Raw genomic sequence first — 72,089 nt, forward strand, 5'->3', positions numbered from 1 at the left:
ATGTTATTTAATGATCTGTTGAAAAACCCAGGGGTATGTTGCGCATGAATCCTTTGTAGGGGTTGATCTGAGTGTCTAACCTGATTCCTAAATATAGGTCAAACCGTTACATAAATAAATGGTGCCCAACTTTTAAAGAACTCACACTGAGAAAAAACTAAAGAAACATAAAAAACCTAAACTTGGAACACAAGGAGCCCACCTGAAAACTGAAAAACAAGCAAACAAACCAAAAACCAATGCATTGGAAGATAAATTCAATATACAGGCTTAATAGACAAATAATGCACAAACAGTACTAATCCAAGCTGCAAACCTTGCATATGGACAACATCAGCATCAGAAGAGCGACAACAAAGGTGTCAAAATGGAACAGATTATTATCTTCTGAACATTGTCTATGGATGCTGACCTGGGTCAACCAGTCATTCCACTGTGTTCCTCCCCACGCCTTTCACATAATGGAGTCATCAGAGGACATTGGTGTAGCAGAGTGCTATGGCCTTGGCCGTAATGTGTTTTGGTGGCTGTTTCCTGTTCTGTCTGTGTCTTTAGGTCTCTGCAGGTCCCTGACTGGATTAGCTGACGGCTGCTGATTGGTCCCCTGATCATGTGGTTGCTTTCAAAATCTGTCACTAGCAGTTGTCCCGGGCAGCAACTGACAGCAGCAGCAGACCTGACCCTGGCCTCCAAACTCTGTGGTATTTGTGATTCTCGTGACTTACTTAGCTTGTATATAGTATGTAAATTAGCCTTCACTTGTAAATAGTCACTGAAGCCGAAGGGGTGAACTGCCCTGTTGTTTCCTCCTGTTTATTCAGTTAGGGAGTTAGGCGTAGCATTTGTCTTTTGTTTGTTCTTTTCATCACATAGGGTTTAGGTAGCACCTCCTTGACTGATTAAGCTGGTTTTGTTTGTTATTTTGGCCTTTGTTCATCCCGGAGTCACACTTCAGTTTAGACAATAAACCACTGTTTCACTAAGAAATCGTTTTCCCCTGTGTATGGGGACCAGGGCGGGGTCACTTCCTTTTTTTTAACTCTTATGTTGTGTACCGGTACCCCTAGATTGGGGCGTAACAAGAGGGACTCACTAAGTCTTTGGAAGAAAACATTCAAATGCCGTTGGATGAACAAATAAAACACAAAATTAAACTATGGTAAGAACTTTATTAGAAGATGCCACTACAACCTTTGAACAAGGTTTACAGCAGGCTTTGGATGAACAAATTACATAAATCAGGAATCAGTTTCCTGGGAATCTCAACTGGAGACTGGAGTGGACTGGAGAGCAGATACAGAGGTGCTAAAGAACATCAAGGAATGCTTATCACCAGTCCAACACACATTTGATGATCCGTAAAGTAATGTTTGCAAAATGACTCATGAAATGCTGATAATAAAACAAACCTTAAAACAAACCCTTAATATGTCCGTGCTGACATCTGCCCCTGATCAGGCTGCTCCAACCAAAGACGCTCTGGGAAATAGTCAGAGAGGACATCTAGATTCAACTGTGACATTGAGGGTGGTCTTTTGGTGGAGTTCCCATGATTCCATAGTCCTACTGGTTAGCAGAGGACAGCCAACTCTCAAATGTTAACCTGTGAACCTGTTAAGCTACAGTTTTCAATATATTGATGTCTTTAGGATGAATTGGAACCCCTTTGCAAGAGCTTGGTTCGCATTGCCGGCAATAAGTCGGACTCGTTCCCGGTGGGTGATGGGCTCCGCCAGGGCTGCCCTTTTCTCCGGTTCTGTTCATAATTTTTATGGACAGGATTTCTAGGCGCAGCCAAGTGGCGGAGGGCTTTCGCTTTGGTGGCCTCAGAATCTCATCTCTGATTTTTGCAGATGATGTGGTTCTGTTGGCTTCATCGGGTGAGGGCCTCCAGCTCGCACTGGAACGGTTCGCAGCCGAGTGTGAAGCAGCGGGAATGAGGATCAGCACCTCCAAATCTGAGGCCATGGTTCTCAGCCGGAAAAGGGTGGAGTGCCCACTCCGGGTCGGGGATGAGTTCCTGCTACAAGTGGAGGAGTTCAAGTATCTCGGGGTCTTGTTCCCGAGTGATGGGAGAAGGGAGCCGGAGATCGACAGACAGATTGGGGCTGCAGCTGCAGTAATGCGGACGCTGCACCGGTCCGTCGTGGTGAAGAGGGAGCTGAGTGTAAAAGCAAAGCTCTCCATTTACCGGTCGATCTACGTCCCTACCCTCACCTATGGCCACGAGCTGTGGGTAGTGACCGAAAGAACGAGATCGCGGATACAAGCGGCAGAAATGAGCTTCCTCCGAAGGGTGGCTGGCCTCTCCCTTAGAGATAGGGTGAGAAGTTCGGCCATCCGGGAGGGGCTCAGAGTAGAGCCGCTGCTGCTCCTCCACATCGAAAGGAGCCAGCTGAGGTGGTTCGGGCATCTGACAAGGATGCCCCCTGGGCGCCTCCTGGGTGAGGTGTTCCAGGCATGTCCCACCGGGAGGAGGCCCCGGGGCAGACCCAGGACACGCTGGAGAGATTATATCTCTCGGCTGGCCTGGGAACGCCTTGGTATTCCCCCGGATAAGCTGGAGGAGGTGGCTGGGGAGAGAGAGGTCTGGGCCTCTTTGCTTAGGCTGCTGCCCCCGCGACCCGGCCCCGGACAAAGCGGATGAAGATGGATGGATGGATGGATGGATGGAACCCCTTTTATTCCTAGACATTTCCTGGCTTTGCATCCTCTGTCTAATGAAGAAATAATGGCAACTTTGCGCTTGTTATACCTGGTGGATGTGGTGTGAGGAAATACACAAAGTTGGTCAGACTTTAAGGAAAAAAAATCTGTGCTGCCTTCTTCTCTGAGAACTATGAGGAAGAACTGGTGGAAAGAGTGAGGAAAAGGCCTTTTCCTTATATGTACCATTCATTATGCCTAACATGGAGACCAGATATTGATGAACCGTCAATACTCAAATGCTTCCGAAAAGCATTAATCCTGGTATGGCAAGTCACCTTTCTGGCATAGTAACACCAGTGAATGAGCTGGTTAGGTTGGAACAACAGCTGGAAAAGGATCAAACAAACCAGGCTAAATATGGTCTTAGAAACAAAACAAGTTGTCAGACATAAAAACAAAGAGAAGGTGAACTCAGCAGCTGGCCCCATATTTGTGTCCCATTCATAATCAGTGTAAGAAAGAAAACCTCCCAGTTCTTCCAATTCTCAGTGATCCACCGACCATATGTCCCTCACATAACACCCTGACTGACTTACCACATTTGGATTTTAATGTGACATCTCATTCTTTGGTCCAAGGATAGATGTTCCACAACTCTGTAACTGTTAGACACTTAGGACTTAGAAAACTAGGACTGGAAAAGCTGTAGTGGATACTGGTTCAACATGTGCTCTACTCAGTGAACCTGTGTGGAACACTACTAAGACTCTGGGTGACAAACTAATACCATGGAATGGAAAGCCTTTATATTTGGCTGATGAACAACCTAGAAAGCCCTTGGGTTTGACCAGATAAAATATTGTTTCCTCTTGGCTGATACGATTGCTTTCTTCTTGGCAGAAGCTCCTTTCACCACTACACTTCCCCCTTAAAATACCTGCAAGTGAAGATTTGGACTTAGTTCAGAGTGTCATTCAGGCATGTCATCTTTAGGAATATAGAAGCCACAGTTAGAAAATCTTTTGCTCAGTAATTCGGATGTTGGCACTTCAAAAGTTGATACATACATGATTACTGAAGCATGACAACTACCTAACCAATCTGATATCCATCTGACAGAAACGTATTGGGTTGCCCTGACTAAGCTAAAGGTGATGGAGCTCATTAAGGACATGTTACGGGATGATGTCATTGAGGCCATTATCCCTCAAGGACTGACTCACCAAGTCACTGGTGTTGGGTCACCCAGACTTCAATGCACCATTTGTGGTGTATACAGACGCCAGGGAGGGTGGCTTGGGGCCATCCTAGTGCAGAGAAGAGACCTTGGGGATGAGAAAGTCCTGGCCTTTGCCAGCTGTAGCCTGAATCCATTGGAAAGGAATTATCCAGTCACAGAGTTAGAATGTTTGACTGTGGTGTGGGTTGTGGAAAAGTGCAGGATTGACTCACTTGAAGGTCACTTATTTACAGTGGTAACCGATCATGCCTCTCTGTTGTGGGTGTTAACAACCACCAAGCCTAGCACCCGACTCATCCGGTGGGCACTTCGGCTTCAGGATTTCACACTCATTATAGAATATAGGAATGTCAAATAAAAAACTCTGCCTAAATCTCTCTCTCAAAAGATGTTCAAGAATCTGTGCCAGAAGGTGCACACCTATATATGCCCTCCAAAGACCTACCTATCACGATTGAGGCAGTATGAGAGGCACAGCAGAAAGACACAGAATGCCAGACCCTGTGCCAAAAATCATAGAAACAGGAAAACACAATATCAGTCCTACTACATCATTCAAAATCATGGAGGACCTAATTTACCATGTTGTCAAACTACCTTACAAGACCCCATACCAACTGTAGTTATTGGAATATTTCCACCATCATCCCCTCTCTTGGCATCTGGGAAGACACAAAACATACAGACAACTGCAGAACTATTGGCCAAAACTAAGCAGGGACGTTCAGGAACATGTGAAGAACTGTCATGTTATCCAAATGTATAGACCTGAAACTGACAGGTAGTCTACAACAAACTGTAGCCCAACAGCTATGGGAAATGATAGGAGTGGATGTGATGGGTCCATTCCCTAGAAACATCAACCAAAATGTATATCTGCTGGTCTGTGTTGACTATTTCTCACAGTGGGTGGAATTGTTCCTTCTAAGAAAAGCCACAGCAGATTCTGGTGAGAGAGATATGACTCACTGGGCTTGCCTGATTACATTCTGTCCAAGCGTGGAACTCAGTTTGTTCCCTCAGTCTTCCAGACCGTTACAAACCTGGAAAGTGGGCCACAAATTAATGTCTGTGTGTCATTCTCAGACCAACCTCACAGAAAGAGTCAATCGTACTTTAAAAACCATAAACGCCTCCGACGTTGGAACCAGACATGAACAGCGTTAGGAATATATTCCAGGGTTCCAGGTTGTTCTAAATCAGATGTCCAGAAATCCACCGGGGTTTCCTCTGCAGAGCTGAACCTTCAACGCCCTCTAAGACGCCCCTTGGATCTGCTGTTACAACTTCAGGATGTTACACCAGGCAAATGCCAAGATCTCACAGCTGGAAGATCTGTGTGACCTTGTCTCAAAAAAACTGAACTCTGCACATCGCTGACTAAAACGTAACTATGTCAAAGGCGGGTTTGATATGGACTACCAAGAACAAGACAGAGTTTGGGTATGAGCTCGTCCCCTCTCCAAAGCAACAAAGTTTTTCACTGCCAAGCTGGCTCCCAAATGGCAAAGACCATACCAGGTGGTGCAAGAGGTTGGTCCAGTTAACCGCTATGAATTAACCATGGCATGAATTATAAAATAATTATAAAACATCCATTGAAAATGTAAAAAGGAGATTATTACATAATCTGTATATTTATAAATATGAATCAAAATACTTTGTTAATCCTTTACAAAGACTTTCTAATGATACAGTGTACCTAAACAGCTCCTAAATAACTTGTTTTTACATGCAATCTTTAATGCAATTTAATGCAATAATGCAATTTTTAGGAAGTATACAAATCATGTCATTAAAAATCAAAGATATTAGCTCATTAAGCAAAACTAAGCCATTTTAAGGATGAGCAATTAAGCACCAACTAATATGTTGTTAATTCCTAATAGTTTTCACTTATTATAAAATGTTACCAGGCTCTGGGCTTATTGGTGCTCCTTGTTGATGGGTGATTCTTCTTAAATTTACTTTTTAAATAATGTTGTGATACTAGTAGGGTTTAAAAGGGTGAGTGTTGGGGCTTGGAGGGTGAATGACTGTTTCACAATCATTCATTTATGTCAAGTAATTAAATATTACCCTTTTCTCTACAAGATAACTATAGTTTTATTATTATTTTTTAAGATAATTTTCTGCTGTGTGTGTTTATGTGTTAATAGCACATTGTTACACTGTCTTGCAATATAACCAGAAAATATTGTTGTGTTTTAAAACTATATGCTTTGTTTTACTTTCTGTACAAATTAGTGTAATGCTGAACAGATATCAATTAATAACTAATATTTGTGTGGCTTTGCTTGGATACAGACAGTAGCATTTTTATAATTGAGGTCTTCATCTTTTAATTGGTTGTGAAAATAATATCCCATTTTGCTGGCACACATTTCCGCTAGAGCGGCAGTATATCACAAATACATGCATTGCCAATTAAAAACTATTTGTTATACTTGAGAATGATCATTTAAGTTGTTCCAACCACAAATAATATTCCAAAACAGGCAGGCTGCACTGCCTATATTGTCTGAATTTGATCCAGATTTTTGACTGGATTCAAGCAAAATGGAAATTATTGAAAATGAGGAATATCTAAACCTGCAAATCTGCCAACCATCGATCAGGGCCTGAATATCTGTATATTATCTATAGATATATTCATCCATATTGTACATATAAATGGCCCACCCTGTAGATAGGATATGATGTACAAAGTGCTTTTACTGAGTCCAGCGTGCCAAATTTTTAATCCTGAGTAAATAATAAGGACGGCTTGAAACGACTGTCTGAGGGCTGAATGTTTGGCTCACTGAGGTAAGTTTGCACTTGTTGTGGCAAACTGAGGAACAGGATCTGCAGCATTTCCCTTCAGGATTTCAACAACAACACATCCTGTATCTGACGCTTGGGTGACATTTTCAGCTCCATTTGAATGTCCTCCAAACGTGAATATGACTGTGGTGAGTGTGACCCACTATTTTTCTGCCACAGCATCTCATACACTGTGTTGTGCTAGCAGTCCCTCATTGTGCGCGAAGCATCCCAAACTTGTAAGCTTAAAGTGGGAATGCTTTCCTAACATTCAGAGATGAACTTACACACCTGCTTGTTCTTCTCTGGGACAGCTTGCTCAGAGATGAAGTGCCGGTTTGGCAGAAGGTAGCGAGGCTCCAAATGCTTCATTAAGTGTTGAAAACTAACATTTTCCACAACAGAAAGGTCATCAAGGACAACAAATTCAACAATTTTCTCCATTATCATCTTTGCTTTGTTGCTCTCTGGAGGGAGTTTCTCATGCCTCTGAATGTTTTCCCAATGATACAGTACACTTTTCTTCTTAGCACTGGAGGCCTGGATAAATTCTGTGTGCTCCTTACTATGGTATGTCTGTAAGTGTTTAATCATGTTCCCAAGACTGCTACCACCTAGCAAAACACTTTCCTTGCATACGTTACATTTGGCAGTCTTGCTTTTTTCATTAAGAACTCCACACCGCTGACGTGACCGCCGACAGGTCTCACACAAGACAACCGCTATGTCACGTGACACATACTGCTCTGACGTGCTGAGGCGGTGACCTGGGTTAGGCCACGTTTTATGATTATTATTGGATCTGGGTACATTTTTATTTCTCCACGATATCCGATCCAGTAATTTAGGTCAGGATCAGACTGATTACTGATACTGTCTATCAAATCCCTAGTAAGTGTGTTTTTGTAACACGTTAACTGAGCAGTGATCAGGGTGAGGAGGCATTGATGAAAGTTCCCAGGAAGTGGAAGAACTCCACTGTATTGGGATCCAGGGTCATGGGTTTTAACCTGAAGTTCACTATAATCTCCACTGTTCTAACAGCATTGAGCTCCAGGTTGCTGTCACTGCACCCAATCACGAGGCTGTCAGTCTCGCTCCTATAGGCGAGCTCATTTCCACCCGAAATGAGCCCGATGAGGGTGGTGTCATCTGCCAACCTCAGAGATTTGATGGAGCAGTGTCGGGAGGTGCAGCTGTGGTTGGACAAGGAGAAGAGAAGAAAGTACACAGACCTGAGGGGAAAGTCCAGACATACCTGCACAGACTCACATGCAATGATCCACCTGCAGGTGAGAGCAGACACATCCAGGTGAGAGTGTGTGTCCTGCAGAACAGCAGCAAACCAAAGCCCCTTTTCTATTAATACTTGGAACAACTCGGCACAGCTCGCTATGGTTTTAGGGTTTTCCATGAGGTCATAGTACCTGCTCGGCTGTAGTTCCAAGCAATCCGAGCAGGTACTAAAATGAACCATAAGATTACCCTAACCTTAAAGCTGCCATAACCCTACTGAAAACTGACACTGGGGAAACAGTGCAAAAAGGTAATAATTTGTCTCAATGAGGTTTCCTCTTTCAAGAATATCCACAGTTTCTAACCACATCTCAGTGTTTTCTACTAAAAGAGCTGCCACACCATCATTACTGATAGTACAGACTCTTGGTTCAGATATATATGTTCACTCAACACCCCTCATTCAATGTAAATGCCAGTTCTGTACCCTACAGTGACAAATTACATTTCCCTGTCAACTGTCACACCACCTTCTGCTCTGGGTTGTACCAACATTAGTTCACACGGGTTGGGATCTTCTGTTTTAATTATGTTAAAGGAGGGGGAATGACATTAGGCTACATCTAATTAACAGCATGTGTATTAGTAGCAGGGCACCATCAGAACTGTATCTAAATTAATTAGGTTTTGATTTAAGAAATTAATATTCAAATTAAGCATTGGGAAATGGAAATGATCCTTGACGTTGTTCCAGCTGTGAGGCTGGTTCTCCAATGTTTTAGCTGGATCGTACCACTTTATGGATGCTCGTGGGGTGAGTCACTGAAGTGAGAAGAGAAGTAGCTGAAATATTTGAAAGGAGCCCGTTTTCTTCTATATAATAATAATAATAATAATAATGATAATAATACATTTTATTTAAGAAAGCGCCTTTCAAAACACTCAAGGACACTGTACACAAGCAGTAGCAACAACAAAAATAACAATTTACAAAATAATAAGGATAAAATAAATTAAAGTAGCAGGATGGAAAGATTTCTGTCGAATAGGCTAATGTGAACAGGACTGTGTATGGACTTAAAAAGAGGGAGGGAAGTGATGTTTCTTATCTCAGGAGGAAGGGATGATGGGGAGCAGAGCAGCAGAAAGCTCTGCGCCCCACGATGGCTAGGCGGTGGGAAGGGACGGAAAGAGAAAGAGGAGGACGATCCGAGACACGGAGAAGGAACGGTGATCTGAACCAGGTCAGAGAGGTATGAAGGCGAGAGATGATGGATAGCCTTGAACGTGTACAAAAGTATCTTGAAATTGATGCGGTATTTAACCAGAAGCCAGTGAAGCTGCAGACCAGGAGTGATGTGATGCATAGAAGGAGTCCTGGTGATGATACGAGCAGCAGAGTTCTGGACACGTTGAAGCTGATGGACAGATTTTTGACTAAGACCAAAAAGAAGAGAGTTGCAGTAATCGATCCGGGACGTGACCGGGCTATGAACAAGAATGGCAGTGGCATGTGGGGAGAGAAAAGGATGGCGACGATTAATGTTACGGAGTTGGAAATATGCAGACCGAGAGACGTTACTGATGTGTGGGTTAAAAGATAGAAAATTGGAAGAGAACCATGAATTTAGTTCGGCTAAACAGAGGGTGAGGGAGGACGGGGGGAGAGCAGAATCAGGTTTAGTGGAGCTGGGTGTCATCAGCATAACAGTGAAACTGAATATTGTATTTACAAAACATGTGTCCAAGCGGAAGAAGGTAGACAATGAAAAGAAGAGGCCCCAGGACAGATCCATGGGGCACGCCTGCGACCAGAGGAAAGGGCTGAGAAGTGAAGGACTTAAGTAGAATAAACTGAGTGCGATCAGACAGGTATGATTTAAACCAGGCTGGTGGAGTATGGGAGAGACCGATGGAGGCTAGCCTACTGAGGAGAACTGAGTGAGAGATAGAATGAAAAGCAGCAGTCAGATCGAGGAGAATAAGAATGGAGAGTAAACCAGAGTCAGCTGCCACAAGAAGATCATTGGGTATGTTTATTAGCGCAGTTTCAGTGCTGTGGGACAGACGAAAACCAGACTGGAACTGTTCATACAGATTATTATTAGTTAAGTATGAGTGGAGTTGTATGGCAGCTCTCTTTTCAAGAAGTTTTGATAGAAATGGTAAATTGGAGATAGGATGGAAATTATTAAAATTATTGGGATTTTTTCAGTATTAGTGTGATTACCAGAACTTTGAAGGGAACAGCAACAGATCCAGTGGTAAGTGAGGAGTAGATGACAGCAGGAATGAGGGGAAGCAGAGAGGGTAGACAGGCTTTGACCCAAACTGTAGGAATGGGGTCTCGCTGACAGGTAGAAGATTTCGACTTACAGATGAGATCTGAGATATCAGTGACAGAGGGAAGCTGGAAAACAGGAAAACTGTGTAATGGGAGAGGAATTACAGAAGGAGAACTACAGGCAACTTCAGACGGCAGGACTTGGTGTATTTTGTGTATTTACTCAGAGAATAATAACATTAGAGAATCGCAAAAGGAAGATGAGTAACGGTGATCAGGGAGAGGATCTAAAAGAAGAGTTAAACAGTGAAAACAGCATCTTAGGGGAATCTTCGTTCGAACAAATAATGGTCGAGTAGTATGCAGATTTAGTTTGACTGATACATTCCTGATTATTAAACATGTTTTGCATTATTATTATTATTTCTATTGTTTCTGAGTTGCCTCCATTCCTTGAAAAGAGAAACTTTGTGGAAATATGTTTCTTACAAACATGTGAGTCAAGTTAAATTCATGTAGTGGTGCTTGAAAACCCGCATAAGGAGACAGGCACAGAACATACGTCGACGTGAGATTTCCTCTTTAGTGTTTCTTTGTGATGATCGATTTCATAAACAATAGTTTTAACAGGCAAGCGTACACGAAGCGTGGATCAAGATTACAGCAATTCAAAAGCTTCCACTCCTGCTTCTTCATTTAAGCTTAGTGTACTAAACATGCAAATGGTCACATCCGATGTTGAACTAAAGTCATTCCTTTCAGATTTCCTTGTTTGTGTTCATTAATACTAGCTAATTAGCACTCACAGGATAGCTATCATAACTTGTCAAAACAATGAAATTCTGTGAAAAGCAGCAAGAAAGCCTGTGATTAGATGGTTTCTTATTTTTCATAGCAAAGCACAGTTTCTGCAGACTGCATCGGCAATCAGAGTCTCTCATGCTGGAGACAATCAGTCACAACAGAGCAGCACAAACCCATAATCTGATCTGCTGTGTAGGAACATGACTGGGTCTAAGGGGTGTCAAATACTGACACACTCTACCAGTGCTGTAAGGCAATACATGCTAAACATTTGTTTAAAGGAAACACCCGAACCCTTGATCATGTGGTTACGCTGTGAGGATTTATTATTTCTGTTATTACAGCATTATGCCACGTACGGTCAGGTGAATGCTCTGCAGCAGACAAGGAGGGAAGGATGCTAACTACATCTTGCTTTCTCCACCTCTCTTCTAACTGGCTGCTGGTCCCTGTGCAACGATTAGATGCCTCCTAAGGGGAAGATGAGTTAGCAGATGCAAACTCTCTCTAATGAGCTAAGCTCTTCCCCTCTCTACCTCCGCCAAATACCCCTGTCCCTCTTTCCCTCTGAGAGCCCAGGGGTGGTTGGGTGGTCTCTGGAGGGGGTCCACAGCACATCTGTTCTCGTACTCACGCCACAGCCCCACCCTTCTGTAATCAATGCATTTGTGTACTTGATGATGAAAGGCAAATTCAGCCTCTAACCACAACCACTGTCCATGATATCTGTTTTGTCTATTACTCATGGAGGTCCATCCATGTAAGTACTGATGAATGCTGAATATTTGCTCTTACCTTATTTCTTAAATATCTATTATTATTCATGCATCTCAATAAAAATAGCTGAATGAGGTCAAATGCTGAAAACTGGCACAAGGCACAAAAGGCCACCTGTCTCCAAGCAGCTCCTCCCTTTCTATTCCCGAGACAATCTTTCCTCCTCTAATTGGGGCAAATTTCTGTTTACATAATGAACTTCAGGGTCAGTGATGACAAGCAGCATCTTGGGAGGGGTGGGTGGGGTGAAGAAAGGTGTATGCTATGGTGACTTGTGGCTAAACAAAGCACGCTACCTCACGGCATCAAATTCCCAGAAACCTTTCGGACGACACGTGTTTCGGCGTGGGTTGGGAGATGGAGAGTCGTGGCGGGTGTAAGTGGTGCTTGTCCTTCCACCCTTGGGGAAGAAATATGGCTCAAGACCAAAGTTTAGGCCCGTGTAATTAGTCCAGTGAAGGCTGTGATAACAAATAAACACAGGAGAGGTGTGGAGAGCTCTCCTGGGTGGTAACGGTGTAGCAGATCGAATGGTAAACTGCTTCTAGTGTTCATCAAGTCCTCCTGACGCTGTGAGTCAGAGACACCCAGAACAGCAACTCCAGGCCTCACCTGGGGATTTAGCTTCCAATCCATCTGCTCATTTCTCCTTCTTTATTCAGTAAATCACACATCAGTCATAAAACCTTTGAATTAGTGTAAACGTGCTATATATATACAAGAGCTGGAGTAAGGTGCAGCTACATTACATGAAGGACCAGTCTGTCTTTACTACCTGTTTATAAGACAGAGAAACAGGGAATCATTTTCAAAATCTTTTCCCTTCAGGCAGCTTTGATTATTAATCCTCCGAGGTACACAAGCCCTAACCATGTGCTTATACGATATTGTTCTGACAATCCAGAAACTAACTGTAAGTAAATGTATTTGTTTGAAATGAATAAACTTGTTTACATCTGAAACCATTTATCTTTTTTAGATATAGGTTTTATTTCATTTAATTATTTTATGCTTTAACTTCATCCTACTCGTTTTGCTGAACATGTGACAGTTGTGTGGTACTTTATGTTGATATACTTCAGAAAACTTTGGAAAGAGCAGATAAATGCATACAAATGTCTTTATGCAGAGAGTTTATTTTCTGTCATGTGTATATGCCAGCATGCCAGTCAAGTGCAGTAACCCATATCTTTGTGTCCTGCAAAACTACCATCTATTCACCATTTAACACAAAAAAATGAATATGATGAAACTACTATATTTTTAGCCACAGTGTTGTAGCTGGCTTTCAGCTAGTCTCTGGTAAGACATGTTTTATTCATATAGTTGAATAAAAAATCCTGTGTTGTCTTGTTCTGATCCAGAGTTAGTGTCAGATTCTCCTCATCACCCTTCTATATGGATGGTATATAACATGGAGCTGTGCCTAAAACGCAGCCTCGTCCCCGAGGACTTCCCCGGTCACCTGGTGGATGTGCTTGGCCTACATTACACACCGAGTGTTTGCGGCGTGTGTGTATTGCAGTAAACAAATAGAGAAAGTAGACTTGTGTTGTGATGTTCATTAACACCACGTTTTAAAAACAAAAGGCCTGACGTGATAATGTGCTGATAAATGTCCACTGAGAGCTGCGTCCTGCTGGTTTCCTTTCAGCTGTTGGGCCGCACGGTGTCGATATGGTCGGCAAGCATCGCTTCCTATAAAAGGGCAACTGCTTACCAGTCAGACGTCCATCAAGGCTGCGCCCCAGTGGGCCAGCATGAGGCCGTAATCCCTGGAAGTGCTCCTATGGTTCTTGCCCTACCTCCCTTATTGCCTCCATCCTTTCCTCTACAGCTCCCTTCCCTCCATGCTGTTGTTTTCCTCCTCTTCTCCCCAGGTAGGGGGTGTTTGGACCACGCAGCGTGACCTGGCTGCCAAGGGAGGGATCCAGGGAGGGGCTCCGGGGCCACAGGTGAGGCCTGAGCTCAATCTACCTCCCTCTATCCGGCTTCTCCCTCCACCTCCCCTGGGTGCCAACTTCACCAAAGCCCCTCCTCCCTCTGTGCCCAGCAGGCCAATCAAGCCATATCTGTATGGCATGCAACCTGGGGACCAGGAGGACAGAGTAAGGGAGGCGGGTGATCATGGAGCAGGCAGGTCGAGGCCCCATGTGAACCTCCTGTCCCTCTGAAACCCTCCCAGGATCTGTGTCGCCATCACCACCATGTTTAATTATCTCGCTCATCTTCATTAATTCATGGGACTTCTTTATTCCCTGCAGGCTGGAGATGGAGAGGGAGGAGGGAAGAGAGGGGCTGGATAAAGAAGTTGAGGGAGAGACACCACTAACAACAACAACAACAATGACATCAGGTATAACAAAACAACAACCTTTGCCGCAGGAGTGACCCTGGCTTCCCTCAGGGAACTCTTCGAGGACTTCCCAGACAGCAGGCTTTTTGCCAGTTTGAGCCAACAGGGCTCTGGGGTCAGTTTGGACAAAATCAGGCTCTCTAAGCTCTGGAGACAGAGCTCCCAAAGACTGGCTAAAATACACCTCTGAGACGAAATGCTAAACAGGCTCTATTGATTTGTGGCGCTGAAGGCCCTTCCCTGGACAAAGTGACCATAATGACATTAGAGATTAGATGCTCAGATACTGTTCACGAGGGACGTAGAGCGAAGGGTAATAAATGCCTATTTCATGGTCCAAGGGATCTGCTCTGTCAGTGTGTGTGTGTTTAAAGGCTGGAGTTACCCAATCTGTCCATTAGATATCTATACATGCATATATAAATATGTAAACATGCGAAAACAGTTCAAAACTGATCTGTGATCTCCCGGCTGTCTCCTCCATGAGTCTGTAAAAGCCCTGAAATCAAATCTACATGTAGCAGTACGAACGTTACCTGCACATGCACAAAGCTCCGAGGTCTGCATGTCGCCTTATTGTCAATGTGCTGCAGGAGCACTTTCATTTTGCACAGTCTCTGTCAGAAGGAAACAGCGTGATAGAAACCTAGCTTGTGAATGATGTACTGATATCATATGAGTGTGCAGTGAGATCCCTGACGTCCAGATCAAAAAACATTTGGCCAAAGTTTAGCCCAAGCTCCAAGACTTCACTAAACAATGTGGTGATGTAAAGTAAAGTAAAATTGTATTTATATAGCACCTTTCAAGATAAAATCACAAAGTGCTTTACAGAGGCAGGAAACAGGCATTCAAATCTCAAACAAAACAAAATCAACCAAAAGCGAGTTTAAACAGAGGTTTTAACTGCTTTTTAAAAGACGTAACTGAGTCCACAGATCTCAAACTCAAAGGGAGCGAGTTCCAGAGTCTGGGAGGCGCTGATACAAACGCTCTCTCACCTTCTGTTTTTCACCTTGTATGCTGCACAACCAGCAACCCCTGGTCACAAGACCTCAGGGACCTGCTGGGGTGATAAGAAAGGAGAAGATCACTTAAGTAAGTTGGAGCTACACCATGCAGGGCCCTATAATTCATGATTATGATCTTAAAATGGACCCTGAACTTGACAGGGAGCCAATGCAGCTGAATCAGCAGGGGCGTGGCATGGGAGTGTTTGTGATGCTTTGTCAGAAGCCTGGCAGCAGCATTCTGAACACCCTGCAGTCGTTCCAGGGAGGCATTACTTAAGCAAGTAAACAAGGAATTACAATAGTCTAAGCGAGCTGAAACAAAAGCATGAATAATCATTTCCAATTCAGAACGTGACACAAAGGGACTCAGCTTAGCGATATTTCTTAAATGGTAAAAACAAGAGCGAACCAAAGATGTAACATGTGTCCAGCGTCAGAGCTGGGTCAAGTGTAACATCAAGGTTCCTAATGGAGGATTTAATATAAGAAGCAAGAGGGCCTAGATTTTTAACCACGAGGGGAACAAATTTCTCAGGAGCAAAGACAATGACTTCTGTTTTATCAGCATTCAGTTGAAGGTAATTACCAGCCAGCCGATCTCTAACAGAATCTAAGCAGGACTGCAGGATTTGGAGCTTAGAAACATCAGGTCACACTGGCTGCATTTATCTTTATATGTAGACTTTAGTTGAAATGTGTTAAATAGAAGTTTTTGCCTCTTCTAGGTCCTGCAGCACCAGTTTGTTTGTTTTGCTGCTGCTGAGTCTCAGTTACACAGTTGTGCAGTTTTCAGTTTGTCACTTGGCACCAGTGTGTGACCCACTGGATTATGACATTAATGAGATGGAGTTATTACTCAAAGTTTTTCATTTTTCAGTGCAACAATCACGGTTACAAATGCACACGTTTCAACCTAAATCAGTCAAAGTGGAAATAAAACTGCAGCAGGACATGAACCAGGTTTCCTTATAAAACTATGACCGAAATATACATTTAAAACAGGCCCATCAATATTATTACCACTACTGCCAATGCATGAAGGCACAGAGTCTAAACCAATCAGGTTCAACAGGTAACATACCACAAAAGAGGACGTAATCATCACGGGGACTTTTTCACCGTTCAGTATAAAACACGTCGTTATACATGACGAAGCAAATCTGTCAGAACAAATGAAGATCAGCAGGTGACTCAGATGTGAGTGATGACGAGCCAAAAGCATGTTTAAATTGGATAAACAGCAAACTGAGTCCATGATCCAGTGAAGAAAAGCTGAGTTAGTTCACTGAGAGTCTGTGGCCTGAGGGTAGAACTACAATTACTATATTCAAGTCCTTCATATTCGGTTCATGTTCTTATACATCCAATGTATGCAGTTCTTTAATTCATTCTTAATGTCACAAAAGTGTCAGATTTTGTTTGCCAAGTGTGGCTAAAATTAGCAGGTTTCTTTCCTCACACGGTGGTCAGTTTATATTTCTCCCAGTTCAGAAGAGTCACACCAGCAGCTGCCATCTTCACATCCCAACCTTGTGCAGGTGTAAAATCCTGCAGCTCTTTGAGAGGTTCAAATGCTGTAGCTAATGCTGGGTAACAACAAACCCTCACAGACTTAACAGTTAATTGCATTTATGATATTAATAAAACATGAACTGTTAGTTTAACTGACTATACAGAATGTTCCTGCTGCATAACGAGGGCGAACATGTCGTGTTCGTGACTTGAGCTGTTTTTGAATTCAGAAAGAGACAATCACATGAGACAAATGATCAGCATGTTCTTTTTTTATTCCTGCATCCAAACAACAGTGGCGTGTCTAGAAAATTTTTGTTGGGGGGGCCAGGTAGGGGCACAGATTTGGAGAAGGGTGGCAGATTTAATTGGCAGATAATGTTTAAAAAAAATTCTACCAACCGTTAACCATAATTCAATAATCCTATAAACCTAATAACCGAATGCGCTTTTAACTCTTATTAGAATGAGATTTTAACCACTACGGTGCAAAGTTTTTAGATACTGCGTTGATAAAGTACAAGAGATACAATCAGTGCTTTGTCAGTGTTTACTCAGCATTCAAGGACAGCAATATTTGCATAGTATTTTTACTGACATGTAGTGCACATATGTTTTGGGCAAAAACATTTTTGAATATTAAAATAGGAACATTTGTAACAAACAATTGACAAATTAGCCAATGCAAAACTTTATCTGCCTGTTAAAAAAAGAAGATAATCTTCTCACAATCTGGTGTTTGATTTTGAAACAGGAAAAAAGTGGAGAAACAACTGAAAAGACTAACATTTGAATAAAACCTGAAAGCAAGTAAATACTTTCTATGCTGCCTTATGGTCAACTTTGGTAATATTGATCAAGAACAACACTGGCTGATGATGAAATACAGTCAGCTGGCATGGTGACACTGCCAGTATTAACCTGCAGGGCTGGACTGGGACAGAAAATCGGGCATTTTTACTACAGACCGACCCACCAGGTAGTAAAGCCATAAAGATTTTGACTGAAAACAAACCCTGTGGTGACAGTGATGTACAGTCTTGTTGGTATATGTATGATTTCTATACATTTTACGTCAGATAAAAACTTTGGTTGTACGATTTAGATAATTATTTAATAAAAGCGAGATATTTTAAATGAGAATAAGAAAGAAAAGTATTTCTTTGTGCCCCCCTCTCCCTGTTAATGCCCTACCTGCCCCCCTGGCAAAACTTTCCTAGATCCGCCCCTGCACAGTTACCAGCTGTCAGCTACTTAGAAAAGGATCCTGGTGTTATTAGTCTCTCAGAAACAGTTCATAACTTCAACTCATCCATGTCACCTAAAAGGTAAACCTGTTTCTCCATCACCTGTTCAGCTCTGATGATTCAGTAAGGACATCTCCTGGTTTCATCTTCATGTTTCCCTCTCACCACATATCCAAACCGACATCATGACCAGCAGCTTTACAGCTGTGGCTCCAGCAAACATCAGCTGATACTAGAAATTAATATTAAATAAATTCTAACAACAGCTGATCAAGCTTAAACGTGCTGCTGTTGTTTAACGCGACATCTGCTGGTTTCCTCTTTCTGGCACAAAGTGGGCGATAAATAAACGAGAGAGAAAAGACGATCAGCTGATCATTGATCAGTTTCATGATTGAAGTAGCAACAGGAGAGGCAGGGGGAGAGAATGAAAGAAGAAGAGGCAGCTGTGCAGCATAAAGACAGAATAAATCCAGCTTTGTGTCTTTTTTCCATTCTAGCTAAAGTCCGGGACAAACTGCGTCTCTTCTCAGCTCAATACGAAACGTGTAATATTTTCTCTGATTGAGGGACCATTCCATTTTTTTAAGGAGCCGTTGGCAACTCTACTAACCTTATGAATAAAATAAAGTTCACTATCAGTAACATCATAGCACCACCCAGCTGTATAAAAACTCCGTCAAGCTGGCTAGAACGCAGTACGAGTTATTGCAACTGAGGGTAAAAAGTCAGCACAACGAAAATAAACTCCACCTAAACTTAGTTTATATCTGACCCAGAGAGACTGCAGGTCATAACTTCTTACCTGAAGTTCAGTTCACCTGACACTCGGACTGGTGGCTGCCTCGGGGCTCTCCTCCTGCCTCACCTTCCCTCATCCACCTGCTGGCCTCTGTGGAAGCTCCGCCATAGCCACCACCAAACAACTGAGTTATTTTTACACATCGACCTGCATCTGGCCAATCCACCACCTCTCATTGTTCATGCCATTACAAAAAAAATAAAAAATAAGTCAAATAAGCCCGATGGCCAGTCCAGCTATGTTAACCTGCAACCAAATCTGCAGCTCCATACAGCAATGTTACGACTTAGATTATATCTTATAACTCATAACTCTTATGTTAGCTGCCCTCAGTAGCATACTGTCTGAAATATTCCAATAATTCTTTTAAGTGTTATTTTAAGTGTTATTTTTTCCTTGGGATTCTAATTTCACCGAAGTTTACTAAACTCAACAAACTTAATATTACTTACCGGGACATTTATTCTGTCCTCATTTTCTTTCACCGAAAAATTGTTTCCTGCAGTGCGTCTTTCGTGCTTGGCTCTCCTACCTTTGCTAACGTGATGCACATAGCGCAGAAGCCGGTGCTGCATTCACTTACACTCGGATATCTGAGCTTCACCGTGAAAACATAATCGGACATTTGATATTTGATTGAATTTTATTGTTTTGCCTTTGGGGTGGCACCTGGGGTGGCCAGTCTGGTTGGGGGGGTGGCCTGTGCCCCCCCAGGCCACCCCGCTGGACACGCCACTGCCAAACAACAAAAAAACAATAAATCCAAACTACCAGTACACTGTAACATCGGGAGTAATGAACTTCAGCATCCCTCACTTAAAAAGAAATTTGCAGTTCCTGGATCTTTCCATATGATCATCAGCTTATCCTGCAACAATCCTGTGTTTTAAGAGGCACACACATCATAGGTGAGAGGAGGTTTGAGTGATCCATCTGAGCTCCAGCAGGGCTGGGGTTGGGCCTCAGCAGCTAGCGGTGAAGCCCAGGTCCCACAGAGCAGAAAGTTAATACTGTGACAGATGTGTTGCCTCTGTGCTGCCTCCTGGACATGCATCCTGTTTTCCTCTAATCCCTGCCATCATACTCCTCTTCCTGCCCTTCCTCATTCTCTACACACTTTTCCTCATATTCAAGCAGTTTCTCTGGCAGCTGCAGATTTCAAGTCTTTGTCTCAGACGTCCACTGAACATATTAATCCTTCAGGTAAATTTGCTACAGTAGCCACATATTTGGAATAAAATTAATTGGCTTCTTAAAAACACGGTGCAGTAAACGCTGCAATAATTTATGCACCTTTATAAATAAAGGGATTAGTAACATTTCAGGAATTGTGTTTTCATTTTTTTAGATGCTGATTACATTTCATTAGTTCAGCATGCAACATGAACATAAAATATATATAATGTACTGAGTGAATAAAACTCCCGGTGTATCTTGAATTCAATTAATATTAATAACATTAGTTCATTACATACATTTCAAAACACCCAAGGATGCTTTAGGATAAATGAGGAAAAAACAAGTGAAAATAGAAAAACAGGTTAAAATTAGACGATGCAGTTTTTAAACAGATGGATCAATATTTCTGATTTACTAGTGAATATTGATTTAAATGTCTGTGGCCACAATTTTTCCCTATTATTGCACACATTTAGGTTTACATCATGGTTTTTGATTAATTACTAATTACTAATTATTAAATCATTATCTAATTTAATAATTAATTATTTATTGCTACTTCATCTAAAACTTTGTTTCCTTGGATGCCAGGTCGACAGAGCAGGGAGAACATGCAGACTCCACAGAGAGTGGATGTGAACACAGGAAACAGCCTGAACCACTAAACCAAACGTGCTGTTGTTGTTGGCGTCTCTTTAAAAAAGACAAAAACAAACATCCACCATAAACAAAGTTGAAGATGAATCTGACTTTTAGCACTGCATTCCTTCTTTGTCCAAATGTTATGTAGAAGAGGGAATAATGTCACTAACATGACCTCTTCTCGTCAGTGTGGAGTGGAAATCGTAATCAGCAGTGAACGCATCCTGTTTGTCTTACGTACAGGAATCATTTGTGCTGTTTTCTTCAGCCCTTCCACACTCATCACTATCTCAGCTTCCTTTTAGCACCCCTTTTCTTCAATTTCATGTCCCTTCTGCTGACTGACACGCTCCTACTCCTCATCCCCCTTTTCTGCTGTCTTGGACATGCGCTCTTCCGTAGTGGCGTCTCGGCAGGACACTGATGTGCAATAAGCTTTTCTGAAAGGTCCCAGGAGTTCAGCACCAGCACAGCTACTTTCTCCCTCACTTTCTGTTTCCCTTTGTCTTTTTGCCGGCCTACTGCAAACCCCCACCCCACCCTTTTCCATTCACATCACATGAGTCTTGGAGATTGACAGCCTCCCCAAAGAGTGAGAGCTGGAACAGATGGAATATGAATGGCTCATTCATGTATGAAAAAGGTGCCTCGCTGAAGGAAGTGGTGTAGGGGGACCCTCAATTGCAAGTTAAGTATGACTAAATCCCATTGTCACCCCAGCACCACCCAACACATCCACTGCCTTTCCAGTCCCGCACACACACACTTTCACTTTAACAACAAAGGGAATGTGGGCATTGACATGTAGGACGCAATGACGAATAACAGCATTTGTACCATATTTCACTTGAAATAATCCAGGCTGTGTTTTCTTAATTGGACTGGTATTTATGTAGCATGTTTCTAGTATTGTTGACCTCTAAATGTGCTTTACATACAATTATGATGCATACACACCGATGGATGGTCGACGTGGACATTTGATTTCCACGTCTTTTCCACAAGCTCTGTAGTCGGTGGATGGGACCGCCAACATTCAACAACCTGCCCTGTGTTTTGACAAGTGTCGCTGACATTAGTCAATACCCAAAAACCTTTGTGGTCGTTGTATTGTTTGACTGTGAATGTGCAGATGGATGAGGTTAAACTGGATTTTGAGGATGCAGTTAGAAATTGAAACCTTCCAGCTGTCCAGTCAGCCTGACCATTAATACTTTAAATAGCATTCCTTCCTTCCTCCTTCCTGCATCCTAACAGACATTTGAATGAAATTTTGTGTGAACTGGCAAACATGTCCTTGCATTAGCACCACAAATGTGCTTGATGAGGTGACACTAACTTGACTTTCGACCACCAAATTCAGTTAAACCCTGAGTCCAACTAAACTTTGTGCACTAAGTGCGATTACATCCAGTGCAGTCTCAGGGTGCTGGACTTGGGGTGAAACCCTCCATGCATGGTAAGGAGCATCCTTGTCTTGATGTCAGTGGCTTCTATCTCCTCCTTTGGCCAGCCTATTACCCCAGCAGGGTACCTGATCACGGGCAGGGTGTAAGTGTTGATAACCCGGATCTTGTTCTTACCGTTCAGCTGACTCCTCAGGACTTGCCTGACCCTCTGCAGGTACTTGGTGGTTGGTACTCTAGTGTTGCACGCCACATCCCCACTGTCGCCCTGATGAAGGCTCTTAGGGACAATTCCCATTCTTAAAAACGAAGCCATTCCCAAGCAGATGCTTTCCATGTGATATTGCACAGTCAATCAAATCTGATGATAACGTTCTGTGTTCATAATTCCATCAGTTCCATCCATGTGGCTCCCATCTTATTCAATTCAGTTCAAAGAATTGTAAAATAATATTATTTGTATAGGGAAATTAATATCTAATGGATTATGGAAAATTATGAGAAAATGATTGAGGAATCTTTTAAAGCAGTCCTTTAGGGAAAAAAGTAATAAAACACAATGAAAACACTTCACTACACATAAAACTGTATTATTGGAAAATTGCAGCAAAAATTTGTGGCACAACTTCACCTGCTTCCAAGGTGCGTGGAGAGAATGAAAACATCACAATGCAGGAACTCCAGCAGCACTTGAAGGGAAGAGGAACAACTTTATTGACTGACCAACGCGTTTCGGCTTGTGGCCTTCATCAGGGTACGTAGAAATAAATAGATAGATAAACATATGAGAATAATTGAGCATTGAAGCCATTAAATTAAACCAAAAAGGAGGTAATATTAATTTTATCTGGAAAAAAAGAGAAGCATTTTGGATATCATGTTTCTGCACCCAGCGATATGAATAAGAATTTTTCTATCAATGACTTTTTGTGAACTGTACCTTTTTTATGTTTTTATTCTTTTTCACCACTTACTTTGCTCTCTCAATTATTCTCGCATGGGTAATGCTTATTTATTTATTTCTATTTATTTTATCAGCAAAATTAGGAGTAGCATTCTAGACATCATTCCCTTTAAGCCTTATTGGAAAATTGTACATAAAATATCAAAAGTAAAAATAGTTATTTTACAGAAAAATGTTCCTCATCAGTGTTTAGTTGATTCAGTTTCTGGTTAAATTCATTTGTTAATATTTTATATTGTCTTTAATGTTCATTGTCATGTTCTATAAATCATATGTTTGTAGGTGCTCTCCTGTGAGAAAAAAACAAATAAAAGACAGTTATTCATGAGCCCAGAAACACAGGCCTGCATCCTGATTTTTTTTAAAAGCGATGTTAAAATATAATATAATATAAATATAAATTAGCCGAAAGGCTTGAGCAGGGTGTGACATGATTAACTGTCAATATCTTAAAGAGGGATGAAAATATTAATGAAAAGTGAAGATGGAGTGTTCGAAAAGCAGCTTGGTAAATGTTTTCATTCAGACTAATAGATGCTAATCTGAAAGTGCTGGGCGTGGCTCTACAGTCGTCATCGCCACCCCAAATAAGATAAAACAAGTCTACAGGGGGGTCGAGTGTGGTCACAATATGCAGTTAGTCTAATTAGTAATCCATACTAATGGTAAGACATCCAAAATGTATGAGTGTATTATTTAAAATCATATTATTGTCTATGAAAATAAACATTTTACTCTATTGTGTGCACAGTTGTAAATATGCAGGCCAGCGTGTGACAGATAATTGCAGTGCAGTAATCAGTTTGTGTAGCCTGATGGCCTGTGGATAAAAACTGTTTTCTTCAGCCTGGTTGTTTTTGCTTTCACACTCCTGTAGGACCTGCCAGACAGCAGGAGTGTGAACAGTGCGTGCTGTGGGTGGGTGCGGTCCTTGATGATGTGTGCCTTCTCTATCATGCGGGCAGTTTAAGTGTCCTGTAGCCAGTGTTGGGGAGTAACGGAATACATGTACCGCCGTTACGTATTTAAAATACAAAATATGAGTAACTATTCTGTTACAGTTACCGTTTAAAAAGGTGGTATTCATAATACAGTTACTTTGTTGAAATAAATGGATTACACGGCGGTACTTTCCTGTTTCATATTGTGGCGGGTCAGGACTTTTGTTTGACAGCTATGTTCAGTTGTTCCAGGCGGCAGCGTTACGGTTGCCATGGTTACAGGGTGACGCTCTCTCTCTGCGTGTTTCCCGTGGTGAGAGAGCGCCTTTTTGTTGTTGTTGTTGTTGTTGTTGTGCTAAGCTAATAGGCAGAATGCTACAGCTCTAAAGAATGTAGCATCATGGGCAGTGTAGTCCGTGCTGCAGGGAGAATGGACTGCTGTACCCGTTATGTGTCTGTGAGCGAGGGAGGAAAAGGAAAAGTATGAGCTGTCACCGAGCAGAAACGGAAGCATGTAAATATAATAATAACCACTTCAGCCAAGAAGAGTGCCTGACGAGCCCAGCTGTAAGTAAGCTATTAAGACTCGACTGTACACCGTGTTTGTGTTTTCCTCTGAAACAATAAGTTCTGTTGGAGCAGCCTTTCAACGCCTCTCTCTGTCTCTCACAAGCAAAGTTGACCCAGACAACAAAGTAAAGCTATTTTTCAGCTACGAGCCCGACACAAACCGACGTATCAGCCAGAGGTCCCTTTACTACGGTTCGGAGCCACGGACCTTCAGTAATAGTCATAAATCACATTCACGTAGTTGTAAAAAGCATGATAATATATTAAGTAATCCAAAGTATTCAGAATACGTTACTCTCATCGAGTAACGCGAGCGCTTGTGGACAGCTGCTCTGTCTGCTTGAGCTTGGTGGTTTTTTGGGTTGCTGGCTGGAGTTGGTAGAATCCAACGTTCCCCTGACCTGTTCATCTATCACATGTGCTCAGTGTGAACCTGCTCTTACCTGTGAACAGCGCAGGACATCAGTGGTAGACCTGCCAATTCTACTGCCAATTGCAAGTCTGCCTCTGCAAGGGCAGTGAGTCCAGGACTCACCAGAGAACATTGGCCCCTCAGGCTACCCTCATGAAGTCTGTTTCTGGTTGTTTGGGGACAAATATTCACACCAGTGGCCTGCTGGAGGTCATTTTCTAGGGTTCTGGCAGTGCTCATCCTGTTCCTCGTGGATAAAGGACCAGATATGAGTCCTGCTGATGGGTCAAGGACCTTCGGGAGCCCTGTCCAGCTCTCCTAGAGGAAAAGTCTGTTTCCTGGAATTGAGATTGTTGTGGGAGACACAGCAAAGCTTCTGGCAGTGCCATGTATTGATGTGCCATCCTGGAGAGTCCAAGTACTATACTATATACTATACTATCTCATCTTGGTGACCTGTGGTGCTGTCTTGATTATTTCAAACTTGTGCACCCAACTTTTGTTTTCTAAAGTCTTTAAAAGTGTATGCTGTAAAATCATTCGACTCTGGAATAAAATATAAAAACATAAATTCATCTGGTTTGATGTTGTTTCCCTCTTTTCCAGGAGAGCTGGGCCATAACAAGCACTTTAAATTTACCTAAGGTAAGGAAAGGAAAACACAGAGTTAGGTTCATAGATTGTTGGACAAAGACACACGCTTTGTCGTTTCACCTCTGTACACCATCACAGTGGATGTGAACTCAAACAATCAAAATATGAAATGTGACGGATGATCACTTCTGGAAAACTGTGCTAAATCTGAGCAGTGAGTATATTCAATTCAATTCAATTCAATTCAATTTTATTTATATAGCGCCAAATCACAACAGCAGTCGCCTCTAGGCGCTTTATATTGTGCAGTAGATCCTAGAATAATAGACACAGAGAAAAACCCAACAATCATATGACCCCCTATGAGCAGCACTTTGGCGACAGTGGGAAGGAAAAACTCCCTTTTAACAGGAAGAAACCTCCGGCAGAACCAGGCTCAGGGAGGGGCGGGGCCATCTGCTGTGATTGGTTGGGGTGAGAGAAGGAAGACAGGATAAAGACATGCTGTGGAAGAGAGACAGAGGTTAATAACAGATATGATTCAATGCAGAGAGGTCTGTTAATACATAGTGAGTGAGAAAGGTGACTGGAAAGGAAAAACTCAATGCATCATGGGAATCCCCCGGCAGCCTACGTCTATTGCAGCGTAACTAAGGGAGGATTCAGGGTCACCTGGTCTAGCCCTAACTATATGCTTTAGGAAAAAGGAAAGTTTGAAGCCTGATCTTGAAAGTAGAGATAGTGTCTGTCTCCTGAATCCAAACTGGAAGCTGGTTCCACAGAAGAGGGGCCTGAAAACTGAAGGCTCTGCCTCCCATTCTACTTTTAAATACTCTAGGAACAACAAGTAGGCCTGCAGAGCGAGAGCGAAGTACTCTAATAGGGTGATATGGTACTACAAGGTCATTAAGATAAGATGGGGCCTGATTATTTAAGACCTTGTATGTGAGGAGCAGGATTTTGAATTCAATTCTGGATTTAACAGGAAGCCAAAACAGGAGAAATCTGCTCTCTCTTTCTAGTCCCTGTCAGGACTCTTGCTGCAGCATTTTGGATTAGCTGAAGGCTTTTCAGGGAGTTTTTTGGACATCCTGATAATAATGAATTACAGTCGTCCAGCCTGGAAGTAATAAATGCATGAACTAGTTTTTCAGCGTCACTCTGAGACAGGATGTTTCTAACTTTAGAGATGTTGCACAAATGGAAGAAAGCAGTCTTACATATTTGTTTAATATGTGTGTTGAAGGACATGTCCTGGTCAAAAATGACTGCAAGGTTCCTCACAGCATTACTGGAGGCCAAGGTAATGCCATCCAGAGTAAGAATCTGGTTAGATACCATATTTCTAAGCTTTTCAGGGCCGAGTACAATAACCTCAGTTTGATCTGAATTAAGAAGCAGAAAGTTAGCAGCCATCCAGGTCTTTATGTCTGTAAGACATTCCTGCAGTTTAACTCATTGGTGTGTGTTATCTGGCTTCATGGACAGATAGAGCTGGGTGTCATCAGCATAGCAGTGAAAATGTATGCTATGTCTTCTAATGATGCTGCCTAAGGGAAGCATGTATAATGTAAACAGAATTGGTCCTAGCACTGAACCCTGTGGAACTCCATAATTAACCTCAGTGTGTGAAGAGGACTCTCCATTTACATGCACAAACTGGAGTCTATTAGATAGATATGATACAAACCACTGCAGCACAGTACCTGTAATACCTACAGCATGTTCTAATCGCTCTAATAGGATATTATGGTCGACAGTATCGAACGCTGCACTGAGGTCTAGCAGGACAAGCACAGAGATGAGTCCACTGTCAGAGGCCATAAGAAGATCATTTGTAACCTTCACTAAAGCTGTTTCTGTGCTGTGCTGAGCTCTGAAACCTGACTGAAACTCTTCAAATAAACCTCTGCAGATGATCTGTTAGCTGTTTGACAACTACTCTTTCAAGGATGTTTGATATAAAGGAAGGTTGGCTCAACTCTTTTTGTCTGAACTTTGTCTTTCTCTGAATTTAAATAACATTTTTATTTAGCTTTTGTTGTACTGTTCTTCACATATGTTTTTGTGTTTTTGCCTAATACATGAGCCTACAGGTAAGCTTTTCTTGAGTGGGATGGGATGGATCTTTGTCCTTCGTTTAAAAGGAAGAAGGAAGAAAGGATACCACATTTTTTTCCCATTATATCAAGTTTTTTTATAAATTGATTTTATTTTTGGCGTTTAATACTAGAAACACCAAATAGTCCATGTCATTTTGACCAAATAGAAATTAACACAAAGCCACAGCCTAGATAAAACAATGACTGCACAACTACTCTTTCCAGTCACCCCAGCCATAAACTGTTCAGACTGCTTCCATCAGGAAGGAGGTTCTGCAGCATCCGGTCCCGTACCAGCAGACTGAGAGACAGCTTCTTCCACCAGGCCATCAGACTGCTGAACACGTCATAGACACTGGAACTTTAACATTATGCACTCCACACTGTATATAAATGCCACTTGTTTTGCACATATTCAACTCTGTATATTTTATATATTTTATTATTATTATTATTATTATTATTATTTTATTTTATTTTTTTACTATTTAATTTGTAAAAATGTGTATACACACACACACACACACACACACACACACACACACACACACACGTAGGAAAATATTTAGTATACACATCCAGAAATGCATACACTATTATATATTGTACATATATTTATTAGTTTCAGGTTGGCCATTCTTGTATTTTGCTCGTTTGTGTTGTTGTGTTTGCACATCTCTGTTGCTTGTGGGGCTCGCACACAAGAATTTCACTCGCATGTGCTGTGCCAGTGTGCCTGCACATGTGATGTGACAATAAAAAGTGATTTGATTTGATTTGTGATTTGATTTGGATGTTTGATATGAAAGGAAGGTTGGAGATTGGCCTATAATTAGCTAAGACTGCTGGGTCTAGAGATGGCTTTTTGAGTAAAGGTTTAACTACAGCTAGCTTGAAGGCCTGTGGTACATAGCCGATCATTAGAGATAGGTTGATCATATTTAAGATCGAAGAATTAATTAATGGCAGGAATGGGGTCTAAAAGATGGTTTGGAGGAAGTAATTATTGAAGTTAACTCAGAAAGATCAATTAGAGAAAAAGAGTCTAATATAACATCAATGGTACTAAGAGTAGCTGTAGATAATATTACATCTGTGGGATGATTATTGGTAATTTTTTCTCTAATGATAAAGATTTTATTTGTGAAGAAGTTCATGAAGTCATTACTAGTTAACGTTAAAGGGATGGTTGGCTCAACAGAGCTCTGACTGTTTGTCAGCCTGGCTACAGAGCTGAAGAGAAACCTGGGGTTGTTCTTATTTTCTTCAATCAGTGATGAATAGTAAGATGTTCTGGCTTTGCGGAGGGCTTTCTTATAAAGCAACACACTATTTCTCCAGGCTAAATGATGATCCTCTAAATTTGTGACACGCCATTTCCTCTCCAGATTACGAGTCATCTGCTTTAGGCTACGTGATGGAGAATTATACCACGGAGTCAGGTACTTCTGATTTGAGACCTTAGTTTTCACAGGAGCTACAGTATCCAGAGTCGTACGTAGTGAGGAGGTAAAATGATTAACAAGATAATCGACCTCTGTTGGGGTAGCGTTCAGATAGCTGCTCTGCTCTGTGTTGGTACAGGGCATTGAAGATGATAACAGTGGGCGGATTATATTCTTAAACTTAGTTACAGTGCTTTCAGAAAGACATCTACTGTGATAAAGTCTACTCTTCACCGCTGTGTAATCAATTATTGTAAAAGTAAATGTTATCAGGAAATGATCAGACAGGAGAGGGTTTTCAGGAAACACTGTTAAATGTTCAGTTTCTATGCCATATGTTAACACAAGATCTAGAGTGTGATTAAAGTGGTGGGTGGGTTCTTTTACATTTTGAGAGAAGCCAATTGAGTCTAATAACAGACTAAATGCCATGTTGAGGCTGTCACTTTTAGCATCTACATGGATGTTGAAATCACCCACAATAATTATTTTATCTGAGCTCAGAACTAAATTAGATATAAAGTCTGAGAAATCAGACAGAAACTCTGTGTAAGGCCCAGGTGGACGATAGATGATAACAAGTAAGACTGGTTTCTGAGTTTCACAGCTGGGGTGGACGAGGCTAAGCATCAGGCTTTCAAATGAATTAAAAGTCTGTCTGGGTCTTTGGTTGATTAATAGGCTGGTGTGAAAAATTGCTGCCACACCTCCCCCTCGGCCTGTGCTTCGAGGTTTCTGGTAGTTAGAATGACTCGGGGGTGTTGATTCATTTAAACTAACATAATCATCCTGCTGCAACCAGGTTTCTGTAAGGCAGAGTAAATCGATTTGTTGATCAATTATTAAGTCATGTACTAACAGAGACTTGGAGGAGAGAGACCTAATATTTAATAATCCACATTTCACTGTTTTACTCTTTGGTTCAGATGTGGATACTGTATTGTTCTTTCTTTGTAATTGTTTATGTTTAAGTTGTTTGTTGCTGGTTTTTAGTTTGTTTTTTGTCTTTTTGGAAGCTGACACAGTCTCTATGGAGATGGGTTTTTGGGGGGGTAGCAGGAGGAGAGAAGCTGCAGAGAGGCGTGTAAGACTGCAACTCTGCTTCCTGGTCCCAACTCTGGATAGTCATATTTTCAGAATCAGAATCAGAATACTTTATTAATACCGAAGGAAATTAGGGTTACAGCAGGCAGCACGCTAAAGGCGCATGCGCACTTACAAAGGAACCTTCTGACCAAACTTACACAAACAACACATTGTGTAAACATGTCAGAGAGGTAGGCTGATAGGGAAAAAAAACAACGAAAATACATAACATGAGGTGAGAGGAGGAGATAAAAAAACTCCACTCAGACTGAGCTCCTAGTGGGAGAACATTTTGATAACAGAAAAAAAACACCTCAGCACAAAAAGCACATGACTATCAATACACCATAGAAACACAAGACAAGCAACAGGGGCGGGTAAAGGGTAAGAGAGAGCCGGTGTAGATGAGGAGTAGCTAAACATCTGACACAATGAGCAGGAAAGTGCAGGAGGGACAGGTGAAGAGGCCATGGTGCTAATGAGTCGGCTACGTGAGTGAATACTTTGGCTATAAGTTAGGTAGTGAGTACACAGAGAGTGTGCTTCGGATGAAGCACGTGAAGATTATACTATGAAAACAAAAGTTATCTAAAAGTTTTTAATTCAATTGTTAAGCAGATAAGCTACTCAAAAACACCACTGTGTGTTTGAGCAGGAACGGGAAATGATACTCCGAACACCAGCGAACACCAAGTGACACCAAGTATATCCCTGTAAATGTCACAGTTCATCCTGCTATTTCTAGCAGCAGTCCTAAAATCTACTGGTAACCATTTATGGCAATATTGTAACAGTGGCTCCACGATATTTAACATTTTACACATTTGACAGGTAAAGGGACATACAATGGTTTCTCTCCTGGTACAGGTTTTAGAAGTGTGCAGGCTCTTTCAGATGTTTCCTGGCAAAGTTTATTTTGAGTGGTTTGCACCTTGATGTATTTTCATTGATGAAGGCATCTCCTCATACTAGATCTCGACAGAGATGCTTCTACTGTGACTTGGTTAAATGCACAGTTGCTTTGCATTCAACCAATTTTTGCATCATGCACTTCATCTGTATTCTGTGCTCCTTTAGGCTTTTTGTTATTGCTGAGTTTCACCAAATTGCTGATTTTGCCACATTTCTGTTTATTTCTGGTATTTTTATTTAGTTTCTATTTGTTTTCAGCCTAATGATTTTAGGCCTCTTTCACTTTTTCTGACATTTATTTGAGTCTTTCAAATTACAATGAAAAATATTAAATACTAATTAACGTTAGATATTATGGCTTCTTCATTTGTCACCTGGCCCTGGAACTGTTTGTCAGTGAGCCTCTGTTATGACTGACTGTTGATAAAAACTGACGTCATTTCTAAACTGTTAATGAAAATGTTTTTGTAAAAACCTCTTAATTTAAAGCTGAAAGTTTTTATTTATTTTAAATCATATACTGAATTCACTGTAATGGTGTACTGAGGCAAAACTACAAAACTTTATGTTTGTCCAACTAATTATGGACCTAACTGTATATGTTAAGGGGTTAATAGGTTGTCAGTAGTAACACTGGCTCCAGACATCACTGTTGAGAGGGGCTGAGAGTCACACAGGCCTTCTTTCCTATTTTTGAATTTCTGATCTGAAATTGCGGCAGAGACCAGCGCTGAATCATGGCCTCCCAAACATCTGCTGTCAGATTGCTGTGAATAATTTAGCTGTTGATCCATCTGAATGTACGTTTCAGTTTCTTGTTTTTCTCTCCCGAGTCCATTTGTGAGTGCCTGTGTGTGTGTGTGTGTGTGACTTGTGTTCTTAGGAAATAAAATCCTTCAATCAACAGCAACAACAACAAAATGTTCTGCTGGTCTGAGGAATCCCTGTGTGGCTTGAAGACGCACACACTCATGCACACACATGCACACGCACACACTCACTCTCAGGCTAACTGCACTCATTTTAGCGGTGGGCAGCAATATTTCTACAACAGTTTTACATCTTGTGTTGGGCGCGTCTGAAAAATGGGCCTTATTTCAGCTCCAACACTGTTGCTAAGTGGCACATCTCATTAGAATGATTTAGGCAAACTGAAAATGATATTACAATAATTTCAAAAGCTCTATCAGTGGGTTTATCCTCCCAAATGATCATTTAAGTCCTGCTTGTAATGGCTATGAGACTGTTAGTGGGGTTATTCATTTCAAACTGTGTTAAGCACAGCATGCACAGCCATTAGGGCTCAGTATCAGTATGCTTATGCTTACTGAAATGAGAGTAAAACGATTGTGAGGAAATAGTTATCAAGCAGCATAATATCCACGGACCCAATCCTCTGCAAACCAAAGTAACATTAAGGCTCCAACTTTGAGATTGAGAAAGTTAGGGGAGCGTTAGTCTGAGGCTACAGTACCCCTCACCACACACACACACACACACACACACACACACACACACACACACACACACACACACACACACACACACACACACACACACACACACACACACACCGATAGCAGCTCATATTAAAGTGTGTGTGATTGTGATAATTGGTTAAAGCTCAGTGTTATTTGTTTCTTGTTAAGTGACACCTTTATTTCATCTGCTGGCTGTTTATTAGGAAACACAGTTTTGTTCTTATTAACATTATAAAAAAATAAGCAAATGCACTCATTTAAAATGTTATAGATGCAAAATAATAGGACTGTCTTACTTACTGTGAGAAATAAGTTCCCATCATGCTCACAGCGGTTTGGGCCTCTGTCTGATACTCCCTGAAGTCCTTTACATTGCAAAGCTGACCAGCTGATGTTTATAGTCCTGACGGTGATGCCCTGATGTCCTGATGCAGATAAAATAGGCACAATGTACATTTCAATTCCTTTAATTTTAAATATGTTTATATTGTCTATCCTGTAAAATAGTCAGATATCTATTCATATTAATGTACAGAATTCACCTGCTTGCTGCTACTACTGCACATTCACCCAATGTATATACTATATAAATATATATATATATATAATGTTCTTCCTCTACACCCCCCCCCCCCCCCCAATTTTTTTGCACATGTCGAGGAGCGTGTCAGGCTACATTTCACTGTGTGTTATACTTGTATAACTATGCATGTGACAAATAAAGAACCTTGAACCTTGAACCTTGAAATAATTACAACTTGCAGAATTTTCAGTCAATTTTCAAATGGTTTAGTATTTATACTTGATAGTTATATATAGTAAAAAAATAACTGATAGGATGTTAGAAGTTATTTTCTCAGTCCCTACTGTTTCTCTCGATTTGGGCAAAGGATGTGTGGTTGTGTAGTCTGGAGTGAGTGGAAGGGAGATCAATGGAGTGTTCTGGAGGCAAGCAGATGCTCAGCTCTGGAGTTGCTCAGTAAAAAGATGAATAGTGTTGGGTGTGGAGGGCGACGCATTCGTGTGGGAGGTGTGTTTGAGCTTGGATATAGTCAGGAAAAAGGTATTTCATATGAAGTCATTTACATATTTAATGAAAACTTGAAGCGTGGTGGCAGGTTTTAGTTTGGCGAATGAGCGCAAACGGGAGCAAAGTGATTTGGGTGAGTGGAAGTGGGGAAAAATCACTCTCCAAGGTGCCGTCAGGGCTCTTAACCCTTGTGACCTAAAAGGAAACAGAATTTGTCAGCTGACCTTTAGTTTTTTGTTTTTCTGAAAATGTTCGGCACAACCTGAAATCTTCAGCAGCATCCATGGATTAGATGCTCTCGGGGAAATAAAACATCTTTTAAAACTCTCCATTCAGGAGAAAATAAAAGATATTCCATCCAAAGACCAGCTGCCAGAAATTCATACTCTTAATGAGCAGTGTGGAGAAAGTAAACTTCTCTCTGTGGTGGAGCCCAGGAGAGTTGGACTCAGTGTACACACATGAAATGCGATTATATTAAGGCTCTGCAAACAAATAGATTTCCTCCACCACTCTGTCATCTCTGACGGCACAAAGTAAAGAGATGGGGGTTGTAGCGGAGGCGGTGTGGAGTTTAGGCATCTATAACAACTTCCTGTAATTGCGATTTATTGAGAAGGAAGCGGAGAGTAAAGATTTTGAAATTATAAGTCATTATGTGCTGGAGAGAGTAAGTGAGGTAGGGGGTTGGTGACATAAAATACAGCTGACAAGCCCAGGCAAATTAGCCCAGGACCATTACAAAAATCACTTAATTGCCGGCAATTCTGTCAGGTCAATTGACTCTAATTGAAAAAAAGAGAGAGAATAACAAAAAGAATATTATTGCAGTGAGAGGCAAGTGCCTGAAATGAGGTGAGCAGTCAGGAAACAGGCAGTGATTGGAGATCACAATGCAGCTCCCCCCATCTCTGCATCTGGCATGATGTAACACGCTGCCGCGGCACAACTTTGACACTTTTAATCACTGCATTTGTGATCGTGCTGCCAGAGGAGGTTACACAAGAGAAAAGATATACCTTTGAATCTGTGCAGCCCACTCTTAAAACCATCTATATTTTCATATTCACCGTTTTCATTCACCAAATTGGAATTGCTATAACTCGATATGTCAGATCACTTTTATTTAGTGCTGTCAGCGCTGACGCGTTGACGCTGTGCAGCCCCACGCACGGGGCGATCCTCGATAACTCGCTAACAGAGATTTGCCGCGTTAATGCAGTTATAGCGTTAACGTCACATGTGCTGGTACACTGAATTGAACTGAAACAAGCCACATATAAGAGCAGGAATGTGAGAATTCTAAGAATGAATATATGTGCAATTTTAAGGATGCACATGACTAATATGTATGCCAAATATATATATATATATATGCATATATATATATGTGTGTGTGTGTGCGTGTATATATATATATGTAAAACAGAGGTCAGCATTTTAAATATTGTGCAAAAGAAATGGCATACATGTAAAAATATCAAATTACATTTTAAAGATTTGGAAACCACAGGAAGAAGACATTAACAGAATAAGTTAAGTAGTGCTCCTGTAACTATCACAGCTTCAGTATAAGTCCACCACCAGAGTGGATTTAAACTTTCAGCGTTACTTCAATAGGTTCACCAAAAGTACAGCATTCACTGTTTAGGAATTAACCATTTTTATACATAGTTACAGTGGTGTGCAAAGGAAAACATACAATTATTTTGTCATGGTCCAAATAATTATGGACTGCCTTCTACAAACCTCAGTAAATCATGTGTGAGTCATTAAAATAGCCTCCTGCTCAAGTGTTAAGCTCTCGTGGAAAACCTGGACACAAGCGCGGCGCACACAGGCGCGTTTAAAAGATGTTTATTGTCAACAGAGCTTTCAAAGCACAGTCTCCTCAGGGAAAAGCAGCAGCAATCCAGCAGCAGCTCTCGAACAAAGGCTGAGCAGGGAGCAGGCGAGTTATCTCCACAAGCGTCTCTCCCCTTTCTGAATCTCTCCCGAGCAGGTCTGCTCTCCACAGCGGCTGGACAGAGAAGATCAAGGTGAGTTTGCACACATACAGCAGATAACGAACAATGAGGGAGCCACACTTTTATACCACATGTAGTGTAACAATTTGGCATTAACAGAGGGAAAACTCCAGCCTTTTGTATCCAGGGCAACGTGCAGGTGTGTCTTAGGTATGAGGGTCAGGTGTGCGATTACTGGGGTGGAGACCTCAGCTACTCTCTGCCTCTGAAACACAAACCACACGAAAGTGATAGGATTTCCGCCTCTTTTTAGAGAACCGGCTCTTTCGGCTCCCAATCGGCTCCCAATCGGCTCTTCAGGTTGTTTTGTTGCTTTAATTAATTTATTATTAACAACAATATAAAATTATGCACAAAAGGAATTACTAATGTAAAAAAATGTGGTTTTATTTATACATGTTTATATATAAATATATGCGGTGGCCCCTAGAGACAAAACACGTACAAACTCCAAAACACATTTCTAGCGTTAACTGAACTTCCAAACAGAGCTACTAGATCACTTAAATTACACAATTGAAAGCATGTGTGTGTTGTTTGTGTATTTATACACAAGCACTCATATATATTCAAATAATTTTAAAAAAATCGTCATTTACCTGTTACTACCACACACCAAATCTGGTCGTTGGTACTTGCTGGCTTGTGTAGCTACTAGGTAACAAAAGCTCCAGTTTTGTATGTGCTTTGTCTGTAGGGGCCACCGTAAATATACTTTTATTTATTCACTCCACATAAAATGTAATAAATAAATCATATAATACAAAAACCAACTGTTCACATTTCAGCTTTTAACTATTTAAATTTTCAGCTTTTTCCTTTTATAAATCTAAAGTGAAACAACACAAAACACTGCAAACCACAACACAATTAAATATAAATTGAAATATGAAAACAAAAAGAACATGCACATTCTCTGTCATATGGGCCTGCATGAATAAACTTTCTGAATCCTTAATCATCCGCAACTGAAAATAGTTGTGGATGATTACTATACCTTTCTAATGTGACGTTGTTGTCCCTGGCTCTCTCTCTCTCCCTCCCGCTCTGTTCCTGTGCTACTGCGAGTGTAACTACCGCCCCTCCCCCCTCTTCCCAGCGCAAAGCACAAGGCTCGCGTGCGGAGTGAAGTGGGAAAAAGTGCGAGAGAGAGGGTGAGAGAAAGAAAAAAAACCCCACAGCTCGCGATAAGGAGCCGGCTCGCGTCGTTCACTTCAAACATCCGTCTCGTTCACGACCGACACATCACTACTGAAAATACTGACGGCGTGGAGGGCGGGGTTGTACTGACCTCTCACCTTAGGAGAAGCAAGTAAATAATTCATGAGGTGAACAAGAAAGAAAACGATGTAGCTTTTTAATAACTTTAAAAAAACGTAAACAAGGATTCAAAGAACATCGACTCAGTGATGCTGACATTAGTGCTGCTTTGATTAGGTGAGAATGTCATACTTCAACAAGTCTCTGTTTCTGTCTGTTCTAAAGCACAATCAAGCTTTTCAACATTATAATTTGTTAATGACTGAAGCATTGATTGTTGTCTTTTATACACTCTTACATATCGTGTTAAAAACTTTAATACACCACGAGCCAATAAATGCTGTTGAAACACTAAAGCTTAGAATAATCTGAATCGTGTTTTAGTCTTGGATGTGTGGCTGCCTGACAAGCAGTGACCGACTGACCCTTTGAGATAAAACCACAGACTCACTCCTTTGGAATCTAGGTTTCATAAATGGATTCATAATTCAGGAATTTTTCATTAACAGACAATCGACTAACTCAGGTGAGCACATATCAGAGGACTGCAGAGTGTAAGCTCTGCATTCATCCAACTCTATGCAGTAAACTGAAATAGGCCGAACATTTACAGTGAGCGGTGTCACGGCTCAACGGCACGAGGGGACAGGGATGGACACAGGCGCAGAAACCAACCCGGAAGCGAGGTGACAGAAAACAAATGATTTATTTCCGCCCACAGGAAAACAAAGGTGAAACACAAAGCGACGCCACCACACTAGTGGCGCGTAGGATTAGTCTGTGAAAATGAGGGCGACCTAGACACCTCTAGGAGACGGCTGAACAGCGGGGACAGCGGGGAGGTAGAAACAGGACTAGGTAGGGGCCGGGGCACTGGAACAAGAGGAGATCACGATCAGAGGGATCCAGCAGACAACCAATAATCCTCCGCAGTTGAATTGAATTGCCTTACTTGGTTTCGGATGGAGGGGACAGGTGGAGCGGAAAACCCGGAAGCGGTCGAGGCGTGGGGAGGCAGGCAGGTGAGCAGTGGGTCGGCAGGCCACGTTGTGTGAGCAGCTGGCGGCCCAGGTCCAGGAGGACGGGAGCGAGGGGAACAAGATCTCCACTCCGGGTGCTATCGCTGAGGATAAGAAAAGACAGGTCAGTCATCACACGGCGTTAAGACAAGGTTTTAGGATGCTCCACTGAACTAACATGGGAATAGGAGATACTCAGGCGATGAGTGGTTGAGAGCGCAGGTCTGATATACCGCTGGCACGATTGCTCGCAGGTGGTCAGCCAGGGAGGGGCAACCGGACTCCGCCTAAAGGAGGAGGAGCCGCTGTCTGAGACCTGCAGGTGCCCAACCAGACCATGACACCACCCCCCCCTCAAGGGTCGCCTCTCGGCGACCGGCCTCTGTAGAATGCCGAAAGCAAGGCGGGGTCGAGAATCCGGGACCGGGGAACCCAGGACCTCTCCTCCGGCCCCCTCCCAGTCGACCAGGAACTGCCTGCCCCTTCCCCGGCGGCGTACATCCAGGATGCGGCGGACCGTGAAGGCAGGATGCCCACCGATGAGCCGGGCGGGCGGCGGGGCAGCAGGAGGCGGGCACAACGGACTCACAACAACCGGCTTGACTTGGGAGACGTGGAAGGTCGGGTGGACCCGTAACGAGGAGGGCAACTTTAGCCTGACCGCGGAGCGGCCAACCACCCGCTCCACCTCAAAAGGACCGATGAAGCGTGGGGCCAACTTGCGGGAGTCCGTCCTGAGGGGAATGTCTCTGGCGGATAGCCACACCTTCTGTCCCCGGGCGTAGGCAGGTGCCGCCTTGCGGCGGCGATCCGCGTAGCGGCGCTGGCGGGCGACGGACAGGCCCAAGGCCCGGCGGGTGCGCGACCACACCCGTCGGCAGCGTTGCAGATGGTGCTGGACGGAGGGGACCTCAAGGTCGGTCTCGCGCTCCGGAAAAAGGGGTGGCTGGTAGCCGAGAGAGGCCTCAAAAGGCGAGAGACCCGTCGCTGACGAGGTGAGGGAGTTGTGTGCGTACTCCGCCCACGGCAATAACGATGACCAGGAAGCCGGGTTGGAGGCAGCGACGCAGCGGAGAGTGGCCTCCAATTCCTGGTTGAGGCGTTCAGTCTGACCATTAGTCTGAGGGTGGTGTCCAGAGCTCAAACATGGCTTCGCTCCCAGGGATGTACAGAACGCCCTCCAGACCTGCGATGTAAATTGCGGTCCCCTGTCTGAGACGACCTCCGAGGGTATCCCGTGCAGCCTAAACACATGGTCGACTAGCAGATTAGCGGTTTCAGTGGATGTGGGGAGTCTCTCGAGGGCGACAAAGTGAGCTGCTTTGGAAAACCTGTCGACCACAGTGAGGATCGCGGTCTTGCCAGAAGAAACAGGTAGACCAGTAACGAAATCCAAAGAAATATGCGACCAGGGGCGCCGTGGAATAGAGAGAGGCTGCAGCAACCCAGCCGGGCGTTGCGTGTTAGATTTGCCCCTAGCACAAACACAGCAGGCGGCCACATACTCCTTAACATCTTTATCAATAGACCCCCACCAGAAATACCTTTTAATAAGGGCACTCGTCCACGCGCCTCCTGGATGGCAGGAGAATCTCCCCTTGTGGACCCAGTCGATCACTTTGGAGCGGGCCGCCTTAGGGACAAAGCGGCGGTCAGGGGGCCCTGTGCCGGGGTCCGGCTCGGTCTCCAGTGCCCGACGGATGTCCTCCTCCACCTCCCACGTGAGGGAACCAACCTTGACGCTCGCAGGGAGGATGGTGGGCACGGCGGACGACTCCCCCGCGGCGTCAAACTGCCGGGAAAGGGCATCCGGTTTCACGTTGCGGGACCCTGGGCGGTAAGAGATTGAAAAGTTAAAGCGACTGAAAAACATGGACCAGCGTGCCTGACGTGAGTTCAGTCTCTTGGCTGCACGAATGTACGTCAAGTTCTTGTGATCTGTCCACACTATGAATGGGTGCTCCGCCCCCTCGAGATAGTGCCGCCACTCCTCCAAGGCCAGCTTCACAGCCAACAGTTCCCTATCCCCCACGTCGTAATTCCGCTCAGCAGGTGATAAACGACGGGAGAAAAAGGCGCACGGATGGAGCTTGGACGCCGTGCCGGAGCGCTGGGATAACACCGCCCCCACCCCGATGTCAGATGCATCCACCTCGAGAATAAACTGTCTCCCGGGGTCGGGGTGAACCAAAACCGGCGCCGAGGTAAACAGTGCCTTTAACTTGGTAAACGCTGCTCCGGCCTCCTGGCTCCAAATAAAAGGGAGCTTCGGTGACGTCAGCCGGGTCAGCGGCGCTGCTACCTGGCTGTAGTTCCTGACGAAGCGCCGGTAGAAGTTTGCGAAGCCCAAGAAGCGCTGCAGATGCCGCCGGGACGCAGGTACGGGCCACTGCACGACTGCCGTAACCTTAGCCGGGTCAGTCTTCACCTGCCCCCCCGCGAGGACGTAGCCCAGGAAGGAGACGGAAGGTGAGTGGAACACGCATTTCTCCGCCTTTACGTACAATTTGTTTTCCAGCAACCGCTGCAGCACGGCTCTGACGTGCGCCCGATGTTCCACCACGTCTTTGGAAAAAATCAGAATATCGTCGAGATAAACGAAGACGAAGCGGTCCAGGAAATCTCGCAGGACGTCGTTCACCAGGTTTTGAAAGACCGCCGGGGCGTTTGTGAGACCGAAGGGCATCACTAAATATTCGAAGTGCCCCAAGTGAGTGTTAAAAGCGGTTTTCCACTCGTCGCCCTCCCTGATTCTGACGAGGTGATATGCATTCCTGAGGTCTAACTTGGTAAAAATGGTGGCACCGTGAAGCGGCTCAAAGGCGGAACTGATCAGCGGCAATGGGTATTTGTTTTTTACTGTTATGTCATTAAGCCTCCTGTAATCAATACAGGGACGGAGCGAGCCGTCCTTCTTACCGACAAAGAAGAATCCGGCCCCGACAGGCGAAGAGGAGGGTCTGATGATGCCGGCCGCCAGGGAGTCCTTTATGTACTTTTCCATGGCTGCCTTCTCAGGATGAGACAGATTGTAAAGGCGGCTCGTGGGTAGGGGGGAGCCCGGTAACAACGTAATGGAACAGTCATATGGCCTGTGCGGGGGCAGTGCTTGGGCTTTGTCCTTGTTAAACACCTCCCTCAAATCGTGGTACACTGACGGTACGACAGAAAGGTCCACGGCAGCACTTGCGTCACGTGCGGGCTCGGCAACGGCTGACGGCGGGGCTGAGACGAGACAATTGGCATGGCAAAACGGGCTCCAACTTATTACATTTTGCCCAGCCCAATCCAGATGTGGGTTATGTAGCTTTAGCCAGGTGAAACCAAGGACGATGGGGATGCTGGAGGAATGGAACGTCAGGAAGGGGAGCCTTTCCCTATGGTTGCCTGAGGCGACTACAGTAACAGGAGCGGTACGGTGAGTGATGTGGGAGAAAACTTGGTTATCCAGTGCTTTAACTGGGAGGCTAGACTCCAACTCGAACAGGGGAATATTCAGTTGCTTGGCTAGTTTCATATCAATGAAACTCTGCTCAGCGCCCGAATCGATTAACGCCCGGGACGTGTGGGTTGCGGAGCCGAGCAAGAGCGTAACCGGCAACAGGAAGCGGGGCTTAGAATCACTATAGGTACCGCCCACCCGTATCCCCGGACTTACCGGCGGGCGTCCCCTTTTCCCTTCTCCGGACAGGCGGCAATGAAATGCTCCGCGGAACCGCAGTAAAAACACGAACGAGCGCGGCGACGTCTCTCCCTCTCTTGCGGAGACAACCGGGATCGCCCGAGCTGCATGGGTTCCGGTTCCGGGTCAGCCCTCTCCCCAGCGACTGGGGCCGATGGCTGAACCGGAAGTGGCGACGGGGGAATGTAAACAGGTGACGCACGCCGCACTGGCCGACGGGTGCTGGAGTTCCTCTCCCGCTCTCGCTCCCGCAGTCTGTTGTCAATGCGAAGCGAGAGCGTGGCTAACTCCTCGAAGGTAACCGGTTCGTCACGGGACGCTAGCTGATCCTTCATGTCCTCGTTAAGCGACTGCGAGTAGACTCCCTGAAGGGCTTTATCGGGCCAGCCAACTGCCGCTGCGGCGGTGCGGAAGTCGATCAAGTAGTCCGCGATGCTACGGCGGCCCTGGCGGAGATTTAACAGCCGGCGAACCGCACTGCCCACCGAGACGGGGTGGGCAAAAGTCCTTTTGAATTCGCCGAGAAAAGCATCGTAGCTACAGGACGGCAACGGGTGTGTGCTCAGGTAAGCCTCGGCCCAATTCAGGGCTCGGTCGCGCAGTTTCCCGATTATATAAGAAACTCGAACCGTGTCCGAAACGAAAGAGCGGGGCGAACGTCCGAACGCCAGCTCGCACTGTAACAGAAAACCGCTACAGGCCCCTGGGTCACCCGCATACGGCTCCGGCTCCGGGGAGGCCGCGTCGCGAAACAGGTGACCCCGCTGGGGCTCGGGATCCGCCGCGGGCTGAGGCAACGGCGCGGTCGGGGCGGGCAGCGCTGAGCTACCGGCGGCGGGTTCCGACTCCGCCGAGGGTTGAAGGGACTGAATGTCGGATTGCATTTTAGCCTGCTCGTCTGTGAGTGTGTGCACTTGAGCCAGTAGGTACTGCAGCGTCTGTTCGTGGCTACCGATAATAGCCCCCTGCTTACTGATCGCTACGCGGGCTGGGTCCGCTGTGTCCATATAACTGGCCTGAGTATACTGTCACGGCTCAACGGCACGAGGGGACAGGGATGGACACAGGCACAGAAACCAACCCGGAAGCGAGGTGACAGAAAACAAATGATTTATTTCCGCCCACAGGAAAACAAAGGTGAAACACAAAGCGACGCCACCACACTAGTGGCGCGTAGGATTAGTCTGTGAAAATGAGGGCGACCTAGACACCTCTAGGAGACGGCTGAACAGCGGGGACAGCGGGGAGGTAGAAACAGGACTAGGTAGGGGCCGGGGCACTGGAACAAGAGGAGATCACGATCAGAGGGATCCAGCAGACAACCAATAATCCTCCGCAGTTGAATTGAATTGCCTTACTTGGTTTCGGATGGAGGGGACAGGTGGAGCGGAAAACCCGGAAGCGGTCGAGGCGTGGGGAGGCAGGCAGGTGAGCAGTGGGTCGGCAGGCCACGTTGTGTGAGCAGCTGGCGGCCCAGGTCCAGGAGGACGGGAGCGAGGGGAACAAGATCTCCACTCCGGGTGCTATCGCTGAGGATAAGAAAAGACAGGTCAGTCATCACACGGCGTTAAGACAAGGTTTTAGGATGCTCCACTGAACTAACATGGGAATAGGAGATACTCAGGCGATGAGTGGTTGAGAGCGCAGGTCTGATATACCGCTGGCACGATTGCTCACAGGTGGTCAGCCAGGGAGGGGCAACCGGACTCCGCCTAAAGGAGGAGGAGCCGCTGTCTGAGACCTGCAGGTGCCCAACCAGACCATGACAGAGCGGCACCTATGTGTGTGTGTGTGTGTGTGTGTGTGTGTGTGTGTGTGTGTGTGTGTGTGTGTGTGCGCTCACTCCTTGGTGTATGTAAGACCTGATTGAAAGAACAGGACAGCCTGATCAGTACAGGCTGTGATTAATAGCCTCAGTGATAATAATAATCAGTTAATTGATCATGGCTGTCTGGAACACTGGAGTGTTTTGCGTGTCTTTGAGTGTATATGTGTGTGTGTGTTTATGTGTGTGGCATTTGGGAGTTCTCTTCTTGTTTAAATATGAACTAAATATCTAAATATTTGACTGTGTTAAAGCATGTAGACCTTGCTCTAAAAATAAACTATATAAAAATGGCTCTTCCCTCTGAGGGTTTTCCCTGTGAAAACTGCAGTATCTCATAATAATATTTGGAATCAGTAGAAGCATTTTTTCTCGGCACTCTCAGTGTCGCTCTTAACTGGTAGCTGAGATTACAAGTTCTTCAGAGTGAGAGTTCACAGCTAGCTAAAGTAGTTGTTGGATTGTCTAAAGGCCCTTCAGTTTGTAGGACTTCCCGTATGCTACACAATTACCCAGCCGTCGACCCGTCCATCTGGGTGATTCAGCAGTCTGAGTAGTTATGCCAGACTGTCTTCCACTGCCTTTGATACTGAGGGATTCCCAGGCTAGCTAAGATGTAATCTCTGCACAGTGTGGAGGATCTGTCCGAGTCTAATCTAAAAATCACGATGGCCCTTCAGTCCAGCAACACTTTGTTTCAGGCTTCTAGCTGTTGGTTGGCTGACCTAAGAATCAGAAAACAGCTTTACACTTTAAATACAAGTTTAAAATCGACCCTTTAACTGTTTATAGGAATCTTATGGTGTTTGTAATTTATCTTATTTCATTTCTTGTTTATTCATTTTTTTTTCTTTACCAAATTCAATAATTTTGCTGTTTTTATGGAATTAGGCTGTCAGTATCCTGTAAAGCCCTGAAGGAAAATCTGAACCCAGACTAAGCAAAAGGTGCTTGAGCTGCAGTTGGTCAGATTAGCTCATATTTAAAGGAAAAGTCCAAACCTGAAATGTCAACATTGTAATCCAGTAGCACCTGGAAATCAAATGTGAACAAAAGACAGGCTGAGAGACACAGAGGCATCTCGGAGAGAGAGACAGAGGAAAAACTTCAGAGGGAGGAAGAAGAAGAAGAAGAAGAAGAAGAAGAAGAAGAAGAAGAAGAAGAAGAAGGGCAGTGGAGTCATTGACATCTGTGGGTCAAAGTGGAGCCTCACACAGAAAACAGCACACACTGTCTTTGTTCACTTCACCATTATGTGAACTGAGCTGAATTCTGAGCTGAGTAACAGTGTGTGTGTGTGTGTGTGTGTGTGTGTGTGTGTGTGTGTGTGTGTGTGTGTGTGTTTAGGAGCTGACTAAAACAACGCTGTGGCAGTGCTGGTGTGTACTTGGATATTATGACTGAGATCTTAGTATCCAAAGAACATCCATGCATTTATCATTGTTTCTATTCAGTTCACTTCAGTTTTATTTACACAGCGCCAAATCACAACAACAGTCGCCTCAAGGTGCTTTATATTATAAGGTCGACCCTACAATAATACATACAGAGAAAAACCCAACAATCATATGACCCCCTATGAGCAGCACTTTGGAGACAGTGGGAAGGAAAAACTCCCTTTTAACAGGAAGAAACCTGCAGCAGAACCAGGCTCAGGGAGGGGCGGGGCCATCTGCTGTGATTGGTTGGGGTTTCTGTCTCTAAAAAGGACCAAAATGTAAAAAAATCAACTGCATGTTGTTTTCAAATTTAAAAAAAAACTAGTGACTGAGACCCTAAACGATGGACATAAAAGACTTTGTGTGATGCCACCTACAGGACTGTTCAGTTAGACGTATAAACTACCAGTCAGAAGTTTGGAGACACCTTCTTATTTTTCTTTATTTTCACGACTGTTTACTTTGTAGATTCTCACTGAAGGTATCAAACTATGAATGAACACATATGGAGTTACAGTGGGGCAAAAAAGTATTTAGTCAGCCACCGATTGTGCAAGTTCCCCCACTTAAAATGATGACAGAGGTCAGTAATTTGCACCAGAGGTACACTTCAACTGTGAGAGACAGAATGTGAAAAAAAAATCCATGAATCCACATGGTAGGATTTGTAAAGAATTTATTCGTAAATTAGGGTGGAAAATAAGTATTTGGTCACCTCAAACAAGGAAAATCTCTGGCTCTCACAGACCTGTAACGTCTTCTGTAAGAAGCTTTTCTGTCCCCCACTCGTTACCTGTATGAATGGCACCTGTTTGAACTCATCATCTGTATAAAAGACACCTGTCCACAGCCTCAAACAGTCAGACTCCAAACTCCGCCATGGCCAAGACCAAAGAGCTTTCGAAGGACACCAGGAAAAGTATTGTAGACCTGCACCAGACTGGGAAGAGTGAATCTACAATAGGCAAGCAGCTTGGTGTGAAAAAATCAACTGTGGGAGCAATCATCAGAAAATGGAAGACATACAAGACCACTGATAATCTCCCTCGATCTGGGGCTCCACGCAAGATCTCATCCCGTGGGGTCAAAATGATCATGAGAACGGTGAGCAAAGATCCCAGAACCACACGGGGGGACCTGGTGAATGACCTGCAGAGAGCTGGGACCAAAGTAACAAAGGTCACCATCAGTAACACACTACAACGGCAGGGAATCAAATCCCGCAGTGCCAGACGTGTTCCGCTGCTGAAGCCAGTGCATGTCCAGGCCCGTCTGAAGTTTGCCAGAGAGCACATGGATGATACAGCAGAGGATTGGGAGAATGTCATGTGGTCAGATGAAACCAAAGTAGAACTTTTTGGTATAAACTCAACTCGTCGTGTTTGGAGGAAGAAGAATACTGAGTTGCATCCCAAGAACACCATACCTACTGTGAAGCATGGGGGTGGAAACATCATGCTATGGGGCTGTTTTTCTGCCAAGGGGACAGGACGACTGATCCGTGTTAAGGACAGAATGAATGGGGCCATGTATCGTGAGATTTTGAGCCAAAACCTCCTTCCATCAGTGAGAACTTTGAAGATGAAACGAGGCTGGGTCTTCCAACATGACAATGATCCAAAACACACCGCCCGGGCAACAAAGGAGTGGCTCCGTAAGAAGCATTTGAAAGTCCTGGAGTGGCCTAGCCAGTCTCCAGACCTCAACCCCATAGAAAATCTGTGGCGGGAGTTGAAAGTCCGTGTTGCTCGGCGACAGCCCCAAAACATCACTGCTCTCGAGAAGATCTGCATGGAGGAATGGGCCAAAATACCAGCTACTGTGTGTGCAAACCTGGTAAAGACCTATAGTAAACGTTTGACCTCTGTTATTGCCAACAAAGGTTATGTTACAAAGTATTGAGTTGTATTTTTGTTATTGACCAAATACTTATTTTCCACCCTGATTTACGAATAAATTCTTTACAAATCCTACCATGTGGATTCATGGATTTTTTTTTCACATTCTGTCTCTCACAGTTGAAGTGTACCTCTGGTGCAAATTACTGACCTCTGTCATCATTTTAGGTGGGGGAACTTGCACAATCGGTGGCTGACTAAATACTTTTTTGCCCCACTGTATGTAGTAAACAACAAACACGTTTTATTTTTTAGATTCTTTGCTTTGATTCCTGCTTTGCTCACTCTTGGCTCTCTCTCCATGAGCTTCATGAGGTCGTCACCTGAAATGGTTTCCAACAGTCTGGAAGGAGTTCAGAGATGCTGAGTACTTGTTGGACTTTTTTCCTTCAGTGCATCTCATCCCAAACTATGTTGATTGGGTTTAGGTCAGGTGACTGTGGAGGCCAGGCCTCCATCGCTCTCCTTCTCGGTCACAGAGCCCTGACAAAGCCTGGAGGTGTGTTTGGGGTCATTGTCCTGTCCTGGCATGTTGCTGCAGGTAGCCATGCTGGGTCAGTGTGCCTTCAGTTTTGAATAAATCTCCAACAGTGTCACCAGCAAAGCCCCCTCCACACCATCACACCTCCTCCTCCATGCTTCAGGGTGGGAACCATGAATGTAGAGACCATCGTTCACCTGTTCCGTGATCATTTTGCTAGATCTTAGCGCAGCCTTCGATACCATCGACCACAAAATCCTACTTAACAGGCTGAAGGTTCTGGCTGGTATATCTGACACCGCCTTAGACTGGTTTTCTTCCTATCAGACAGGACCTTTTCTGTTAGGACTCCTCTAACACTGCTGCCTAACCTGCGGGGTTCCACAGGGTTCAGTTTTGGGTCCATTGTTATTTTCTTTTTATATGCTTCCTTTAGCTGCATTGTTCAGTCTTTTGGTGACCTGTCTTATCATTTCTATGCTGATGACATTCAGCTGTATATGTCCTTTAAGCCTCATCAGCTGGATAGGCTGTCCACCCAAGTCCAGGCTTTAACTCAAATCTCTGATTGGCTTTCTAACAATTGTTTTAAACATGAACAAGACCAAAACCATGATCATAGCTCCTCCTGATCTATATTCTAAGATCAGTCAGGTTCTTGCCCCTTTCTGTTATTCTGCTGAGCCAAATATTCGAAATCTTGGAGTAATATTTGACTCTTCTCTGGGCCTTGACTCACATGTAAAATCTCTGTCTCGTTCCTGTTTCTTTCATTTAAGGAACATTTCTAAACTGCGACATATGGTCTCCTCAGCTGAACTGGAAAAAATTGTCCATGCATCGCATTTAGATTATTGTAATTCCCTGTTTACCAGCTTGGATAAATCATCTCTGTACAAAATGCAGCAGCCAGACTACTAACTCGCTCTAGCAAGCGAGCTCATATCACTCCTATTCTATGTTCTTTACATTGGCTCCCAATAGATTTTAGAATTCGTTTTAAAAACATTGTTTTAACGTACAGAGCACTAAATGGCCCCAGATTATTCATCCAAGCTTCTCACTAAATACACTGCTGCTCGCCGTCTCCGCTCACAGACTCAGAGTTTGTTGGTTGCTCCCAGAACACGTCTGAAGACGAAAGGGGGCGGAGCCTTTCAGTCTGTGGCACCAAGGCTGTGGAACAGTCTACCTCTACAACTACGTTTGGTTGACTCTGTGGAATCCTTTAAAAAACAGTTAAAAACTTTGCTGTTTAAACAAGCTTTCTGTTGACCAATGCTGTTTACATTTTTATATTTTATACATTTAAACTCTATATTGTGTATATTGTGCATTTTGCTATTTATCGTACTGTTTATTTTAATCTCTTTGTGCAGCGCTTTGTGACTGCCTGTCTATGAAAAGCGCTCAATAAATAAACTTTACTTACTTACTGTGTCACACAAAGACACGGCAGGTGAAACCAAAGACCTCAGATTTGGTCTCATCAGACCAAATCACAGGTTTCCACTGGTCTAGTGTCCATTCCTTCTGTTTGGCTCAAACAAATCTCTTCTGCGTGTTGCTTTTCCTTAGTTGTGGTTTCTTAGCAGCTGTTTGACCATAAAGGCCTGATTCACACAGTCTGCTCTGAACATGAATTGATGTGTTTGCTACTCTGTGTGGCATCTATCTGGGCTCTTGTCTGAGGTGCCAGCGTGTTGTTTCTCTTTACTTAGCTGATTGGTTCTTGCCATAATAGGAATTCTAACAGTTGTCAAATAGGGCTTTCAGCTGTGCATCTGCTGCCCTCAGGGAGAAGGTACAGGTCTATACAGGCCAGAACATCCAGACTGGCCAACAGCCTGTATCCACAGGCTGTGAGGCTCCTGAACTCTCTGCCCCCCTCTCACGGACAATAACCATATCCAACTTCTTAATAGCAATGAACTGGTCTGCATTGGTGCATCATATCTTTATTCTCTTCCCCCTCCTGCCCCCCCCCCCCTCTTTCTTAAATAGATAACTATCATATCTGATATCATATCTCACAGTACAATAATATTGAATGGGTTGCATTGTTGTATTTTGTCATGTTTCTCAGGTCTTTGTCTGAATTTCTACGAACATTATTGCTAAGGATTGTCTTATTGCATTGGAGTCACACTGGGTTAAATATGTACACTTGGGTTTTAAGGGGTATTTATTATTTTCTTCTTTTTTTGGGTTGTATGGAAGCCCCAAACGCAATTTCATTGTTCTTGACAATGACAATAAATAAATAAATACTAAATACTAAATACACCAACCTGACTTCTGCACAACACAACTGATGGTCCCAACCCCATTAGGAAGGCAAGAAACTATATGAATATATGAAGAAATAATATGAAGAAAGAAAACTTTCTGTCCCAGATTTTTAGAGAAAAGAGAAAAAAATTTAATTTTGTGACTTTTCAGGGAACATCACTCAGCTGGGCTGACTCGGTTCCTTTTCACATAATGTGAAAATGTGACTCATACACAGACACAGATTGCATTATGGGAAGTGAAGTAATATTATGTAAGCTTGACCCCAGTGATGGGTTTGTATGTTCATGATGAATCAAAAACAGCTTTTTGTCAGCTCCTGTCCCATCTCACTGACTGACTGACAACACAAACACGCAAAGTAAATAAAATGGCTTCCACAGGTCTAGCAGCTGGCAACATAATTGGTTGGTCAATATTATTGACCAACAGCCCTTATTAACCCCCTACAGAATAAAATATGACCATTTTGTATGTGCACAATACCCCTTGCCACGGTGCGCTGTGCAGTGCTGAAGTGCAGACACACTGTGCTGGCCTGGGTACCATCCATAACGTGTTACCACAGTCACCTCAGTGCTTTACCTCCTCTCTGTCACTCCACAGCCCGGAAACAGCGGCTGTTAACATTTGAAGCAAGAGCAGAAAAAAAGCTAATTGGTGTGCCACTGAAACCATGGGCCTGGTATTCTGTAGAAAGCTGGGCTTTGGAGGGCCATTAATTAACCTTAGTGCTATGATTACTACTTACATTAGAAGGGAATACATTAGAAGTGGCAGCAGGCCTCTTTTTTTCTGCCCTGTACTTCAGAGAGGGCCCCGGTGGAGCTCTCCATGCCCCCGCAAGCAATGATATGTTAACGGGGAAGCAACTAATTAGATGTCAAAAATTCATAAGGCCTATCTTTAATATTGCATATCTATCCCCAGCCTGTCACTTCAAAACAAGGGGGATTGCATAAACAGGGCAACCGCAACACAAACTCCCCCTCCATCCCCATCATGGGACCTGGGTGGGTAAGGTGGGGCATGCAGCTAATGAGCTGCAAGAGGGAGCCATGCTAGGAAGGTGAACGGGAGGAAGTGGAAGACTGAGGAAAGAAGAAGAGGGGACCGAGTAGAAAGAAGAAAGACAATCAAAGGAATTTCTATTACAAATGCCACAGAGGACATTCTCTGAACATCAGTGAGGAACACTGGACCTACCGTACTGTCGCCGCCTTTCTTGCTCCCAGTCCTTATGATTAACTCGTACAAACAGTTCGATCATATTTTATTTGAATAATAAGATATAATGCACTATAATTGCTGGCAGTTTCAGGCCAGTTTACATCCATCCATGTCTGTTGGGAGTAATATATATACAACATGGAGAAATGTCATGGCTCACATCTCTGAAGTCGTCTTTTAGGTCTCTGATAACCAAGCACATGTGGTCTGTACAGGGATTGTGAAAAAACAGGTCTTTCTAAAGAGCTTAATGACCTTGAGCATGCTGCTGTTGCAACAAGTCATCCATTATTTTTCCCTCTCCTAGATCTTCCACACTAAGTGGTAATCTAACCAAGTGGATAACCACAACAGCTCAGACCACAGGAAGTTACAGTGTGCGGTTCACCAGTGCTCTGCTAACAAGTTCAAAGCCTCATCTGGTATTAACACCATCAAACATCTGCACTGGGAGCCGAGCAGCTCCTGCAGGTGTATCAGTAGGTGGACCAGAGCTGTTGTCAGTATAGTGTATGTGTGATGATCTTTTTCAGTGCCTTCAGTGGTTCTGCTGTTGGTCTGAGTCAAGGCTTTATTTTCAGTCACTTCCTTTCATATTAGCCCTTCTGGTTGCTTTCTGTGTCTTAATTCTCCTCATTGGTTCTTTTCCTCACCCTTGTTATTGTCTTGATTTACTTGTTATGTCATCATCTGGTCTTGTTCCTGTGTCATGTGTCTTTATATTTAGCTTCCCAAGATCTGGACTTACTTGCAATTTTTAGAACTTCAGTAAAAGTTCTCCAGGATTTCTGAAGGTTTGACGTTTTTCTCCAAAATAAGCTGCATTTTTATTCCATTTCATTCTATTATCAGACAATTTTCAGAGGAATTTTTAAGCCACATAACAATAACACATGAAACATTCGATCGTAAAAAAGCACCTAAGTAAAAAGATGAATCAGTGTTTTTAGATTCAGTGATAACATCTGATAGATTTCAGTTTGTGCATGTAAATGTCGAGTATGCTATGCACACAGGTTCTTTATTTGAACATATTAAATGAATATGTAGGACTGCCTCCATCTATGTGTGCAGCATCAGTTACAAACGGCCTCAGAGTAATGCCTAAAAGGCAGGTCATGCATTAATCTCAGGCTTGCTAGCCTTCTTTGATTATTTCAGCTGTAATTCGTTGGTACTGCGTTGTAGGTGAGATAAGAACACAAAGCAAATCATCAGAACAGTGGGAGCTTAGGCTAACCTGATGCTGAATGCTGGGAGTTTGAGCTGGTCCTTAAACACCGGGCACTGGCTACTACAAGGAGATCAGCTGTGGCTGATGAGAGACTCACCTACAGGCGGAGCTGGAGAAAGGAGCACCGAGATACACCGGCAGGAAGAAAACAAAGGCTGGAGGGGAACCTAGAACCAGCCCCACGTGATGACAGCATGAGAAATGAAAGAATGAAGGACCCGGCAGGATAAAAAGACTGATGTTTCACAGGCATCAGTGTTTTTTTTAACAACACGCAACAAATCTAATGAGGACTTTAAGTACTTAATAGTTTTAACAGTTAGTTGGTTAATTCCACCACATATTCACTCACTGAGTGGACACAATAAAAGACATAAACTGATCCTATCAATCTATTGGAGATTATGTATGGGAATTTCAGGAGCAGGACCACGCCTCCAAACACGCTCCTTCTGGTTGTCATCTACAGAGGTTTCCCCAGTTCTGCAAGCTGATCCTTCCTGTTTACGTGCCCCTCCCTCCCTCCTTGTTCTCATTTCTTTAACTTCTTCACTCCTGTTTACTACACGGGGATCTGCCAGGCCCAGGGGCCGTCAGCCAGTCCCCTTCCAGGCCTTCCCCAAACCGCAGCTCAATTTATGTCAAAGCATCACCTTTACCTACTAAAACGCTGTCTAACCTAAAATGAGGACGTGGGCCCAGCTGTGAATATCAATATTCAAAGTGAATGCAAGCTGCTGCTGGGCATTGAGAGGTCACAAACAATGAAGCTCAGTTTAACCAGAGTAAGAATCAATACCTTCACCAAACTAAGATGATAAAGTACATCAGCTCCTTGGCTGGCAGCTATGTCACCAGACTAATGGCTCTAAAAGCTAAAATGAGCTCCTCTCTGGTGATCTGGCCTACATGAGATAACACATTTGATGTTATTTAAAGAACAAATATAAATAAGCACACACTTTGTAAGTCACAGCAATGTCCCTGCAATATCAGAACAGTTTACACTTTTGCTTTATTTCAGCTACAGCGTGTTTTAAATCTGCAGTACTAATCTCCTCAGCTTCTTTCTGCGTCACCAACAAACACCACGCCTGAGTGCTCTGCAACATTGTGACATCAAGAACACGGGACACTTCATCCTGCACCATTTCAACGAGATCAGTTGGGAAAATATAACATTAGAACAAAATGTCAGGAAATAATATTATAATACAATATAAAAAAAACCAGTATTGGTATCTTTGGGGGTATTTCCATGCTCTAAGACGCGACGCTAATATTATGTGTACAAATCTAAATACTTTGTTACAAAACATTCACATATAAACAGCACGAACCATTAACAGCTGCTAAATAAAATAAAATGATCAAGTATAAAATGATTATTAATCACATTATATATCATGAAGAATAACTATTAATAAACTATTTGAATCCATGTTCATAAATGCATAGTAAGAGGAGTAATAATGATGAATTATATATTTATCAATACCTTACTGATGCTTGTGTGCAGTTATTATAAAGCTGCACCAGTTTAGGGAGGTCTGAACAATATTTATTCAAATGAACACCAGTTTAACTAATTAAAAAAATATGTAGGCACAAATAAACTGCCAGGCAATAGCTTTGTTTTCATTTACACAGTCACATTAATGACAGTTTACATGCTTTGCAGACATTTCTTCCTTTGCTTTATTTATGTTTTTGGACTGACGATATTTGGACAACCAGCTAATGCTAGCAGGCCTGACCCATGTTTCACCAAGTTTAATGACATTTACATTTGCAAAGCTGCAGCTTTGCAAAAATGCATATTTGCAAAGATCATAATTTCCACTGCACTGAATAGTCCTCTGAAAACGTCCTTCTTCACGTCACTGTTTCTCCAAAGAAGAAGGTGCTGACTACTTTCTTTATAGTCAGAAATCACAGCTTCTTTGGACTGGCCACTTAAGTGCTGCTTATATGTAAGATTTCAGTTCATTTATTGAAAACCAGTGTACATAATTAAGCTTTGTTTCCAACATTTATAATGCACCTTCATTTTCTTAGTGCAACTAGACATTTCTCCCTATTTGCTCTTTAGATTAACCAAAAGAGAATTCAGTTGTGTCATGCATACCTGTATCCATTCAAAGTTGGATTAAGTAACACATCCTGACTGCTGCCCACTGAGGCAAAAAATTAGCCTGCTGGCTCCAGTGAAAGGTCGCCGTGCAGGGGAAGAAACGCGGGGTCACTTTACTCTGACTGTGAACTCTTGCTGCAAGTGAGTCAAGCTGCCGACAACAGTCAGACAAGAAAGGTCCAGCTGGTCGTTTCAAGAGCTGATGGGAGCCCTCCATTTCCTCTAACTGAGATGTTCACTGTCCCAGTGTTACACTGTTTCATGATGTAAAGCAGTCACATTGCTGTGCGCAGTCTGTTTGTGTGATGAGTTTATCCACTGCGCTGCCTGAGCTAACTGCTGCAAGCAGATAGGATCGGGCTCCGTGTCATTAGGTTAATTGAAAATCCTATAACTTCTTAGAGTCGTACACTTTTGTTCAGCTTGTTGATTGAAGTCTCTGCTTAGTTAGAGAGATAAACACCATACATGCAAAAAGGAAATTGTGTATAACTTTATGTTGGGATCACTAATTGGCAGCAGAATCGTGTGTCAGCCGTTTCCCAGAGCAAACTGAGCACCTGGAACGGAGGACATTTATACCTCTTTACCTGCAGGTGAACTATTTCATGATTGTGTTCCCTCAGGTGTGTTAGCCAACAATAAAATGAAAATGACCTGACTTTGGAATGAATTGAGATGGTAATGACCTGCTGATCTGATTTGTTAATGAAACTGATGCAATTAGCATCATGTGGCAGCGTCAGTGTCAAATGGTGAAATGAAAAGTTCTAAATATAAACCACACGTCCACCCTGTGTGTGAGTCTGACACTACGTTTTGCATTTTTCTGAACACAACCTAAATATAGGATCAGTTTGAACTGGAAGCTTTGTACCTGGGCCAGTCCGGCTCGTCTTTCTGGAGACTTCTTCCTGTGTATGTACAGTGGGGTGGATTCTTCATGGCGTGACACACACGACTGTCCATATTTGTTTATTTAGGAGTTAATTGGTCCCTTTAAGCTTGCACTCTTATCTCCCCCTGTGGAAAAAAGCATCTGGAGATAAGCAAAAGATGCTAAACTTTCATTTTGCGAGTGTGATGTGCATTCTAAAATCTCCCTTTATCACTCCCAGGCTGCTCTTCAAGCACACGTGCGAGGGGTGCGAGGGGTCACGAGACAACCAGCAGATTGTTTCCATCACTCAGAGGATTCAGATACTTCCAGCCTCACCTGGAGTAAAGTAATGACAGTGAAGTTTTCTGACAGTCACAACTTGTCCATGATTTTAGATGTCTGCTCTTTTGTTGGCAAAATTTTTATTATCAAGGAATGTAAATGTTCTTAATGAAGCTCATTTATTCAGATGGAAGTTTCCTTAGGCTGCCGACAGCGGTGCAACACAGCTCAAAGAAAGAATTTACATGAGCGGCCCAGTTAATGAACTGACAACTATCCCTGTACTATCTGCTATATCTCTTGTTAAACTGTCACCGTCACGTTTTCTCTGCTGCAAATGTGACGGTAACAAAAGGGGCCGGATGATTAGAAACTCAGCCGGCCACCCCCACGACTGCTGCACATTTCAAAGAGGACGTATCTGGACTCTTTTTCTCCGTGATACCGGAAAAGGTGAGGAAATGGTCGTGGTGGCCATCTTTGCTACTGGCCCAGTGCCATCAAATGATTCACCTCATTAAGGAGCCAATCGGGTATAATGAAGCATGGGGCAAAGTCGGTCGCTGAGCCCAATCAATTCTTTGCTGTGACTTGTCATCCTCCTCCCATCAAGGTAGTGCAGTCACCAAGGAGCACAAAGACACATGAAGGGTGGAGAGATTCCGCAAAGCTGGTGACCCCCCCCCCCCCCCCCCCCACACACAAACATCAGTGAGGTCCACCTCCCACATCCTTTCCTCTCTCACTTCCTCCTTCTCAGTCACCTCCTCATCTTTAAATCAAACAGCCCACCCACCCCTCACTCCCTCCCCACCTGTCACACATTTGGGAGACAGAGGGATGGAGACAGCATCGCTTCGTTACCAGCCTCACACTCGGAGCTTTTCAAACAGATTTCGGCTAATGAGGGAGCATTTAGAAGCTCAGGTATGCTGACATCTAGAGGAAGAGGGAGCTGAGTGGGGGAGGGTTGTGGTGGAGTACAGTGCGGCGGTGAGACACGCACATGCACACACTGCACAGTGCAGCGTGCTGCATCCTCACAGCTTTTTGTTTTTTGCCTGTGAAACCCCCACACACAGAAAGCATAAATTCACCTGTATGCACAGTTTCTCTCACACACAGCTCAGAGTTGTCAGTGCAGGTGAACAAAGTGAATGGGATATGTGAATGACAATAAAGATTTCTTTTAACATCAGTGAGGGGAAGGCAGGCGGCAGGGTGGAGGTGGGAGGAGGATGAGTCTAGAAAGACAGGCTGCAGAGGTTCGCATTACTCTGAGGGACCCATCGACTGCATATGCCATCTTTAATGATGAGGCCTTGCCAAACTGGCACCCAGTCAGCCAACCAGGAGAGTGTAAAGTGGGAGAAGAAACCCTGCAAAGCCATTATTTCAAACCTCTGTCTCTCCTTTTTTCTTCTCCTCCTCACCCCACTCTTCCTGTTCCTTTAAATGTGAGTTTTAATAGACACTGCTAAATTTCCTCTGTCTCCTTAAAGTTTAATTCACCCACTTTTCTCTCACTCCTGCACCCCCATTATGGAGCAGCGGCAGCAGCTGCAAACAGGGCATTATTATTTCATAAAATGAAAACATTCTTTTGAGATGAAGGAACGAGAGGACGAGCTGTGGCAATATTTTGATGGCACAGTTATAATGGCAGGACCCACTTTTTACACAGTCTTACCCACGTTAATGACTGAATGGCTATTCTCTACTTTTCACTACTTTTGGGCTTCAAAGTTACCAGTTTTGTTTAGATGGTAAAAACTTGTGATTTTGAACCCTTGTAAAAAAACAAAAAAACAGCTCTGCTCAGGTAATATTATCAACTGAAAATATTTTGTGCTTCATTTCTCAAAAACATCATTAAGATCAGTTTAGCAACAAAAAGCATCTCTGACCTGTTGGCTCAGTGTTTCCCTGTGAGCAGGCTGATCAGGTGGTGGCCCTTAATGTCATTCACATGTCTTGAGCCTTTCCTCCTGCCTTGGACACACTGTAACTCTGTTGTCTTTGACTGTAGTCACCAGATGAGGAAGACGAACATTTAACCTTGCATTGTAAGAAACTGAACAAATGAATTAACCCTTTAAAGCCGGTCGGAGCGGGCACGCTCCGTTTTGTGCAACTACTTTTAAATCCCGGTAGCACTGCAACCACGTAAGCTAGCACAATAAATTTTTTTGCATATGAAGCCAGAGAAGTTGTACTTACATTTATGCCATCATCTTGTCCTAGGTCAGTTTCCTTCCACATATAGCTTTGCAAAAATTGCATAAAAAGCACTTGCAGCAACAAAAACAGAATATTCCAGAAACAGGCTTTGCCGATCCGATCAGCTGTTTGTAACACTTCCTACGTTCGTTAGAATAGACGTCAGAGCGAACTATCGCATGTCCGCCATGACCTGCCCGAAACCGGAAATGACGTCATTTTCGCTGAAATGTAGTTTTTTACCATCAGGACCTCATGAGCCTATACTGGTGTTTTTAAAAGTTATGTTTGACTTTATGACTTTCTGTGTCGTTTCTGGGATGCTTAGGACTCATATTGCACTGCTGGAAATAGTTTATTTTGATGCACATGCTGCTTTTTTTTTTTGCAAATTTGCACTATAATATTTATTTTCGTTTTTCCTGCAGTATATAAAAATTGGTGTATTTCAAAAATAAAACTATGAAGACATTTAAAATAAATTTCCTGTGGTGGAAAACTATTTACAGTTTTGAGGGATAAGCCTCTTAAATTTCTCTAACTAGAAATATATGTTAAAAAAGCAAAAACGATTTTCAATTTTTTGTAGTTTATTGCACTTTTTTTGCAATTTATGTAATTACTATGCACTTAATGCAGACATATTATTAAAATTTAGGCTGTAATGGTTGTATTGATGTATAGCAACTTGAAATGCTCCCAAAAATGGCTCCACAGCATGTAAACATATAATATAAGCTCTGGCGGACTTGGTTCTATGGTAGGTCTTAAAGGGTTAACCGTCCCCTTTTTTAGAGGCCTCAGTCTTTATGAAGATATTAAACTGCATATGCTGCACACTGCTCTGTTAACACACAGTTGTAGGTTTCCCCATGTTTAAAATTAGTTATTTGCAGTCAGTGCTAATATCTTCATACTGCACATAGCTTTTGTAGTTCCAACTCCATTTTTCAAATGTTATTTATATAATGCCAGATGACAACAAAGGTGACCTCAAGGCACTTAATATTGTAACGTAAAGATCCTACAATCTTAGAAAAAATCACTCCGTCCCCTTGGCAACAGCGGGAAGAAAAAAATCCATTTTAACAGGAAGAAACTTCTGGCAGAACCTCAGGGAGGGGCGGGGCCATCTGCCCCAACTGGTGGGGGTGAGAGGAGGGAAGCATGACTAAAGAAATGCTGTGGAAGAGAGCCAGAGATCAATGATTATATGCTTATAAGTAGAGTTCTGTATAAACATATAGTGAGTAAAAACAGGTGGGTGAAGAAGAAAGTGCACCATGAGATGCCCCCAGCAGCCGAGGACAGTTGTAGTGCAGGGAGGATTCTGGGTCACCTGATCCAGCTCTAATGATAAGCTTCATCAAAAAGGAAAGTTTGAAGCCTAATCTTGAAAGTAGAGATAGTGTCTGTCTCCTGAATCCAAACTGGAAGCTGGTTCCACAGAAGAGGGGCCTGAAAACTGAAGGCTCTGCCTCCCATTCTACTGTTAAACCACCAGTAACCAACTAGTCTGGGAGCACAGTGCTGTACTGTACGTCAGGCCTTTTAGATAAGATGAGCCAATGAGGAGAAGCCAATATCAGATAAATGTGTAATGTAAATAGAAATGGTCACAGAACCCAGTGAAACTCCATAATTATCCTGAAGAAGACTCCCCATTATATACAGTTTTAATTCCACTGACTAATAATTTTCATCAGTTTCTGTCAAAAACCTTTTTCTAATGAAAACTAACGCAGAAGGGCAAAACCTGTCATTTTAGTGTTTAGTCAGAATGCTAAAATGAAATCAAGTTGTCAGTGTTTTCACTGTTCACATCAGATTCAAACCCCTGCAGCGCCGGACCTTAAACACCGAGGACGTGCTCCACACAGTATTTCCCTGTATCAGCTCGCTCAGTCACAGCTGGCCAGATGGGATTTGCTTGTTGAAAGTTGCTAATAGGTAATGTTAGTGAGCCTGTTAATACATCTTTTGCTTATTATTCTGTTATTATATCACAACTATCTGATTATTGATTTATCTATTTTATGTTTTTTTAAATGTGTTTATTGTGATGTCGCAGATTTGCTGAACTACATTTTGTTATAAAGTCACAATAAATGAACGTATTTATGATTACTGTGTTTATTTTAATCCCAATCTCTTATTAAGTCTGTTGTCTTTCTTGCTACACGTGCTTATTGTATCTGTTTAAGTGTAGCTTCCACACAGTCACACACCCACAGATATGCTGTGGTGCCGTCAGTCTTACTCCGTTACTAAATTCCTGATCAGCGCCCCCCTGGCTGTTCCATCTGATTTGAAGTGATGGTGTTCTGGTGGCACCATCTCTTTGTGCCTCAGAATAAAATGTACACTGAACACCCACACACAGACACACACACACAGGGATGCACGCACTCATGCACTATAGCTTTCCAGCAAACCCTCAGTTGGTCCCTTTCTCTCTAATTAGTAATTAACACATTTTTTGCACAGGCCTTTATTTATAGGCCGTCTCTTGCCAAACAGAGTACCGGTGCCAGGATCAGATGGAAGTGGAGCATGAGGTGAGCAGGGAGTCCAGACCGCTTGATAAATACACTGTAATGGTTTGGGATTAATTGACTGATCAGTCACACAACATGCAGCCACTTTTTAAATGAGTGGGTTCATTCACATTAAAGTGGCGTCATTAAAGCCACTGTTGGCCCCACTCTGCTGTTACACTTCATCTCTAACATGGATACGTCTGACATTTGAACAAAAATGATGAACATAAAGATTAGTTTCAGAACTCTCCTCACTCTCAAACAATACCCAACGTTTCTGCACATTTCAATGTTATGAAATAATTATCAGAATTACACATTTGACCTTTCTTTCTCTGCACAGTGTCTACAGTGGCTATGTGCTGACCACCACAACCACCACACGCTGTAAGCTTTGAGCTTAGGCACAGCTGACCCATCTCTCTGGGGTCTTAATCTGGGCTACTCTGGGCACTTAGGGCTCAGTTACAGCACTAATAAATAAATATTAGAAGCTGGGTTTACATCTCACTGTGCCCGTGCACATGCAATGAATGTACTTCAGGATAACAGCTGGATGAAACCACATTGTTTTTCTGTTAGATCCTATTACATGTTCGAGGGTCATTCTGTCCAGGACGAGCTCTGAAAGCTGATCCTGTGGTGTTGCCAGAGTTAACAATGATGTGAATGATGTGATTTGTTAACAGGTGTCTGCAATGTGAAACAGCAAATCAATACAAAAACTAAAATCTCTTAAGTTGCTTCTTAAGCATCTGGAGATGCTTTTCTTTCCAAGCTCCTTAGACTACGATGACCTGGATGACTGAGAACCTTCACAGACATAAAATCTCTGAAGCACTCTGAATTGTTGTGGTATCAAAAAGAGAAAAACTGGGGTTAAAAAGTGTTAAAATGAGCTTTAGAGCTCTTAAAAGTTTTTTTCACCTGTAATCAGTCTTATTGCTACGTTCATGAAATGTTAAATATGACACAGTCAGCACACGTGTGTCCTCGTGTCCTGGTCAGGTGACCCAGTGTTTGTGTTTTCTGGTCACACTCTGTGTTGTTTTCTGCTAATGCTAGATTTACAGTCTTTAGGTTTCTTCCTCTGCTCCGTGTTCCCCCTGTCACTCATGTCTCCATGTCACAGTGTCGAGTCCACGTCTTTGTGAATGTCTCGTGTTTCCTGTTTTATTTTGACAGTCCTGTGTTCAGTGTTTTCAGTTTTGCTTCCTTGTCTCATTTTGTCAGATTAGTCCCAGCTGAGTTTCCCTCCTGTATCTCCTGTTATCCTTTGTGTTTCCTCTGCCCGTTGTCGTGTCGTCCATGTAGCTGTGTGTTCTCCTGTGGTCCTTGTCATCCTCTTAGTTTCTAGTTTCCTGCGTTCGGTTTTATTTCCCTGTACGGAATATTTTAGAGAAATAAAGCTGCCTCTCTCAGTTCGCGAGTCCACATCCTGCCTGCTACAGCACCAGACATGACAACATCTCACTAACTTGTCTTTGCAGTCCTAAACCAGCACACTTTTATGTCTCCACAGAACTTCTGGTTACTGAAAACGGAGGATAGAAATAATATGTTTTTCATTTACTGCTGAATGTGTGCCTCACCTCTATTTAAAGCATCTTTTGGTGTCACTCACTTCCTCACACACACACACACACACACACACACACACACACACACACACACACTTCTGTGAGAGTGATAATCAGGCTGGATGGCTGATTCTTTTCATAAATTTTAGTATCTCCTTATTTCAGGCTTTGCTGCCTCTTGACTGCCATTAGTTCCCCACAGGTGACAGAGCTGATCTCCATTGCACGCCACTCCTTTTTATGAGGTTTCCCTTCACTCACAGCACTGGTGCCTACTACGTGTCCTAGCTGGGGTTTTAATATAAGGACCGAGCCATTCTGCCTTCGGGATGCCTACCTCTTGACATTTATCATTTATTCTGACATAAAATCATTCTTTAAAGAGGTTCTGTGGAACTGCTTCAAGGTGATAAAATGTTTACCATCAGAAAACATCATCTTGCAAATGATGGACAGAGAGTCCAAGGAGGAGTCCAGGGAGAACAGGAACTCAAGGACCATTAAAAGGTTTCACATGTGTCCAGTCTTAACGCCGATCTGCCAACAAAACAGAAACAAAATCACATAAAACACATATCTAAACAGTCCCAACTAAAGCTATAGGTTCATCCCACAGGCACCACGGCTAAAAGTCCTAGTAACTCAAGAAGGACATTATCTAAGACGTTCACATTTACACCATACGTGCTGGTGGGCACCAGTGCAGCTGAGGAGCAGCACTGGTGCCCACCAGCATTTTCATGTTGGGATGCTGACTCACCATCTTTGTGGAGGGTCTGAGGTACTGGCAATAGCTTCCTCCAGCAGGATAATATTGTTACATCTTCTCAAAAAACACAACAAAGAGTCCGAAGTGTTGACCTTCAGATCTCCAGGTCCTTAGCTTGATCAGCATTCATGGGATGTGCTCGTACCAACCTGTTCCAAAAAGGCCCCACCAGGTAAACCCACAGGGCTCAAAGGATCTGTGGTCCTAAAGCCAGACCCCACAGCGTCAGCAGAGGATGAGGAGGACCAATGTCAACAAAAACTAGAAAAAAATTAACCTGTTAACATCCTCCATTGGGTGACCAGTTTCAGCAACCATCAATCTGACAGATGAGCGAGCGGCTGCTGTCAGTTACATAAAAGTTCCCGTGTAGCTTTGGACTGATCCACCATGTTTTTGTCATGATCATTTGAATCATTTCCAGATGATCACACAGTCACCGAGCTTCTTGCTGATGGCCCATTCCAGCTCTAAATGGTAATTTGAAATGAGCTTATCAATAAACTAATAAACAGCAGACAAATGCAATAGTTCCTCCACCACAGGAACACAAAAAGACAGAATTAGCGAGCGAGATTAAGACGTGTGTACATGCAGCTCAAGGTGAAGAACTTACAGCTTTCAACAAATGACAAAAACATTTCCAACAGGAAACATGGTAAACCACGAGGGAGATAAAGCAGGTTTAAATGTTTGAGATTGTGAGGCAGGGAAACTTGACGTTGTTGAACAGTGAAGTGTGTTTCTGTGTATTACAACCAAGGCAACATTAAGAGCTGGGATGTGCCCATGCCAATTCATCTGTCAAAGTCATTCAACAAAACGCAAAATTAGAAACCTCTTGTTGTGATATTGACAAAAACATTTATTATCATGGACATTCTCTCTCTGTCTCTCTCTTTCTTTTTCAAGCTAAAGGTAATTATATTGGGGAACAAAAGCATACCGTTGTTGAGAAGCAGAAAAGCCACTTAAACATCAAAAACATGTCTTTGAATGAGGCTTGGTGTTGGAGCGCAGAATCTGAGGTGAATTGCAGATTTCTCTATTTGCAGCTGTGTGTGTGTGTGTGTGTGTGTGTGTGTGTGTGTGTGTGTGTGTGTGTGTGTGTGTGTGTGTGTGTGTGTGTGTAGACAACAGACTGAGGAACAGCTTGTATCCTAGAAATGTCTATAAGTATTTCATGAGAGAGGTTTGTGCTTTTTAAATGGAGGTCCATTGGACCTAAAGGTTTTTGGAGCAGCTCCTGGTAACTCTCAGTGGTATTTAAGATACTTCCTTTGGGCTTTGCTTTTTAAATCAACTTTTCAAATATGAATCATCAGACCTAGTCTAGCAAAACACCAGAACACACATTTAGATGTGGATGTAATTAGTTGAATGGCTACAGTGATCTTATTATAAGTTTATGTAAGTGATATCAGTATCAGTCTTAATGGTGTTGTTGGGAACCACTGTCACCACCAGAAAGTGTTCTACTTGCAACTATACTGCAAGTATCCACTCAGGTGTTCCAATCACTTCCATGGTGACAGGTGTTTCGCAGACCCAAGCAGCTAGGTATGGAGGCTGCTGCTACAAACATTTGTGAAAAAATGGGTTGCTCTCAGAAACTCTGTGAATTGTAAAGTGGTACCCTGATAGGATGCCAGTTGTTCCATTGGGGATGACAGCAGCTTAGTCATGAAGTGGTGGGGCATATAAAGTCATAGATCATGTTCACAAGATGCTAAGGTGCGTAGTGTGCAGAGGCCACAGACTTTCTGCAGTCAGTCAGTACACACCTCCAAACTTCTTGTGGCCTTCAGATTAGATCAGGAGCAGTGTGGAGAGAGCTTCATGGATTGTGTTTCCATGGCCAAGCAGCTGCATAGAAGCCTTACATCATCAAGTGCAATGCAAAGCATCGGATGCTGTGGTGTAAGGCACATTACTACGGTGGCCTCTAAAGACAAAACACGTACAAACGCCGAAGCACATTTCTAGCATTAACTGAATTTCCAAAACAGAGCTACCTAGATCACTTAAATTACACAATTGAAAGCATGTGTGTATTGTTTGTGTATTTATACACAAGCACTCATATATATTCAAATAATTAAAAAAAAAATTCATTTACCTGTTACTACCACACACCAGATCCGGTCATTGGTACTTCCTGGCTTGTGTAGCCACCAGGTAACAAAAGCTCAACACTGCCCCCTAGCATCCTGGAGCACTTCTGTTGTGTTTTGGAGTTTGTACGTTGCTTTGTCTCCAGGGTCCACCGTACAGTACCACTGATCTGCAGAGCAGTGCTTCTGTTTGTCTGACTAAACTGTGCCAAGTGTAAAGGTCAGTGTGTTGCCCTTAAGGCATTTCTCTGAATAAATAAGTTCATAAGTTTAAAAATAAATAATTCTAAAAATATTTGTCATTAAAAAATATAAATACATGTTGTTAAAATGAAACCCTTTCTATACGTTTTACTTAAAAGGAAAAGATCGCTAAAATGTATTTCCTGTTCTGGCGGTGCACTTCCAGTTCCGGTCAAGCACTCGGTTTTTGCTGAGAAACAGGCTCCACATGCTAAAGGCAGTATGGAAATGTAATCAGATGCCATCTACTCTGAATTATCAGGCTAGAACGCTGTAAGTTCCTTTATATGACAGTTTATACAGAGAGGTTGGATATTAATGTATATTTTGCTAACATGTTTTAGTGAGAGTAATGCACTTTATTGATGTAAACATGCTTCTGCCTGTTGAGATGGAGTTTATTTTCTGTCATTTCAGGTTTCACCACATGTTCATGGAGACAATTAAACAAGCTGCAACTAAACTCCAGGGTCTCCATTTGTGGTTTAACTCGGTGTCAGCAACATCTTTGTTGAAAACACTACAGTCAGAGTAGGTGGATTTTGGTGTGTTGCTGTTTTTCAGAATTTGTGTCAGCCTCTCGGTTCATGTTCAAGTTCAGTGAGGGAACTCTCAGTGCTTCTGCATACTAAGATTTTCATGGCCCTAACTTTATGGGAACAGTTTGGCCCCTTCCTGTTCCAACATGACTGTGCATGCGTGGTGTAGAAGAACTTGACTGGCCTGCACTGAGTCATGACCTCAACCTGACAGAACAGAGCAGAGTTTGAGAGTCAGGCCTTCTTGGAAGTGCAGTCCTACATATTTGTTTAATATGTGCATTGAAAGACATATCCTGGTCAAAAACAATGTCAGCATCATCATTCCTGCAGTTTAACTAATTGGTGTGTGTTATTTGGCTTCATGGACAGATACATTTGGGTGTCATCTGCATAGCAGTGAAAATGTTTGCTATGTCTTCTAATGATACTGCCTACAGGAAGTATGTATGCGCTGTAAACAGAATAGGTGCTAGCATGGACTGAATGAAGGCTTGGAAACAAACAGTGGTTTGAACCAAGAGTTAGACCAGACTGACACTGAAGCTTTGGGAGACGTTTGCTTTGGAAGAGACCTGGAAACAGGCATCAGGACCCGAGCAGCTGAACTAGCTTTAGCTCACAGGCTAGAGATTGCAGAGGACTAACAGGCAAACAGCTAAACAGCTAGCCTATTTGAACTGGAGTGTAAGTGTAACATATGCTGCCCAAACTAAGCAAACTAAACAAAGACCAGAAGTAGCACAGCTTTGATGATTTCAACATTAAACGTGACTAAACAAAAGCTTACCTCTATGATCATTCTAAATTTCCTGGCAGATCCCAAACATGTATAAAAAAGATGAAATTTAGACTGGTGGATGAAGGAGATCAGAAGAGGAACTTCAAAATATAGACTGGGAACAGGAGAATTCAGGAACGTAGACAGATGGCCTGGTGGCCAGAGCACAGGGAAACTGTAAAAATGGAGAGAAATTACACAAAGTTCAAAAGTAATTGTAACTTAAAAGCAAGAAAGAAGGAAATTTTAAAATCGAACAAGAAGAAATTTTTATCTTAAATCTTATTTTGGTATCCATGGATCAAAAAGAAAAACAAAGGGAGAAGAACTTCCTGTGTCCTAGACATGATTTTTATTTCATGGCCAAGTTTAAATACATTACATTGACATAAATATTGTAATGAAAAAGTAATAATGTTAATCTTAATGTTGATCTTAATCATCTTAATATTTGTTATTGTGAATAAAAAAAACTTGAGATGTCAAAATTTCTGCCCAGCTTTGGCGGCAGCTTCCTACGAAGGACAAGCAAAAGAAATGAGACAGGGACAGAGGATAGAGAGGGTAAAGTTATGACTCACAAAGAGAAAGAGCCGGCGTTCAGAAACATCTGAGCGGTAAAACGAGGCAGGTGTTTAATTTGAGAATTAAGGTAGTGTGAAAGTTCATAAGTATGCTAATAGCACTGAGTCTCAGTCTGCCAGATGAAGCTTCCTCGACTGCTCAAGAGGAAAAAGAAATCCACCTAAAAACCTGTCGGGGTGTGCACAGTGAAATTTCATCCTCATTCAGCTCACATATGAGAAAAAAAGAAAAAAAGCATTTAGGCACGTGGCTGCGTCCACTGGCTCTAACCATAACATACATAAATCATTTCTCTGCAGTTTGTGGTATGTAATTCCTCTCTGATCGCTGCTGACGCTAAAAGAAGTATTAACATGAAGGAGGCAGCATATTTGGATACATACACTTCATGCCCTAAGCCCACCAGGAGGCTGAGACAGGCAATCCAGGCAGTAGAGTCACATCAGTCCCACCGTGCCTCTAGTTTGTTCTAAATGTTTATGGAAGAGAGAACCTTTGACACTATTTAATAACTACTTATTGATTGATTTAATGTGATTCTATTCTATAATACCTGTAAGCTAATCTTAAAATTGATGCTCAAAGAACAAATACATTTTAATAATAAGAAGAAGAAGTTTCAAACTACTGCTTGAAGAGCATATCACATTTTTGTGTAATAACAGAGCTATTTGATCCCAGTCACAGTTTTATTGCATTCATACCAAATATGAAGTACGGTGGTGAAAACAAATCTGGCTTTGTTATATCCTGGCAAATTTGGAGGCATTGACTTAACTATGAATTCTGTTTCAGGTTAGGTTCAGGTCATCGGTAAAAGCTGAACCTCTAGTTCATCTTTCAACATCTTGAGCCCTCCTACTAGTCTATCAAGGTAGGTGCACATGAGAAGAGTTGATCTTCCAACATCTTACAACTAAGGAGATGAAGTCTGGAGTAATCAAAAATTTTAGTTATGCAATTAAGCAAAAATATCTATTAAGTTATTTCTCTTAAAATGTAAATCTTTCCTTCCCAGGGCAAGAGTCACCATCCAGGTCTTTATGTCTTTAAGACATTCCTGCAGTTTAACTCATTGGTGTGTGTTATCTGGCTTCATGGACAGATAGAGCTGGGTGTCATCTGCATAGCAGTGTAAATGTATGCTATGTCTTCTAATGATACTGCCTAAGGGAAGCATGTTGTTACGGCCGAGAGGGCCCGGCTGTGGGTGTGGACTCAAATGCAGACACAGAGGGAGGCAAACGGGCGTGAACACAGTGCTTTATTTACAAGTGTCTAGTGAAATTACACAACAGGAGACTATGAATGCTATGAATTATGAAATGCTATGAACTGTGAACTGTGAGGCCAAACTGTGAACATGAAACTGAGTGCTATGGCTAGGTGCTGGATTTCACGGATGGAAAAAAGGGGCAGCGGCTTGGATGGAGGTACGCAGTCACTATAATGAGAAGAGACAAGTAGTCAGTGGCAGTCCAGTGAATCACAGCTGCAGGATTAGGCTATGGAGGTTAGGGCTTATGCGTTGCAGGTTTAAAGTGTCATGCGAGGAAGGGGAGTCCAGGGGGTTCCGGGTGAGGAGTGTCCAGAGAGGATCCAGAATATGCGTGGAGTGAGGGACTTGGCAGGGAGGCAGGCAGGTGTAGTCTGATGGTGGAGAGGAAGAGACCAGATGACAGAACCAGCGTCCAGGCGGAGATGAGAGTAGTTCGGGAAACGTGACTGCCAGGTGGGTCCTATGACAAAGAAAACACGGTGAGGGAAAAAGCAGTAGTTGAGGGTTCTCACAAGGGGTTCGCAGCCTAGCACTGACATGGGTTAGCAGAAGATCTGGCAGAGGTCTGTTGTGAATGCTGGTCTTATATGCAGGTGACTTGATTGGAACCAGGTGTGGAAGCTGATTGGAGTCTCTGCCTGAAGGTAGAACCCAGCGGAGTGGAAAAACCCCGTGCTCACCCGGACCATGACACATGTATAATCTAAACAGAATTGGTCCTAGCACTGAACCCTGTGGAACTCCATAATTAACCTCAGTGTGTGAAGAGGACTCTCCATTTACATGTTCACTGATGATTCATTAGAGATAAAGGTTATAGTTACCACCGGATCCGGCGACCTTGAACCCTCCCTTGACTGTGCTGCTGGGGGCTGATGATGCACTGAGGGGTTCTTCTTTATCCACCTCTGAATGTCTATGCAGACATTATAATTATTAATCTCTGGCTCTCTCTGAGTCATGAGAGCCATTTTGTTCATAAGTAGTAAAGCATCTTTTATGAACAGTGGGAGTGCACAGAGAGAAACACTGTAAACAGGCACATTACACATTGAAGGTCTATTCTTCTCCTTGTCTACATGTATGTGCACCCTACAGCTAATCATTGTACCTTCTGTCTGGCTGTGCAGATTTGCTGAAGAATTCAATATAAAGTCACAGAGTCAAACCCCAACCTTACACCTGACTATAAACCTTTGAGGTCTAAGCCTTAGCGATGACCCCTGACCCTGACTCTGTCCCTATATTCTGAAGACAAGTTCAAAGTATTTAGTAAATAAGTTTAGTTGTTAGTGCATTTAGAATGATTACCTTATCTGCCCCGTGCATCACAAAACCTTTGAAACAAAAGAAAATAAATAAATAATATTCTGATAGGGTTGGGGTCATGACTGGTAATGACTTAGACCCACTGGGCTAACCAGCTGAGAGCTGTAAATTAATAATGATGTTCGGACAAGTTTCAGCCTGTCTTGAATTTTGGTGAAACTTGCAGGGAGTTTGCAGGAGTTCTCCCTGTGTCTGTTTCTCACATTCCCGTCGTCGAGGCCATAACAGGCCTGGTCAATGTTGAGGGGTTAAAGGTCACACTGACATGGACCTGCAGAGGACAGACTGACTGTTCAGTCAGGGAGTGACTGTGATGCAATTTCAAATTCATCTTGCAACAAGTGCCCCATGTGCGTGGATGCCTGCATGTGTGTATGTGCTGCATGTTTGTGTGTTTGTAATAGCTGGAAAACATGAAGGCTGTCCCTGCCAGTACTGGCACAGGGGCTCTGTGGGGTAAGGAGGTGGAGATGGCTGGGACAGCCCTATGTCTGGATGGCCCTGGGGTGTGGTCCCATCCTCATCAGTGCAGATTTATGGTCATCCATAAGCATCTCTACGCTGGCTGCCAAGATCCAAGTCAGCAGCTAATTAAAACCTCACTGGAATCTCTGTGTAGTCACAGACCTACCAACAGTCTGCCAGCAGGCTGCTGCACACTGCTGCACAGGCGCAGATGACTGTTTATATGTAGTGTAGATGCTGAGGCATGAAATCATACACTCCAACTGCAGATGATGAAAATGATGACTCAGAGTAAAGCTGGACTTTCTTTCTTTCTAACACACACACACGCACGCACACACACACACAAAGACTGCCACAGGTGTGTAAAATCAGGCACAGCCATGCGCTCTGCCCTTACAAGCATATGTGAAAGAGTGGGCGCTACACACTTCATATTTTTACATTTATGAAACATTTAAAATACTTCTTATTCTGAAATTAAACAGTTATATAGTGTGTACTGAATAACACACATTTCAGGGTGTGCTCTCCTGCTTCACTGATGCTCCTGTGAGCAAACACACTTCTGCTGTTTCTCTGATGACTCTGAATGAACCACATCAACAATGGACGCTGATGAGTTCCTCTCTGACACGGGCGCGCCGGACTGAAGCGTTGCATAATCAACACGTGGTACACAATATGTGGGTTTGTAAGGAGGTGTGCTGATAATTGGCTCATGGGTCGGGATCACACTTACCTCTTATATGGAAATTTCACCTCTTTGGCAAAGCCTACTGAATATGACAGAAGTATAAGGTCACAGTAAATGTCAGAGAGTGTTCTTGCAGCTCGGGGTCGTGGGGTCTGGAACTTATCCCACCTCTCAACAGTCAGGCTACATACATGTGTACATACATGTGTACATACATGTGTACATACATGTGGTAGAAAGACAAACAATGATTCCCACCTTGGGCACAGAAAGGCAGCTGGTGGATTCAAACCCAGGTCCTTCTCGCTGTAAGATAACTCTACCACACTGACAGGGCAGCGTGCCCACATCACTTTAATGTAAACTGAAGCAAATTCTTTAACCCAAAATTTGCTTTATTAATATAGCAGAGTTCTGCAGTGCTGCATAAGACAGTGTGGACTACATATTAAGAACAATCTAAACCTGTGTGATGAACAACCTGGCTCCTCAAGAGGTATTAGCCGATGATGGGATGGGAATGTGAGGTACACATTCCCATCCCATCTTATCTTAATGACCTTGTAGTACCATATCACCCTATTAGAGCGCTTCGCTCTCGCTCTGCAGGCCTACTTGTTGTTCCTAGAGTATTTAAAAGTAGAATGGGAGGCAGAGCCTTCAGTTTTCAGGCCCCTCTTCTGTGGAACCAGCTTCCAGTTTGGATTCAGGAGACAGACACTATCTCTACTTTCAAGATTAGGCTTCAAACTTTCCTTTTTGCTAAAGCATATAGTTAGGGCTGGAGCAGGTGACCCTGAATCCTCCCTTAGTTATGCTGCAATAGACGTAGGCTGCCGGAGATTCCCATGATGCATTGAGTTTTTCCTTTCCAGTCACCTTTCTCACTCACTACGTATTAACAGACCTCTCTGCTGAATCATATCTGTTATTAACCTCTGTCTCTCTTCCACAGCATGTCTTTATCCTGTCTTCCTTCTCTCTCCCCAACCAATCACAGCAGATGGCCCCGCCCCTCCCTGAGCCTGGTTCTGCTGGAGGTTTCTTCCTGTTAAAAGGGAGTTTTTCCTTCCCACTGTCGCCAAAGTACTGCTCATAGGGGCTCATATGATTGTTGGGTTTTTCTCTGTATCTATGAAGCGCCTTGAGGCGACTTTTGTTGTGATTTGGCGCTATATAAATAAAATGGCATTGAATTGAATTGCTTCCTTTTGTTTCCATCCATCTTTTGAATTCATGAATCTTAGCTCCTTAAGACAGATTGAAGATGAAGGGCGGTGTCTATTTCTTTGATATCTGTAAGCAACAAATGACACAATAAAGAAGAGTGGATGAATTCTGACAAAAGAGCATCGCCTCGAGAAGCAAGAAGCATACAGTGCATACTGATTGCTCACATGTTTTAGATAATCAAATGTTATATTATTTTATATTAGACTAACCTGAGTGATTACAAAATGCTGTTTTATAAATGGTCAATTTGTTATACTAAGAAAAATAATGTAACCAAACCTTGTTGTCAGAAGTACAGAAAAGCTTACAATGAGCACAATGTCACAGTCATTTGGATTTTTAGTGATTTCTTTGAACTCCATATACACACTGCACTTTAAACACACTTTTCTTTGCCGTTTCAACTAGACTGCAGGATTTTTAAGCATGAATGAGTTTAAGGTCAGTATGATTTGAATCCTTACTTAACCAGACTGCTCAAAAAATGTATCTTACATTTTTTGAGCCACTCAGAAGTGAATGTATTTAGCTGGACCTGATCCT

This window comes from Aulonocara sp. 'chitande type north' Nkhata Bay, linkage group LG19 (assembly GCF_057382095.1).
Source record: "Aulonocara sp. 'chitande type north' Nkhata Bay isolate Kocher_YH1m ecotype deep benthic linkage group LG19, A_spYH_male_GT1.1, whole genome shotgun sequence".
NCBI classification, from domain to species: domain Eukaryota; kingdom Metazoa; phylum Chordata; class Actinopteri; order Cichliformes; family Cichlidae; genus Aulonocara; species Aulonocara sp. 'chitande type north' Nkhata Bay.